This window comes from Magnolia sinica, chromosome 12 (genome assembly GCF_029962835.1).
Source record: "Magnolia sinica isolate HGM2019 chromosome 12, MsV1, whole genome shotgun sequence".
Classification (NCBI taxonomy): domain Eukaryota; kingdom Viridiplantae; phylum Streptophyta; class Magnoliopsida; order Magnoliales; family Magnoliaceae; genus Magnolia; species Magnolia sinica.
In genome coordinates this window covers 24,861,617-24,933,705 of record NC_080584.1, presented here as the reverse complement: position 1 = coordinate 24,933,705, position 72,089 = coordinate 24,861,617, and positions in this window count along the sequence as shown.

Sequence of the window (72,089 nt, the reverse complement as noted above, 5' to 3'; positions counted from 1 at the left end):
ACTGATGGGTCCACATGGCGTTCACTCAAAATGGGCCTTAACATTCTTGGGCTCACATATCAATGAAATTCATAATGGATCCTATGCAGTAGAGTCCATGGGGATTTCCCATGAGGTTGAGTTGTGTGTGACCCACCTACGACTTAGGTCTGCTTTGATTATTTTAAGTCCTAAAATGATATGAGGAAGTGGATGGTCTGCATGGATTAAATAGATACACCATGGTGGCCTTAGGTTGGATTCAATAGTTAAGTACTTATCCTCACAGCCTTGTATTGTATGGTCCAATTCAGGTTGGATCGACTGTTCTGTGAGATAATGGCCTAAAGGAAACCCGGTATATGGGTCGATATCTAATACATTGTCAGGATGGCCCATAATGAATTTTCAATGATGAGAGTTTAATTTGCATTATTTCAGAACGTACGACTATCTAATCATTGGATGGGCCTAAGTCTTGGTAACATATCGTCAAAAGAGTTGATAAAATAGATAAACGATGAGGATCTTAAACATAAATCATGCCATAACCATGGTGGATTAAGTGGCATAACACCTACATCAAAGTGGGTCATACCACACACAAGTTGAGAGGGTTACCCTCCATTAAATATTCATAATTATTTGTTGGGCCCACAGAGATGTGGTTCATAAATCCAGCCCATCCATTATGTGTGTCCCACTTGGTTGAGGGGTCAGACCAAGTTTCAGATACATCTAAATTTCAGGTGGACCTAACACATGATTTTACATGCTCGAGCTTCGAGTTGTACGAATGGTTCAAGGAGATCAAAGTTACATGTGTGCTACAGGAATGTATTTATTATACCTACAGTTCATCTATTTTTATTTTTTTATTATTTTTATTTCTTTTTTTTTTTTTTTGAGATCATTTTATAGCCCATCCAAAAATGAATCATATCCGAATATTATCTGGACCTCACCACAAACAGTAGTGGAGATAATGATTTCACCATTAAACAATTTACAGGGCCCACCATACCGCTTATTTTCCATCCAATCGGGTCATAAGGTTACAAAGACCTGAATTAAGGGGAAAAACAAATTTCATACTGCTCCAAAATTTCTGACCCAAAAAGGGTTCCAATGGTTTACGTTCAATCCCTACCACTTTTGTAGTGTGGCCCACTTGATAGTTAGATCTATCTTATTTTTTTCTTCTCAAGCCTTAAGACAAACTTGCCAAATGGATGGACGGTTTGGATATAACACATACCTCATGATCAGATTGATCCAAATCTCTTTTTTTTGTAAGTCTTATTATATAGATATATATTTTTATAGTGTGGGCCGCCTGAGTTCTGTGTACGGTTGAAATTTGGAGGTGACCCATTTTTAAATGGGACCCATCAAATGCAGGGTGCTGATGTTCGACATACATCAAGGTGGGGCCTATGGTGGGGCTCACTTCTTTCCAGCGTCAACTGAGACGCTGCTTGCTGCAGCAACGCTGGCAGCAACAGCGTCATTGCTGTTGCAATTTTTTTTTTTTTTTTTTTTTTTTGAATTTCATATTTAGGGCCCATAACAAGACGATCTAGCCCGTCTATTACGTGTGTCCCACTAAGTTAAGGGGTCATTCCAAGTTTCGATTACATCAAAATTTCAGGTGGGGCCCAGCAAGTGCTTTTATATGTTTTAGCCATGATTACACATTATTTTAGATGGTGTGGGCCACCTAGGTTCTTTGTATGGTTAATTTTTGGCGTGACCCATTTTCAAGAGGGGACTCATCAAATTCACGGCGCTGATGTTTGACATACATCAAGCTAAGGCCTGTGGTGGGGCCACCTCTTTCCAACGTCAAAAGAGACGCTGCATGCGTCAACGTTGTTTTGTTTTTTTTTTTTTTTGTTTTTTTTTTTTTTTGTTTCTCATATATGGGGCCCACAACAGGACGATCTAGTCCATCTGTTATGTGTGTCCCACATGGTGGAGCGTCCAATCCAAGTTTCAAATGCATCCAAATTTCAGGTGGGGCCCAGCAAGTGCTTTTATATGCTTTAGCCATGTCTACACATTAGTTTAGATGGTGTGGGCCACCTAAGATTTGGATTGTCTTCATTTTTCAGCTCCATGGCTAAAATGAGCTAAGAAATTAAATGGACAACGTGGATTAAATACATACATCACGTGTGGGGCCCGTTGGGGACCCACAACCCCTGCCCCTTTAAATCAAATGGCTGGAAGTGTCTCTCTCTTCTTTTTTTTTATACGTGTAAGTGTGTGTGAGTTTGGCCAGCCCAATGGGCCAATGGATGGGTGATTTGGATGCCATACAAACATTTTGGTGGGGCTCACTATCAATGGGTCCCACATGAACTCTATAATAAATTAATTTTATATGTTTTCTCCTATGCATCCCCACCATTAATAGCATCATCATCATTATTGCAATTATCTTCACCATCAATCATACTATCTTCATCATCCACACCATTAATCACATCATCATTAACATCATCTCTACCATACATAAACACAACAAAATAAAATAAGAATGAGTAGGGTGGGTGTACTCACCTTGATGAATTAGATGGATGGTTGAGATGAAATTAATGGTTGAGATGGATGGAAGGGATGTGATTGATGGCCCACCAAGATCAATCCTCTCTCTCTCTCTCTCTCTAATTGTAGAAAAATGGTGAAAGGCTAAGGGGTGAAAGTGTATTTATAGAGAAATGGATAAACTTTTGGTTAAGTTAGGCTAATGTGATTAATATTAGCTTAGGCTATAATTTTGATAATTAACTCATGATTTGTAATTAATGGTGGATTAAAGAAGCATGGGATGGCATGGTTTGATGATGTCATACATGAGGTGTGGCATGGAGAGATGTTGACTTTGGGGAGCATATGAGAGATGGGAGGTATGGGTATGTGACATCACACACATGGGTAGAGATTCTCTCACCCATGTGTGGCATGTACATGTGTGCTTGACATGTGTTGTGCACATGTGTGGAATGAAATACATGGTGCCATGCGCACATGATACAGTTATTATTCTTCACGGCGTATCTCACTAACGGAGTATCATACCGACGCACGGGTGGTACCTCCACGATCGCGGCGATGGGGCGGTCGATATGAGATAGGTTTCAAGGTCTTGGGGTTCTGGTCAGTTAGGTGCGTACTTATGAATGATCAATCCATGTCTAGCTTAAGGGCTTCAATCATCATAAGCATGGAAAATAGTACCGAATAGACCAGGTGTTACACATGCCCTCGCCTGCACTCCCTCAGCGTCTTCATCTTACGTTACGCATCACAAACTCCCGCAGTGCCAACAACTGCTATGCACATGCAATGCGGTACATGAACATGATTACCAAGTTGTTATTAGTCCTTTTCATATAGTAGGATTGGGAAGCTAAGGTACCTTCCTCATATCAATTTCCACACTGTGATCCATTCTAGGGTCGTCAGTCCTAGGTAATCTCATATGATCATATGGTTCTAGGTCGCTGCAAAGGGGTTGTCACCAATCAATGCATGCCTATCATACCTCAGTTACTACCCTAAGGCTCGTCGCCTAAATGCAGTATCGCGGTATGCTCGAGGTCACTACAAAGGGCTCGTCACCAATCAGTGTAGGCCGACAGCACGAATATAGTGTCCCATACCACCATAATCGGCTCACGAGTCTAGTGTGCTCACTGGTCACTACGGGGAGGCTCGTCACCTCAGCGTAGGCCGACAGCTCGACCACGGTATCCCATACCACCATGTCCGGCTCATGAGTCTTAGCAGATCAAGGTACAACGGTTAACAAGATGTCATTGGTAAGTTTGGTACCCTAAATTCAAATAATAGCGTCCATACATGGTTAACATACATCGGGACAATCGGGTTACTTGACGAACTGGACTAGTACGAGCGCATGTTGGGTTGAACGACATAGAGTGCGCAAACACTCCGTGTGGCCAAACCACTGCCGACAACTCTAATACGACTCGGGTTCGTCAAACACGTCCTTCGTGGCAAAAGCAACCTCAGCCACGAACTCAAGGCCGATTATCGATTTCCTGGACTATTTCATAGTCCCAAACACATTCCATTATAACAGATATGCATATAACAATTTTGAACAGTAATGGAACAACAATTCAAATCATGTAGTATGTGAACATTTGAAGAATATCAACTTAACATGGATTTCAACATAAGTAGTGCTTGAAGTTAAACAACAAAGAATGTAAATTGGATGTAGGAACTCATACACACCAAGATGAGAGTTGAGAATCTCTTCTCAACACCCACAAATAGGATAATACACTACACTTAATCATTCAGATATTTCTACAAACACTTAGACTACATATTCCAACATATATGACGTATGTTGGTGAGAACACACATTTGGACAATTCCTTTTGCCAAGGAGTTGACACACATACAACTAACACAAGTACACGACAAATAATCATGGCAAACACATGTTCGTATTTTATACGTATATGATACTTTCTACATACACATAGAATACACAAATCTCAACATAACTCATATATATCAGGAACGCAATATAAACATCGCATTTGGCATGTGAAATTTCACCTACAACAATAATAAATCATTATCTGACATTGAAAGCCTTGAAAACCATAACCTATACGAATATAGTCCGCACCTTAAACCAGAAAAAGGACACCGAACTGATTTAGATGATATGTCTTCGTCAACGACGACTAGATAACCTAGGGCATGAATAGAAATGAGCTACATCAACACTTAGACAAGTCTAAGCTCTAAAACAAATTAGGGTTAGATTAACTTACCCAAGAAGGAACTTAGAATCGCCGGAATAACGATTCAAAAGTGATGGTTTAAGGATGCAGGGAAACAAGAAAGAATCTCCAATGATTCACCAACTTCTCTCTCACTTTCTCTCTCTTTTCCTTCTCTCTTTTAGCTAGGGTTTAGGAAATTCGTATGACATAGAGAGTGAGGGTTTTAAGGTCTATATATAGGCCTAACATTGATGAAAATAGCCCAAGGGCCAAGGTATACTTAGGTTATAACCAAAACAAGCTTCTCTCTATCCAACGGAGCACTACCGGTGGTCCTCTTTCCACGTGCGGTTGGACTTAAGCTCACTGACCATGGATCTAGGTCAGACTAATTTTTCGTACCGGTCGGATTTACAGATCAGCCGTGGCGGACCACTCTCAATTCAATGGTCACCGAAACTCGATCAGGTCCACAGGACTATGACATGCCTGGGCCATCTTCCCTGATCCGAGGGTGAAATTGGATCAGAATCCAACGGTCAGATTGCTTAAAATCGTCGCGCAAGCGACACGACTCAGATTTCATAAAATCATATTTAATTTCTCACCGTTCTCACACTCTTCACTCCGGACTCAAGCAAATCGACCCAGGACATCATCTGGACTTGATTTTTGTGATGGTCAAGTCCAACATGGTGACCATAAATGTCTAAGATCATCGCTATCGGACTTTCGACACATGGTCCAGGTCCGATCCAAAGTTTTCAAAAATTTCTGAGGGCAACTGGATTTAGCGTTGAATCCCAGATTTCAGAGTAACATAGCGCTAACAATTCTACAGGTTTTGAGTCCTGCAGATCAAATTTAAAGTGATTGATGCTAATTTCACAAGCAATCGAGTTTAGCGCTAATTAGCTCACAAATAACTTCTCAAGCATTTGAGGTAGTACTCGGGTCTTAGCACGAAATTTTTCAGGTCATTACAATCTACCCCCTTTAAAGAAAAATTTCGTCCTTGAAATTCATACCTTCTCATATTCCTCAAGGATCTGAGGGTAGCTCTTTCTGACCTCAGCTTCAGTTTCTCAAGTAGCCTCTTCTTCACTATGATGCGTCCATAGTACTTTCACAAGAGGGATGACCTTGCTACGCAATACCTGCTCCTTCCTGTCTAGGATACGCGTCGGTCGTAGTGTATATGTGGCATCCTCGCTCAACTGCACCTGCTCCCAACTGATAATATGCGAAGGATCAGGAACATACTTCTTCAACATAGAAACATGAAATACGTTATGCACGCCCGCAAGTGGTGTGGGCAAAGCAAGGTGGTATGCTACCGCTCCCACTCGATCCAGAATTTGAAATGGACTAATAAATCTCGGCGCGAGCTTGCCCTTCTTATCGAACTGCAGAACTCCCTTCATAGGGGAAACCTTAAGAAATACATGGTCTCCAACCTCAAACTTAAGTGGTCGCTGCCTCGTATCAGTGTAACTCTTCTGCCTGCTCTGGGTTGTCAGAAGTCGACGTTGAATAATGTCAACTTTCTCTGAAGTCGCCTGCATCAACTCCGAGCCAATCAAACTGCGCTCACCAGCTTCTGCCCATCAATGCGGTGCTCTGCACGGGCGACCATACAATGCCTCGTAGGGAGCCATGCAGATACTCGCCTGGAAACGATTATTATACGCGAACTCTGCACAAGGGAGGCAATCATCCCAACTGTCTTTGAAATTCAAAACACAAGCTCACAACATGTCTTCCAGAACTTGATTCACAAGTTTCGTCTGTCTATTTGTCTGCGGATGAAATCGGTGCTGAACTCAATTTTACACCCATCGCTTCCTGGATATGAGTTCAGAAGATAGATGTGAATCGCGTGTCTCTGTCAGACACAATCTCCAAGGGAACTCCATGCAGACGTACAATCTCCTTGATGTACAACCTAGCCAACTCGTCTGCAGAGTTTGTGACTCTGATCGGTAAGAAATGAGTCGACTTCGTCAATCGGTCGATGATCACCCAAATAGAGTCATGTCCCTTCTTCGTTCTCAGCAACCCTGAAATAAAATCCATAAAGATGAAGTCCCACTTCCATTCTGCTATGGGCATGGGCTGAAGTAGTCCAGGAGGTCAGCGATGCTCTGCCTTGACCTGTTGGCACGTGAGACAACAGGATACGAACTCATCAATGTGAACCTTCATGTTGTCCCACCAATAAGATCTTCTCATATCTTGATACATCTTCGTGCTACCTGGATGCATCGCAAGCTTAGAATTATGGGCTGACTCGAGAACCTCCCGTCTCAAGTCAGGAATGTCTGGGACACATAACCGGCCACGAAATCGTAGGCCCCCATCCGAACCAACACTCCACTCGGAGTCCTCATCTGTACCAACCCGCTCTTTCATCTTCACCAAAAGCTTATCATCTGCCTGAGCTGTAATGATCCTCTCATCAATGAGGGGTTGTACTCGAATGTGCGCTATAACCTCATATGGCTCTTCCACCGTAAGTTTCTGCTCAAAGTCTCGCACAAACTCTATCATGTCCCATTCTGCTATCATTAGCGGAGCCGCAAATTCTATAGCTTTCTTGCGGCTTAACGCGTCTGCCATAAGGTTCGCCTTGCCCGGATGGTAAGAGACATCGAACTTAAAGTCTTTCAATGTTTTCATCCATCGGCGTTGCCTCATATTCAAGTCATGCTGTGTGAAAATATACTTAAGGCTTTTGTGGTCGCAAAAGAGCTCGAACTCCTCTCCATAGAGGTAATGTCTCCAGAGCTTTAATGTGAAAATGACAGCTGCTAACTCCAGGTCGTGCGTAGGGTAATTCTCTTCATGTTTCCTCAACTGTCTCGAGGCATATGTAATCACCCTATCCTTCTGCATAAGGACACAACCCAGACCAACTTGAGAGGCATCAGTATATATCGTATACTTAACCCTTTGCTCTGGCAATACTAGCACAGGGGCGGACATCAACTTGTCCTTCAGCTCTTGAAAAGCTATCTCCGCCCTCTCATTCCAAGTAAACTTCAAATCTTTCCGTGTTAACTAAGACAACGGTCTGGCTATCTTCGAGAAGTCTCGTATGAAGCGTCGATAATAGCCTGCTAGACTCAGAAAGCTTCTCACCTCAGTAACTGAACCAAGCTGCTTCCAGTCCTGAACTGCAGCTACCTTAGCAAGATCGACAGCTATCCCTTCCTTGAACACCACATGTCCTAGGAACTTGACTTCCTCTTTTCAGAAATCGCATTTCTTGAACTGCGCAAAAAGCTGATTCTTCTTGAGAGTATCTAAAACCGCTCTTAAGTGCTCCTCGTGCTTTTCCCGACTCGCAGAATATATCAAAATGTCATCGATAAAAATAATGACGAATCGGAACAAGAACGGCCGAAACACCCTGTTCATCAGATCCATGAACACGGTCGGTGCGTTCGTAAGACCGAACGACATCACAAGGAACTCATAATGGCCGAAGCTAGTCCTAAAAGCGGTCTTCTGTACGTCCTCATTCTTGACGCGCAACTGATGATACCCTGACTACAGATTAACCTTCGAAAAGTATCGTGCCCCCTTCAACTGATCAAATAAATCATCGATCCTGGGCAAGGGATACTTGTTCTTCACAGTCACCTGATTTAACCTGCGATAATCTATACATAGTCACAAGGAATCATCCTTCTTCTTCACAAACAGGACAGGTGCTCCCCAAGGAGACACACTAGGCTGAATAAAACCCAAATTCAACAAGCCATCTATCTGCTTCCTCAATTCCTCCATTTCACTTGGAGGCATACGATAGGTGGGCAAAGAAATGGGTGCCGCACTAGGCATGCATTTCATTTAATAAAATTGTTGCAATACAAGAAGTGTAGCATTACATGAATCATGACAGAGAAAGCATGTGAACTGAAACATCTAAAGCTGCAAACAATAAACAACTTCCAACTACTATGCCAACAATGGCTACACATAACAGCAAACAACAAAGCAAAGCAAAGGATGACTACAACTGCAACTACTCATCAGAATCAAGAGATGGAGGCAGGGCACCCTTATCCTGCAGACATCACAGAATAGACCTCAGAGTTCGAGACACCTTCTTGAACTTATGCTTCACGAGGCCTCAACAATCCATGATATCCTGGCGTAGAACAGCCTGACCCTCCTCAAGCTGAGCGATCCAGGCATCCCTGGTAGCCTGATCTACCTCTGCTCTGGTGCCATAGGAGGAGAACTCTCACTCGTGTCCTGGGCCTCCTCTTCTTCCTCGTCCTGCTCTTCTTCTTCTTCTATCTTTGCTCCACCCTCGCCATAACTCTCTTCCTCATCGCTCTCAGTCTCATCCTCACTTTTTGAGGCTTGTCATCGACGAGGCCAATGTCCATCTGATAAGGGTCGTCTCATTAATATAACGAACAGGTACCGACTTTTCCTCCCCAAGCCTGAAGCCAAACTCATGTGCAAGCTTACAAATGAGGCGGCCAAATGGGAGTGATTCGGTCCTCCTATTCGAACGAGCGATAAGGACAATCTGACGCAAGATGTACGTTGGCACACATAACTTCTCTCCTTGCCCCACCTGATACAGAAAATCTACCATCAGGCGAGTACACTCACTGCGGTTGCTCCACCTTGGGTAAACATTGAATGTGCATAGGTGGTGAAACAAGAAAAAGTTGTCCGTCATGTTGGTAGCTAGAAGGCTTCTATTAGGCTGCCATTCGACCAGACGACTACATAGGAACCGCGTGCGACGATCCCTCTCGCGCGCACTGCTCAAATTCTTCTCACTGGCATGCACCTCACCAAGCGGCACATTCAGGAGTTGGGATATCAAAGCGACATTGACCGTGGCCTCCCAATCTCTCCCGTAAGGGATCTTGAACTGCAAAGGCTCCAGCGAGGGATCACGAATGAGGGCATAAAAAGCTCGAACAGTGCTCGCATTGGCGCGATATTCACCCTCAAACAAGGGACACCAACCAGCCCCTTCCAGGCGCTCCAATAAGAGAAACTCGCCAAATAGCCACGGATCTACATGAGCCTCAAAAAGGACCCTACAGCTTTCATAGACTCCATGAGATATCTCTGCCAACAGAGTTCTTTCAATGGGAGCTTGAGGATCAAGGTCCCGCTTCGTCTAAAACTCACGGGTGGCGGTCATGCTCGAGGCGGCACCTCTCGGCCTCCGTGCACGGGTTGGGCGGTTAGGCCCGGCTTCATCCATGGGCTCTCTCTTCTTCCCCATCAAAGAGAGAAAGGTGGAGATGGAAAATATGACCGTAATAAACTCAAATAAGGCCATGGAAAATGAGAGAAAAGGGAGAAATAGGAAGAATGGTGAGGCTTCCACACACTTGAGATCGCAAAGAAGGATTTGAGAGCTCAAATGAGAGGGAAAAGGAGTGAAAACAGCAATGAAGGTGGGGTTTTGAGATGGGTTGGATGGGTGTACACGAAAATGGAAGAAGAAGGAGTTTGGGAAGGGATTTTGGTGGGGTTTTAAGAGAAATTTTAAGAAAAGGAAAGCTTGGAGGGTGAGTTTGTGAAGGAAATAGGGTTTAGAAGGGTTTAAAATCAAGCAACCATGGAGGAGTGGTCCACACAAGATCCCACATGCGTCGGCCCGAGCCGGCCTGCTGGGTGGCGAGGGCTCGCCGAACCGGTGAGGTCATCGCCGGTCTCTGGACAATCCGGCGATGACTCGCCTTTTAGACGAGGTCCTCCTGGCCCCCTAGGTCCAAAATGATGTCGGTCCCCCCTGGGTCCCCCTGGAATTGCCCCAATCGGGCCCTTAGTTTGGTTCAACGCATATCGGGCCACACTGATTAGAATCTGATACAAACACCAGTTTATAGACATTTTAAGGGCTGAGATGGGAAGATAAACCATCTAAACTCGTCAAGGGATGGTCTAAAAGATATTTAAGGTCGCTGTGTGTGATCAGGAGGGTGCACAGACTCGATCTCGACGATCGTTTTCAGTAAACTTTCACCGATAGAAGCAACGAGATGACTAACACAAATTCTAAATTAACCTCGTACCCTCCTACACTAAGGTGGCTACAGCGTGCGGTGTGTGACCATAACCTAAGTCCGGTTTAATCCAAATTATGCTCTGATACCAACTTTTAACGCCCTAAAATTCGGGGGTCGAGCATAACTCAGCTCCCGAGTTCCAAAACATCACTTATGCAACATATTTAATGATGGATGTATGTTGTTTGTAAGAGTGCATAAAACATGGAATAGATTAAGCCAAACTGCAAACATAATTCAGGGATAAGTGAAAGACGTAAGCGGAAGACTTAAAGAAACATGTGTACATGTGTGAGTCTCTGTGGTATGTATGCTCTGCTAGGTCATAATACAAGTGTTTATATTCAAATTATAAGTATCAAAATGAAATTCATCTATCCCAAAAGAAAACCCATAATCCCCGTCGATCAGGACATGGCTCACATGAACCCGCCTAAGGACTGCATAATGAAAAACGCGTCCTCATCATCATCCTCGATCTCCTGCTCTGCCTCAGGGGTTGCGCCAACATCAGCATTTAAGACAGAGTCTGGTTGGTGTTTAAACGCCGTCCCAGAACGTGGGAGTGAGTGATCAACTCAGTGGAACTATACAGTAAAGGTTAACATGATATCAAATCAATCAAGCAGTAATGATAAGGCAATACAATTAAACAAGTCTAAAGTACTCCTGTTAATGCAAGGATGTATGTATAAATGATGCATGCCCTCGCCTGTACTTCCTCAGCGTCTTCATCTTACGTTACGCATGACAAACTCCCGCAGTGCCAACAACTGCTACGCACATGCAATGCGGTGCATGAACATGATTACCAAGTTGTTATTAGTCCTTTTCATACAGCAGGATTGGGAAGCTAAGGTACCTTCCTCATATCAATTTCCACACTGTGATCCATTCTAGGGTCGTCAGTCCTAGGTAATCTCATATGATCATATGGTTCTAGGTCGCTGCAAAGGGGTCGTCACCAATCAATGCATGCCTATCATACCTCAGTTACTACCCTAAGGCTCGTCGCCTTAATGCAGTATTGCGGTATACTCGAGGTCACTACAAAGGGCTCATCACCAATCAGTGTAGGCCGACAGCGCGAATATAGTGTCCCATACCACCATAATCGGCTCACGAGTCTAGTGTACTCACTGGTCACTACGGGGAGGCTCGTCACCTCAGCGTAGGCTGACAACTCGACCACGGTGTCCCATACCACCATGTCCGGCTCATGAGTCTTAGCAGATCAAGGTACAACGGTTAACATGATTTCATTGGTAAGTTTGGTACCCTAGATTCAAACAATAGCGTCCATACATGGTTAACATACATCGGGACAATTGGGTTACTTGACGAACTCGACTAACACGAGCGCACATTGGGTTAAACGACATAGAGTGTGCAAACACTCCGTGTGGCCAAACCACTGCCGATAACTCTAATACGACTCGGGTTCGTCAAACATGTCCTTCGTGGCGAAAGCAACCTCAGCTATGAACTTAAGGCTGATTACCGATTTCCTGGACTATTTCATAGTCCCAAACACATTCCATTATAACAGATACGCATATAACAATTTATAACAGTAATGGAACAACAATTCAAATCATGTAGTATGTGAACATTTGAAGAATATCAACTTAACATGGATTTCAACATAAGTAGTGTTTGAAGTTAAACAACAAAGAATGTAAATTGAATGTAGGAACTCATACGAACCAAGATGAGAGTTGAGAATCTCTTCTCAACACCCGTAAATAGGATAATATACTACACTTAATCATTTAGACATTTCTATAAACACTTAGACTACATATTCCAACATATATGACGTATGTTGGTGAGAACACACATTTGGACAATTCCTTTTGCCAAGGAGTTGATACACATACAACTAGCACAAGTACACGACAAATAATCATGGCAAACACATGTTCGTATTTTATACGTATACGATACTTTCTACATACACATAGAATACACAAATCTCAACATAACTTATATATATCAGGAACGCAATATAAACATCGCATTTGGCATGTGAAATTACACCCACAACAATAATAAATCATTATTTGACATTAAAAGCCTTGAAAACCATAACCTATACCAATATAGTCCGCACCTTAAACCAGAAAAAGCACACCGAACTGATTTAGACGATATGTCTTCGTCAACGACGACTAGATAACCTAAGGCATGAATAGAAATGAGCTACATCAAAACTTAGACAAGTCTAAGCTCTAAAACAGATTAGGGTTAGATTAACTTACCCAAGAAGGAACTTAGAATCGCCGGAATAATGATTCAAAAGTGATGGTTTAAGGATGCAGGGAAACAAGAAAGAATCTCCAATGATTCACCAACTTCTCTCTCACTTTCTCTCTCTTTTCCTTCTCTCTCTTATCTAGGGTTTAGGAAATTCGTATGGCATAGAGAGTGAGGGTTTTAAGGTCTATATATAGGCCTAACATTGATGAAAATAGCCCAAGGGCCAAGGTATACTTAGGTTATAACCAAAACAAGCTTCTCTCTATCCAACGGAGCACTACTGGTGGTCCTCTTTCCATGTGCGGTCGGACTTAAGCTCACTGACCATGGATCTAGGTCAGACTGATTTTTCGTACCAATTAGATTTACAGATCAGCCGTGGCGGACCACTCTCAATTTAACGGTCACCGAAACTCGATCAAGTCCACAGGCACTATGACATGTCGGGGCCATCTTCCCTGATCCGAGGGTAAAATTGGGTCAGAATCCAACAGTCAGATTGCTTAAAATCGTTGCGCAAGCGACACGACTCAGATTTCATAAAATCATATTTAATTTCTCACCGTTCTCACACTCTTCACTCCGGACTCAAGCAAATCGTCCCAGGACATCATCTGGACTTGATTTTTGAGGTGATGATCAAGTCTAACATGGTGACCATAACTGTCTAAGATCATCGCTATCGGACTTTTGACGCGCGGTCTAGGTTCGATCCAAAGTTTCTAAAAATTCCCAAGGGCAACTGGATTTAGCATTGAATCCCAGATTTCAGAGTAACATAGCACTAACAATTCTATAGGTTTTGAGTCCTGCAGATCAAATTTAAAGTGATTGATGCTAATTTCACAAGCAATCGAGTTTAGCGCAAATTAACCCACAAATAACTTCTCAAGCATTTGAGGTAGTACTCGGGTCTTAGCACGAAATTTTTCGAGTCATTACACATTAGCATAGCTGGTGTGAGTATAACAGCCAATCTGCTTCCATATGAGGTGGGTCCCACGTACATCAGGGCCCACTGTCACATATTATAATATTATATATTAATATAATATCATCTTTATTATTATTATTATTTTTATTATTATCATCAGCGTCCAGCACTACCACCATCCATACACGGATGGTGTGGATAAGGAACACATACATCATGGTAGATTCTCACATAGCAATGGGCCTCATGTACATCACATTCGACCCACACATAGGCCTCACATACATCTCATTGGGCCTCGACCAGGCCTCAAATACATCTAATGTGCCGTATCACATCGGCCGAATCAAATGGGCCAAATAAAATGGGCCAAGATGAATGGGCCGAACCCAACTCATCTATTTTAGAAATCAAAATATTTATATAAGAAATGAATTATATCAAAAGATCAACTTGACCATATCACAGATAGCAGTGGAGATAATGATTTTCACTGTCATTAAAATTCCAGGGCCCACCATCAAGTTCATTCTCCATCTAGTTTGTTAGTAAGGTCATAAAGACCTGGTTGGGAGGAAAATAAATATTAATTTAACCCAAAATTATCGAGGTCCACAGGACTTTAATGGTAGGCGTTCATCTCTCCACTGTTTTCTATGGTGTGGTCCACCTGATAAATCTACCTCATTCTTTAGCTCATGCCATAAAGTGAGCTTCCAAAATGGGTGGACGGTTTGGATGTAGCACATGCATCATGGTGGGTCCCACCGTCCAGTGGTGTGGACGGTGTGGCTAGAACACATACACCATGGGGTCCCACGTGGGGCCCACCCTAACGTTTATATGACATCCAATCTGTGGATAAGGCCACGCAGACCTGGATGAAAGGAAAACAAATTTCATATGAACCAAAACTTCTGACCCAAAAGGGGTTTCAATGGCAGACGTCAATTACCACTGTTTCCTGCTGTGTGGGCCACCTAAATTCTAGATAAGGCTAATTTTTGGGGTGGCCCACTGCCCTAAGGGGGCCTACCAAATGCACGGTGTGGATGTCCAAACCACATCATGGTTGGGCCACAGCTGGGACCCTGGGTCCCTGCTGTCCGTCCGTCCATCAACCAGTGCAGTAGCGCCTGCGGACGCTGCTGCAGCAGCATGCATTTTCTTTTTCTTTTTTTAATTTCTTGAGGTTTTTCACATGTGGGGCCCGCGTCTTAAGAATCCACTCCACCCATTAGATTGTAAGACTCAAAACACACCAAAAAAGCCCAATATTCGGCATGTTTCGGCGAGTAGAACATCAAGGTGAGTTTTTTAACGGTAACAATATGGTTTTCTAAGCTACGGCCTGCCAGAAAATTGGATTGACTTCATTTTTCAGCTCAACGCCTAAAACAGACTGAGGAATGGAATTGACAGCATGGATTGAATACATATATCAAGGTGGGGCCTGTATGAGCAGCCCACCCAAAAACCATTAAATCAAGCTAATATATATATATATATATATATATATATATTATTTTCCATTGTTGGACAGTGCACCTCGCTGTCAGTCCACACTTCACTTTGTAACCACGTCCAGTGTCCCCGGACGCTGGACGATCGGGCACAACACATATATTTAAGGTGAGTCCCACCTATTGATGTGCTAAGGAGGGGTGGGCCCTACCTAGGTGGGCCACCAAATGGCCGGATGGTATGGATAAGGCATACATCAAGGTGGGGTCCATCTGGGTGGCCACACAGCCACATCATCACACAAAATGATAGAGAGAGGGAGAGAGAGAGAGAGAGAGAGAGAGAGAGAGAGAGAAGCACCCACCTTTGATCATGGACTCTTCCTTCCACCGCCAACATGATCTAGAGCTCCAAGGTGGACGATTTCAATGGTCAAGGTGTTCTTAAGATGGTGGAGATAGGAGGTGGGAAGTGGGCCACTCATGGCTTCTCATGTGGAGGCTTGGACGTTGAAGTCTCATGGTTTGCTTGAAAAATGAAGAAATGAGGGAGAAAGAGAATGAGATGTAAGAGAGAGGGGGAGATGGGTGTGATGGGGAGTGATGGCTGAATGGTGATAGGTGTACTTGTGTAAGGAGAGAGTTGACTTTATGAGAGAGGTGGTTGTACTTGGGGATGGTTTCTTACACTTGACTTGATTTGATTGATTGATGTGACATTTCGTAGAGATTCTCTCAGAATTATAACATGCGGTATTTTCCTCGAACTAAACGTGGGCCCACATATCCTGGCACAGGTATCGCCTTAGCGAGTGAGACGCAGTGTCGGAACCGCGGTGACGGCGCGGTCGCAAGGGTATAAGTCTCAGGTTGAGCCAACTCTGGAATACGAGACACGACTCAGGATTGGATGCTAACACTGATAACAGATAGCAGGTCACCGAAATTTGATCGGGAGGACCGTGGAGGCCTATGGAATGTTATGGGCTAGGATGCGGGTCTTACAGTAAGTCTCATGCAAATGAGAGCACTGTCTGAGCTTTTTACGCCCATATACAAGAGCCACTACTGGAGCCTCTTCAGTTCTCTATCCCCATGGGAAGGCGGGAAGCCACTGTCGATGTGGACTTGATAGCCTGAATTATGGGTATACCATGGGGCGAAGTTCATGCTAGTGAGAAGAAACTCAGGAGTATGTGTGAAAAGGACTATCGTATATAATTTCTTTGTAGCCGACTGGTCCACTGCAATCCAGGTAATTGTCTCCTGACGTCCAGGATGACTCTTGACTTCCACCTACTCCACCACATCTTCACACACAACGTGTATCCTAGGTGGAGCAATCGTAGCGAATGCACACGTCTGATGGTAGATTTCTTATACCGAGATGGGCAAGGATATAAAATATGCTTGCTTACGTATGTACTACTACAGATAGTTCAGACTGCGCGCTCTCCTAGGACAACCATTTCATTCCTATTCGGCCGACTTATATACAAGCTTGCTTATGAATTTAGCAATAGACTTGGCTCAGAAAGGCTTGTGCCGATCCATTTCATCAACGATACTACTCTCAACATTATGAATATTGGGCCACGACAATGTCAAGCCCGACTCGATGAGAGTGAGGATGAGACTAGAAGTGAGGAAGAAGAGAGTGATGAAGAAGGCGGAGATGAGATAGAGGAAGAAAGCGAGGAAGAGGAAGTGTAGGAAGAGGAAGAAGAGGAGGCCCAAGACACTGATGAGGGCTCTCCACCTGCTACGCATGAGCGCGACAGTGATCGGGCTGCTTTAGAAGCCCATTTGGCTCAGATTGAGGAGGGCCAGGTCATCCTGTGATAGGAGGTCAGTGAGACCCGGGCCAAGCTTGAGGAGAATAAGGCCTTCATGAAACAGAAATTCAAGAAGGTGTCTCGCACCTTAAAGGCTATCCTGTGCTGTATGCAGGACAAGGGTGCTCCTCCTCCATCATTAGACTCTGACGACTAGTCCTACGTTGTAGTCGTCTTTGGGTTTTCTTTGCTATCCTGTCTCCTGTGTTATGGCCTTGATAGGTTTAGTAGTAGGGTAGGTTTGATGGTGTGTTTGGTGTTTAAGGTTTTGATTAGGTTAGCTCACATGTGTTTCCTGTCATGATTCATGTAAAGTTATATATCATGTAAGGTGTGTTTGTTAAATGAAATGCATGTAGCTCCTTTCATTATGAAATGTGTAGAATGCTTGAGAAATTGAGTGTTTTTATGCAAAAATCTTACATGTGTTGTACCCTATGTTGTGTATAAGGAATGCCTCTGAAAGTCACTCGCACTACAACACGTCTTGCACTTGGCGGATCGTTTGACTGGGCACCTCCCCTAAGTGATAGCCACACAGACCCCAGTTTGGGCCCTGATAGTGACACGATGCTAGATTCTCAACCGGCCACTGGCCCCATGAATGGGCTGACACCTGTTGCACCACCGGTTCCTGAGTAGAACCGTGCGTCTACTTTGACACCTCACATGCCTCAGGCGGCTTCTCCCCCTCATAGGCTGGAGCAGATGATGCTCCTTATGCAGAAGCAACAGCAGATTTGGACCACCATTGCTGGGGCCCTTGCTTAGAATATGAGTGCTATTCCACCTGCACCACCTGTGCCCCTTGCTGGAAACGTGGGTGCTAGTGGGTTGTTTGGGCGATTTCAACGCTTCCGACCTTTTACATTTGTGGGTACTCACAAACCCGAGGATGCCAAGTATTGGCTTGACTGCATCTCTAAGATGCTGAAGCCATTGCACTACACTGAGGCAGAGCAGGTAGAACTGGTCACCTACATGTTTGAGGAGGCAAGTCTCTAGTGGGACAGCGTCCTTAGGACCATTGCTCCTGGTTACATGTGGTCGTGGGAGGCTTTTGAGATGTGCTTCCACGGGTAGTATTTCCCTCTCACCTACTGTAACGAGAAAGAGGGAGAGTTCCTTCACCTCCAACAGGGAGGAATGACTGTGGCGGAATACAAGAACAGGTTCACGGAGCTAGCCAGATATGCTCCCTTGATATTAGCAGACCAGCCGATGCGAATGTGGTGATTCTTTGAGGGTTTGCGACCCGAGATACGCTTGAAGATGTTTTGCGCTAGCATACTCAACTATGCTGAGCTAGTGGACATGTCTCTACGAGTTGAGCAGGGCGGGGACAGGCTATCCCGCACACGTGTACTTATGATTCCTAGGCCTCGACCAGATTTACTGAGCAAGCCATTCCTCGGTAAGAGGCCACGTGCAGATTCTCCTCCTCGGCTCACAACTCCACAGACACAGCCAAGGTGACCTGATATATGGTGCACCTATGCAAGAGGTCTGGCCATGCTGATACTTATTATTTCACCAGGATGAGGGACAATGGCTTTATGCCTCAGAGGATCAACCGACAGATGCCACCAGCTATCTCAGCTCCACCTCTACGTTCTGTACTACCTGCACAGCCTTCTTACAAACCACCTGCTCCTCGATTTAGGCCACCTCAGCAACCCATGGTACCATAGCTGAACCATTCTCAGTAGGCGCGAGTACATGTGCTTACAGTTGAAGCGTCTGAGTCAGCAGCTACAGTGCCTTTGGCCTTTGAGGTCACTGCCCACATCCAAGGTACACCCGTATTTTTGTTAGTGGACACTTGGTCTACTATTTCGATGATATCATGTTCTACGGTCAAGCGCTTAGAGCTGAATACGACCCCTATGGTTGGGGTGAGAGTTATCACGGTAGAAGGAACTTTTTCAGATGCCACTAAGTTGTGTGATGGTTGCTTGATAGATTTAAGGAGCAGAACGATATGCATTGACCTGATTGTCACTACGATATACCATTACGATGTCATCCTCGGCATGAATTGGCTTACTGAGATGAGGGCCGATATCGACTACGAGACCGAACTGGTGATGGCACACGGACCCAATAACATGACCTTCACATTCCCCATTCAGGTCAGTTACCCCTTTTAGGTTCTTTGTTATTCTGCCCTATTGAAAGATCATAATGGTCCGACACTTGGAAACACGCTCGTGGTCCAGGACTTCTGGGAAGTGTTTAAGACGATACCTAGGTTACCTCCCTGGTGCGAGATCGACTTTACTATCGACCTTGTACTTGGTGCGACACCTATATCTCTACTGACGTATTGCATGCCTCCATGTGAAATGGAGGAACTGAGGAGATAGATCGATGATTTGTTGGATGCAGGCTTCATTCGACCGAGTGTATCTCCTTGGGGAGCGCCTGTGTTGTTCGTGAAGAAGAAAGATGGATCACTGCGATTGTGCATTGACTATCGCAGGTTGAGCCAAGTCACGGTGAAGAACAAGTATCCTTTACCTAGGATAGATGACCCGTTCAATCAGTTGAAAGGAGCATAGTATTTTTTGAAGATTGATTTGCAGTTAGGGTATCACCAATTATGCGTCAGGGATAGGGACGTGCAGAAGACAACTTTCAGGACCAGTTTTAGGCATTATAAGTTCCCTGTGATGCCGTTTGGACTCACAAATGCACCCACCGTGTTCATGGATCTGATGAACCGAGTGTTTTAACCGTATCTGTACTGATCCGTCATTTTATTTATAAATGACATCCTGATATACTCTAAGAGTCGGGCAAATCACAAGGAGCACCTGCGAGCAGTCTTTTATACTCTCAGGAAGAACCAGTTGTTTACTCAGTACAAGATGTGACTTCTCGAAAGAAGAAGTGAAGTTCCTGGGACATGTGGTGTCTAAGGAAGGAATAGCTATGGACCTTGCTAAGGTGACTGCAGTTCAGGACTGGGAGCAGCCTGGTTCGGTTACAGAAGTAAAGAGTTTCCTTGGCCTGGCAAGTTACTATCGTTGATTTATTAAGGACTTTTCCAAGATAGCTAGGCCGTTGTCTCAACTAACTCGGAAGGATCTTAAGTTTGCCTGGGATGAGAAAGCAGAAACAACTTTTCAGGAACTGAAGGACAAGTTGACGTCTGCCCCTGTGCTAGTATTGCTAGAGCAAGGGGTTAAATATACGATATACATCGACGCATCACGTATTAGTTTAGGTTGTGTTCTGATGTAGAAGGACAGGGTTATTACCTATGCATCGCGACAGTTGAGGAAACACGAGGAAAACTACCCTACGCACGACCTAGTGTTAGCAGTCGTCATCTTTGCATTAAAGCTCTGGAGACATTACCTCTACAGAGAGGAGTTCAAGCTCTTTTGTGACCACAAGAGCCTCAGATACATATTCACACAGAGAGACTTGAATATGAGGTAGCGACGGTGGATGGAAACCTTAAAGGACTTCAAGTTCGAGGTTTCCTACCATCCTGGTAAGGCTAACCTTGTGACAGATGTGTTGAGCCAGAAGAAGACTATAACATTTGTGGCTCCACTGATGATAGAGGAATAGAACATGGTAGAGTTTGTGCGAGACTTTGAGTAAAAACTTAGGTAGAGGAGCCGTTCGAGAGAGTCGCACATATTCGTGTACAACCACTCATTGATGACAGGATTATTGCGGCTTAGAAAGACAATGAACTATTGACAAAGATGAGAGAGCAGGTGAGCGACAGTGAAGACTCGGAATAGATATTTGGTATGGATGGGGGTTTACGTTATCGTGGCCACCTATGCTTCCTAAATCTTCATGACTTGAGAAGGGAAGTTCTCGAAGCTGCTCACAATTTAAAGATGGCGATGCATCCTGGTAGTACGAAGATGTATCGAGATATGAAGAGGTCGTACTGGTGGGATAATATGAAGACCCACATAGCAGATTATGTGTCCCATTATCTCACATGCCAGCAGGTCAAGGCTAAACATCACTGACCTCCTGGTTTGCTTCAGCCCATGCCCATAGCAGAATGGAAATGAAATTTCATATCTATGGATTTCATCTAGGGTTACCAAAGACAAGGAAGGGACATGACTCCATTTGGGTGATCATGGACCGGTTGACAAAATCCGCTCATTACCTTCCGATTAGAGTCTCAAACTTAGCAGACGATTTGGCCAGGTTGTACATCAAGGAGATAGTACATCTGCACGGAGTGCCTATGGAGATCGTGTCGAACTGAGACACGCGATTCACATCTGTCTTCTAGACTCATATCCAGGAAGTAATGGATATGAAACTGAAGTTCAGTACCGCGTTCCACCCATAGACGGATGAGCAGACAGAATGGGTGAATAAGGTGTTAGAGGACATGTTGCGAGCTTATGTGCTTGGTTTTAAGGATAGTTGGGATGACTGTCTTCCTTATGCTGAGTTCACTTATAACAACAGTTTTTAGGCGAGCATTGACATGACTCCCTATGAGGCATTGTATGGGCATCCTTGTTGAGCATTGCGTTGCTGGGTAGAGGTTGGCGAGAAGAGTACGATTGGCCCCGATTTAGTGCAGGCGACCTCACAGAAGATTGACATTATTAGGTGTCGACTCCTGGCAACATAGAGCAGATAGAAGAGTTACGCCGATACGAGGCGGTGACCGCTAGAGTTTGAGGTTGGGGACCACGTATTCCTGAAAGTTTCCCCAATGAAGGGAGTCCTCCAGTTTCGAAAGAAAGGGAAGCTCATCCGAGATTCATTGGCCCATTCCAGATACTAGACCGAGTGGGTGTGGTTATGTACCGCCTTGCTTTGCCCACACCACTCTCAGGTGTGCACAACGTATTTTATGTATCTATGCTGAAGAAATATGTTGCTAACCCATCCCACATTATCCAATGGGAGCAGGTATAGTTGTGTGAAGATGCCACTTACGTATTGTGACCAAAGCGTATCCTAAACAGGAAGGAGCAAGTGTTGCGCAGTAAAGTGATTCCACTTGTAAAGGTACTTTGGACATACCACACTGAGGAAGAGGCTACTTGGGAAAAAGAAGCCAAGGTCTGTAAGAATTACCCTCAGATTCTCGAGGAGTACGAAAAGGTACTAATTTCGAGGATGAAATTTTTCTTTAAAGGGGGCAGATTGTAATGTCTCGAAAAAATTCGTACAAAGACCCGAGCATCACCTCAGGCAGAAATCATTAAGGACCGAATCCTTTAGAAATTAGATGAAAATTAATTTAGTACTAAACTGAATTGATCGACAAATTAGCTCGAATCACTTTCTATATGAATTGCAAGACCCAAAACCATTAGAATCGCTAATCCAACATTACCTAGAAACCTAGGATCAATCTCAAAACCCAGTTGCTCTCGAAAGCACATTGAAACTCCATATCAGACTTGGACCACGCGTCGAAAGCCCGATTAATGCGAAATTATACGGTTATGATTGCCTTACTGTGCTTGATAACCATTTCAGGAATCTAGTCTAAATAGTATCCAGAAACGCACAACTTGAGCATGGAGCGAAGTGTGTGAGAAACGTGAATATTTTTAGAGAATGAACTCAAACTTAAGTGAATTGGGCTTTTCACTTGCAGGCCAAATTTAAGGTTTCTGACCGTCAGATTCTGACCCAACTACACCCTTGGATCAGGAAAATTTCCCTACACATGTCAGTGCACTTATGGCCCTGATTGAGAGACGATGACCGTTGAATTGAAACTGGTCCTCCGCAGTCGATCTATAAACTTGATCGGATTGAAATCTTAACCTGACATAGATCCATTGTCAGAAAAATTTCTCTAGACCGTATGCAGAAAGTGGACCTCCAAATGAGCTCCGTTGGACCGAAACAGTCAACCTTTGACTATACCCTAAGTATACCATAGCCCTGTGGCCATTGACACCAGTTCTGGGCCTATATAAGGGCCTTAACCCACCCCTCTCTCATTCCATACGAAATTTCAAACCCTAAGAGAGAGAAGAGAGAAAAAGAGAAGGAAAGAGTGAGGAGAAGAGAGAGAGAGAGAGTGAGAGATAATTGCTGAGATTCATTCCCGCCGCTCCACGTGCCGAATCATCCTACATGTATCGTTATACCGGCAATTTTGACTCCGTTGTTGGGTAAGAAAACCTAAACCTAATATGTTTTAGGTATTGAAGTAGAAGAATTGATGAAATAGCTAACCTATTTCGTGATTCATGTAGCCGTTGTGCCATAGACAAAGGTGTAGTGTTCGAACTGAGTTCGATACGAGTTTACCGATGGAAGGTGAAGACTATAAACATTAAGGTTATAGTTTTCAAGGCTTTCAATGTCAGTTAATGATTTATGACTGACTTGATTACTATCACATGTGCTTAAATACGATATTTTTCGTATATTACACGTATATGTAAATTATGTTGATCTTAATGCATTCCATGTGTTTGTTGAAATGTTTGAATGAGTATGGAATTAGGATTTATGCTTGCCATGATTATCGATTGAGAATATATGATTGTTGTACGTGTGGTAAATCCTTTGTGAAAGGACTTGCTATAATACCTATTATAACTACTTTATTACATGTATGTTGATATATGTAGTCTAAGTGTTTGATAAAATACCTGAATGAGAAAATGCTTGTTGAAATGTATTTAATTAGGGTGTTGAGATATGATTCTCAATTTCCTTATCTATAGTTACAATTTCCTTTATATAACCTATCTTACTACTACGTGCTTTGTGGATGAAATGCTTATGTATGACAACATGTGTGCTCTGCATTTGTTAAAATGCCCAAATGAGATTTATATTTGAATTGGCTGTCATATGCTATTTGACTATCTCATATGAATGCCTACGGTGTTTGAATATGATTGGGACTACTGCATAGTTTAGGCAATTGGTAATGATTCCCGAATTAGTGGCCGAGGTCGTTTCGCCACACAAGTCACGTTCGATGAATCCGAGTCGTACGCTGTTTGTGGACAGTGGTTAGGCCACACGAAGTGCTTACACGCTCCATGTCTATTAATTCAACATACGCTCATATCAGTCGAGCTTATCAAGTAACCCGATTGGCCTAATGTATGTTCATCATATATTGACGCTACTGCTTGAATCTACGGTACCACTTACCAGTGCAAAGCCTGTTTAACCTTGGTACCACGATCCACTAAGACTTATAAGCCGGGTATGGTGGTATGGACACCGTGGTCGAGCTGTCGGCCTACGCTGGGGTGACGAGCCTCCCCGTAGTGTCCAGTGAGCAAAGCAAACTCATGAGCCGAATACGGTGGTATGAGATACTGTATTCGAGTTGTCGGCCTACGATCAGGTGACGAGCCTCTCGTAGTGACCTCGAGTATACACTAGGATATGCTATGGTGACGAGCCTTTCTGTAGTGACTTCGAGTATAAACTAGGCCTACGCTGAGGTGATGAGCCTCTCAGTAGTGACCTAGAACTGCCATCGTATGCGACTAACTAGGATTGACAACCCTAGATGGATCATTGTTTATGTCAATGATATAAGGGGAGGTACCTTAGCTTCCTAAACTTGCTGTATGAATAAGTTTAAGTAAGAACTTGGCTAATCACACACATGCACCGCATTGCATGTGCCTTTGGCGTTGAAGTTGAGCACAACGGGAGTGTTGCATGCCGCGATCGTGAGATGATGTCGTAGAGGGAGTGCAGGCGAGGGCATGCATCATTACATCATATCATTCCTACATTAATAAGAGTATTTAGGAAATGATTGTTTTACTGCTTTATCATTACTGGTTGATTGAATTGATAACATGTTAACCTTTGCCTTATGGCTCCACTTAGTTGATCACTTACTCCCACTCTGGGACAGTGTTTTAAAACACCAACCAGACTCTGTTGTATTTACGGATGACGGCGAGGCTTACGAGACGGAGTCTGCCTTTTATGGCGATGAGGAGGAGTTCTCCTATCTGGAACTCTCTGGCGGGTCTATGTAGATCCGGAGTTGCATCACCGGGGCTGCAGGGATATGGATTAGATGACATTACACTTTATCATTTTATAAATTTTGGAATTATACATATAATTATTTAACCTGCTATCATGTTCATACTCTGAGGACCTACATCTACTTATATGCTTTATATACTTATCACAGTCTTTCGCTTACGTAATCCAATTGTATCTGAAGTATGATATGCTGGTTTAGTGTAATCTCATTCATGTTTAATGTGCTAATATAGACAATATTTAATCATTAATATCTATATTGCATAAGTGATGCGTTGGAACTCGGGAGCTGGGCTTCTGCTCGACCCCCGATTTTTAGGGCGTTACAAGTTGGTATCAGAGCATGATTTGGAATAAACTGGACCTGGGTTATGGACACACGATACACATTGACGTACTTTGACTTAGGAGGGAGCGATGAAATGTAGAAACAGTCGTTGGATTCCAAGTTTCACCCGTTAATGATCATTTGACCTTTGAGGTGAAAATTGACCATAGAAATGGGACCCGTAAGCATCTGTGATTATGCGAGATGATCCCAAGTCTTTTCCAAACTATTCATCAACGGGTTTAGGTGATAATTCGGCGTATTCCATACTCAAATAACCCAAAGAACATGAATATGCATGAGATCGGACCCAAAACGACTTAAACGGACTCGGGGGCCTAAATGGTGCAAATCGGGGGGGGGGGGAACATCACCCCTGGGGCAAGCCATCGTCCCCCTGTCCAAGGAACGACGATGGCATCGCCCCAACGGCGAGGCCTCGCCGTCCGCAGGCAGCGGGCCTGTCGGGCCGACAAGTGTGGACACATGTGGGGCTCACGAAAATGTGTGGGGGCCCCTATAACCCCCTTATTTGCTTCCTTTCCTTCATTTCCACCCCTCCAAGCTTTCCAATCTCCCAAAAATCCCATTTTTCTCTCTTAAATCCTTCCTGCATTCTCATATCTTCTTTATTTTCTTCATTCCATACACACCTCTTACCATTCCTCTCAAACCCACCTCATATCTCCCTTATTTCCTCCCATTTGAGCACACAAACCCTCCTTTATGTCTCAAAGATCTCAAGGCCCAACAACCCATCCTATCTTTTCCCTTTATTTCTCTCATTGCTCTTTTTGAGCTCGTAGCGGTGATTTTCTCCCTTTCCTCACTCCTTTCCCTCATGGGGAGGAAGAGGGCTTCCACGGATGAACCCGAGCCTAGCCGCCCTACCTATTCGAGGATGCAGAAAGGCACCGAAGCAAGTTCAAGTGTCGATCGAGAGATCAGGACAAGGCGGGATCTCGATCCCCAGCTTCCGAGAGAGAGAGGTCTATTGATGGATATGGTACATGGAAGATTTTAAGGCCATAGGGTCCTCTTTGAAGCACACGTGGATGAGAAACTATTTGGGCTTTATCCAGTGATGGATCTTCTGTTGGACACTGGTTGGGGTCCTGTATTTGAGGGTAAGTCTCGTGCGAATGAGAGCACTGTCCAAGCTTTCTACACCCATATACGAGAGCCACGACTGGAGCCTCTTCAGTTCTCTATCCCCCTGGGAAGGCGGGAAGCCACTGCCAATGTGGACTTGATAGCCTGAATTATGGGTAGCGAGAAGAACCTCAGGAGTGTGCGTGAAAAGGACTGCCACACATGATTTCTTTGTGGCCGACTAGTTCACTGGAATTCAGGCAATTGCCTCCTGACGTCCAGGATGACTCCTGACTTCTGCCTACTCCACGACATCTTCACACACAACATGTATCCAGGTGGAGCAATCGCAGTGAATGCATGCGCCTGATGGTAGATTTCTTATACCGAGCTGGGCAAGGAGACAAAATATGCCTACCTACGTATGTACTACTACAGATAGTTTAAACCGCGCGCTCTCTTAGGACAACCATTTCACTCCCATTTGGTCGACTTATATGCTAACTTGCTCATGAATTCGGCAACAGACTTGGCTCAGAAAGGCTTGCACCGATCCATTTCATCAACAACACTACTCTCAACAACATGAATATTGGGCCACGACAACATCAAGCCAGACTCGATGAGAGTGAGGATGAGATGGGAAGTGAGGAAGAAGAGAGTGATGAAGAAGGCGGAGATGAGATAGAGGACGAAAGCGAGGAAGAGGAAGAGTAGGAAGAGGAAAAAGAGGAGGCCCAAGACACTGATGAGGGCTCTCCACCTACTTGGCTGCATATCCTATAAATACTCCAACTTGCAGTCATTCTCCACTTTTCTCTCACTGTAGTGAACCCTTTGCTTCTCTGCGATTTTGCCCTGCGCAACTAATTTTTCTTGCATGAACCCGTGTAACAGCCCTCTGTTCGCGTAAGTGTTTGTGGGAGTTGCACTGACCTGCACAACTGACTTCGATTGCGCGAGTCCGTGCAACCAGGACTTAGTGAAATTTTTAGCCTTTTGAACATTTTCCTTATGTTCCTTCAAGCCCTTAACCCCTTTTCCCTCATGGTTCGTATTAAATGAACCTATCGCACTATAGACCCTCCTGTGACTAACCTTCTCACTCGGATTTGCCAGACCCGTCTTCTTTCCACCCTTCTCCTTCAGACCACCCGCCAGCGAAACACACTAAAACCACCGCCCATATTCCTTCGTACTTTAAAGAACCTGTACTACTAACCTGTAACTTCATCGAACGCATTTACTCTTTACCCTCTCCTATTCGTTAGGCAATTGTGATGGGAGACCTGGAACGTCCTCCGAAGTAGGGTCGAGAGTATGACTGGGACGAATGGTTGAAAACAACTGCACATATTCGCACAGACAACGATAGACCCCCTATTCGAGAAGACATTCTGCCTGCTTCTCGTCCAAAGAAGACTCGTTAAAACAAGGCGAAGGAATTTGAGGAGAAGATTAAAGAGAATAACAAGAAGAAGTTCTCGAACTCATGGGAATCGGTCTGAGTTATCGAGGGCATCATGAAATTTGATAATCCACACTCAGAGGGTATGACAGTGATTCCCATCAGCCTTCATCACCACCAATCCATGTTCGACTGTGAGCAAAAGGTTTACATAGATGGAGAAAAACTGATGTATACTTCTTCGTTGTCTTCAACAGAACCGTGCATCCTTGAGGGGATATTACAAGCGCATAAGCCGCGACAAAGCATTGTTGAAGTCCACCCCATGATTTTCCTTACTTCTTTTCACAATCCCCACAACCTCTTCCCTACATATTTCTATGAAACCAACAGGCAGCGGTTCCGAGATCGCGAGCAACTCCGAGGACTGAAGAATTCCGAACAAGGGGTCTGTTTACTTCAAAACATTATTATTCAGATTGGGCAGAAGCTATGTTGAATAAGCATGCAGGCATGCTTGTCAAGGTCGGCTTATATGATGCTATAGAAGTTACGTCCCAGTCTTTTATAAGGAACCAACTGTGATAAAAGGTTTTCTTGAGTATTGGTCGCCCACTACCAATTCTTTCCACCTACCGTTTGGTGAAATAAGTATCACACTCTGGGATCTCCTTCGAATAGTAGGTCTTCCATTAATAGGCAAGTTCTACGATGAATTTGTCCCGTCTAAGAGAGAGCTAGCCTTCATATCTTCTCCTGATCGCAAGCCTTCCATCTCTGAAACCACCATTGAACTTTTTAGAGAGATGGAAAAATTTCCAAACATCCATAAGTTTTCTCCTCTGCAGTGGCTCGCACATTTCTCCAAAGCCCTTAGGTATTTTCAAGTTTAGGAACTAACTTCCTTTTTTCTCTCTTCCCTTTTCTTATTATACATTTCTTCATACCAATCTTTTACCTCTCCCTGCAGATTCCATGATTGTCGGTCTAAAGAGCTAACGGAGCTTCATGACAATATCAACGAAAGAGCAGAGTACAACTTATATGGGGGACTTACGGCCCTCCTAGCCTACTAACTGAGCATCATGGTACTTCCAAGCTTAAAATGGGTAGATGCTATTTGCCCTATAGTCTTTGTCATTGTCGGTACTTTGGCAGAAGGACACAAGTATTCTCTCGCACCTCTAGTGTTGTGTTCTATTTATAGAGCCCTCAGAGAAGTAGCCACTCATGTCAAGAATCCTACCATCCGAGCTTCCTCAGCGTACACTCCATGACATTATATTACCGGTTGGCTCGGAGTCTACTTTCCTTGGACTTTTGAAGCGCCCGAGAAGGCATATGTTCATCTTGCGCACCTTCCGCTCTGGTTCTTCCAACAAAGGGCTATGGCCAAAAGATCATACAACTGGGTAGCCAGTAAAATCTGAGATACTGATTAAGTGGACTTCTTTCAATTTCGTCTCCATCGATATATCGAGGATACTGACATGGTGGACCAGGGAACACTTACTTTGGCAGAAATAACTTTTTTCCTCTCTATACGCTCTTATAGCATACCACTTCAAGAAGGAATAGAATTTTGGCGGGAGCCATACTATCCCAGTCGCTTCACTCGGCAATTTGGCTATGACCAAGCTCTTCCAGAAGATTGCGGATTGGTCACTAAAAGGATGAGTTGTTATGGCACTGTTCCTATCAATTGGGCCATGATATGAAAACAGTTGCTGGGTGGCCATGTTGACTCTTTCTTCATAATCCCTAGTTGCGACAGCATAGTTCGCACTTCTTATAACTAGATGCGGTGGTGGGATCACTAGTCTTTCTTAGTCAACAACTGTCTACCAGTGGATTCACCCATCTGGCTTCACCTGCCCAAGCTAAGGTTTAGAAAATTTGAAGATGGAATTGGCTATATATCGGAGAAGAGCCACGCGTCTCATCACGTCGAAATTTGCAGAAAAATATCGCAAGAAGATCCAATTCGAGAAAAGAAGGCTATTAATACTTTGGATGGTGGGATTGCTTACGGACTCTTGATAGAATTTGAACAAGTCCCTCGTGACTTTGGTGGCCATGCCACAAATGATGTCGAAGGAACATCTTGTCCTATTTTGATAGAAACTACCGCTGTTCGGGATGTACCAACTCCTCCTCCACAGCCTACTCCTCCTGGTTCATCATCTCCAATGAACAGGTCTCGAGCGCACTTGCAAGCGTTGCCATCTGTTCCTCAGGAAGCAGGCAGACAGGACTCAACATCCCCTGCAGTCCCAGCTGATAGGGAATCTCAGCCAGAAAGCAGTCGAGCTGCTTCTTTTAAAGAAACCAGAAAGTAGTCTTCTAAAGGAAAGCAAGTCATGATTGAAGAGGTAGACGAAGAAAACTTAAAGGATGAAAGTTCGGCTTCTTCGTTGGAGGGTACTATTTCTGTTGAATACGAAGATGATGAGGACGGCGAAAGTGGTGAAGATGAAGATGATAATCTCAAAGAAGGAGAAGTTGATATAGGTGGAGATGAGGATGCTGTTGTGAAAAATGCAGACAAAGAACACCCTCCTGTAGATTCTGAAACTCTTCCTAGTGCCATTCTTCCTGCAAAGTATCTTACAATAATAGAGGAGGAAGAAGAACCTTTAGATTATGGAGAGTATGGATATTCACCAGGTAAAGGAATTTTTTAATTCTGTATATATTCATATATGTGTTATATGATTGTTATCTTATTATTATTGTCATATTCTTTATTTCAGGTACTCATGTTGTTGATGCTAGGACGGGTGATACTCCTCCTATGAATCCTCCTGCAATTGCACCGGCAGTTTTAATGAGGATTCCTCTAGTTCCTTTAGCAGCACCAAAAGTGGTGGCCCGTGAGATTATCTTTCTGGTAGAGACCACTGATTTGCCCACTCCAACTACTAGAGCTTCAAGTACAGAGGCCAGAGTGCCTTCTTTTACTGACATGTTAGGAGTTGGTCCTTCTGTGGTTCAAGAAATTCCACCTCCTATCAGTCATACTTCTACAATGGGCATATATACGTTGATTGCTTTATCAAGAGCTATACATCTTCTAACTCTTTAGCATTATTTTGAATTCTTTCCCTCTTTATACTATAGGAACTCCTTGCAGTGGGGCAACAAGCTCTGAGTCTATTGCCACTCCGTCTGAGCTAGTGTCATTTGCGAAGATTCCCACATATAAGATGCTTTTGATGCAGAATTCTCTGTCAGTAGTAGTTCACATCTTCAAAGACCCTGAACAATGGTTAGACCTAGATATTGCCATTGAAATTATCGAAAGTTCTGCAAGGATGGCAAAATCAACATCTCCAGTCTGCATGATTCTCTTTTCAAGTTCCGCGATTCAATAATCTCTCTAGCATTAGCGGAGAATGTCACAATTGCTCCTGAGATCTTGGAATATGGGAAGTAGCTAATTTTGTCCAAGGAAAAGGCTTCTCTTATTACTTCCGCTATTTCTGATTTTGACCAGAAATAATTAGTTCTTCAAGAACAATTGAAGACCTATACTGATGATAGAGTGGTTATTCGGGACCGCATCGCTACTCTGAAGGAGGAGATTTCTCAGCTAAAGTTGAAGGATCGCGAGAAGGAATCATCCATAAAGAAGATTGAGGAAAGAATACAAGTCAATATTCGGTCTACTAATACTGAGAAATCCGAACTACTCAAGAGTGAAGAGATGATCACATCATTGGAAGATAAATTGGCTAGCGTTCCTGATTAAGCAAAGATCATTCTTGAGGAAAAGTCAAAACATGTCGCAGCTCAGATGCAATTAAAGGACGACTTGCAAAAGTATATGGGGATAGTAGGAATTGTAGAGGAACTTTAAATATGTAATTTCCTTATGTCTGTATTTTAAACAAGTAATCTCTTTTGATTCTTAACATATGAAGATATAATACTGTTTTGAGATATATTATTCTTCTATGGATTTCAACATCACATATCATTTCAAGCATATTTATCTATGCAATAATCCTGACATAACATTCAATGAGGAACTAATATAAAATACTAGCATTTTATACTTGTCAGTGCAGGATTTCCTATATGGTTTTTGTTTTAATTGGTGATACTAAGTTTCAGTTTAGTCAGTTACACACAGTTTAAGCTCTTGAGTAGTGGAGCCCACGCAGTTTTTTAAACTCTTAAGTAGTGGAGTCGGGCCTCATATGATGGTCTCTGTAACTCTTAGGAGTTCACTGGACTTCTCACAGCCTGGTGAATTCACAAACCACGATCCATCAGAGGGGCCTAGTGAAGCTACCGGGGCCATAAACTCGGTTGGAATTACGCACAGGGTTGGCCGCAATAACTCTCTAGAGTTCACAGGGCTCGCAAGGCGACCTTTGTGGTACCAAATCTAGGGCTGCCAGTCCATCAATGAGTAGGTTTAAGCCCTTTCTCATAAGTTAACACTAAAATTAAGTCAAAGATCTGGGGGGTCTTACGCATGGTTGGCCTATCTATGGACATGGCCAAAGAGCTCACACTGCAGCCCGTGTTTTCTTCATCTGTAAGGTCGGACCCATTCACGGAAAGGCATTTTCCTCCGTTCCTCGTGACACTATCGAAAAGCTATACAGACGGCATTGGTCTCACACGTGACTAGCCGTTGAGAACTTTTTGGCCTTTAAATGCTTTTGGTCACTGGCTCTGTCTGCTTCCCGCATAGGTATGCGTACGATGGCCTTCACGAGCTTTTTAGGGCCATTGGCTCCTCGCCGTTACCCAAATGGCAAAAATGATAGGCCTTATCCGTAGCTTGCCATTTTTAGGGCTTGACTAGGCTGCCTTAAAAGATGATAGTAGGTGGCCATCGTTGTTGCGAGGATGATAGACATCTCTGACTGAGATTGATACGTCACCACTTCTGCTAATATCTTCGACGGTATTCATATGCATGGTTCATAATATATCAGTTTGGTGATGGTACCAATTTTAACAGAATTTTGTAAAGCTCGCTTGATGATGACGATGGTTACTTTCTTTCTGCTTTTCACAACACTTTTGGTACATAGTCTTGTCTTGATGTGCTTGTAAATTTCTTCTTTATTCATCTGATAGTACATAGCTGTGGTCTTGTTTATTCTTGCCCCCTTTTGATACAGAATCATTATTCTGATAATATTCTAGATCAAAATCAGCCATTTCTTCAGGGATGAAATCGTTTGATGAAGCGAGCATTGATCAGTATACTGATACCTTGTCCGTCCTAGTCCACGATTCTGTACGCTCCATTGGAGTGCACTTCTTTTATTATGTATGGCCCATCCCATTTAGGCTCAAATTTGCCCCCTGTTTGGCGGGTGACCACTATAGGTCTTTTTAGCATCAACATCATATCCCCTTTTTTGAAAGAGAGATATTTAACTCATTTATCAAAGGCGGCCGATACCCTTGCTTGATATGATTGCAATTGCTGTTGGGCTACCAGGCATTTCTCATCAAGCAAATCTAGCTCTTTTAGCCTTATTTTTTCATTTTTATCATCTATGATAGACTGATGTATTGCCACTCTGAATGACGGTACTTGTACATCAATCGGGATCACTGCTTCAACACCATAGACCAACGAAAACGGTGTTTCTCTTGTTACTGTCCAATGAGTAGTTTTGTATGCTCACAACGCTTCTTGTAACCTTTCGTCCCAATCACGTTTGTTCCCTATCACTGTCTTCTTCAGTATTTTGACTATTATTTTACTAAATGCCTCTGCTAATCCATTGGCTGGTGGATAGTAAGGTGTTGAAAACGAATGACGAATGTTGAATTTCTGACATAGCTTTTCCATGCATTTGTTTTCAAAGGGAGTGCCATTATCTGTAACAATTTTCCAGCACCATAGTATTTTGACTATCATTTTATTAAACACCTCTGCTAATCCTCTATTTTTAGAGTTTCAATGGGAGATGTTTAATCCCACACTAGTTTTTATAGTGTGGTTCACTTAATTTTTGGATGTCTTAATTTCTGATCGAGCCTTACAACAAGCTCCCCAGGTGGAGGAACGGTTTGGATATAACTTATACCTTAATATTGGACCACAGAACTTTGTGACGTCAACACAGCACCTAGGGTAGTGGTCTGTGGTACACAAGCCATTCCACTTCCACCCCATGGGTTAGAGATAGGCAGTCATATCAGGGCTTCATGGGGCCCACTGTGATGTATGTGATTTATCTACACATTCATTTATTTTAAAAAATAGTTTTAAGGTATGATCATAAAAAGGAAGCAAATTGAAAGCCCAAGTGGACCACATCACGGATCAACAGTAGATAGTTAATATTCATTGTTTCTTATGGTGTGGTCCACTTTGGCCTTTGATCTACTTCATTTTTTTGGCTATTGCTCTAAAATGAGTTTCTAAAATGGATGGATGGCTTAAATAAAACATACACATTTTGGTGGGCCTTATAAAGCAACTTTTTTGGTGGTGCACTCAAAAGAAGGATATGGTTGCGGTTGTGAATGGCTTGTTGTGATTCGCTGACGACTAAGAGCTGTCAGGGAAACCACTAGACGACTGTTGGCTTTGGTAATTTTTTTGTTAATGCATGAAAGCGAAAAGCCCATGGGAAAAAGTCATCACCTTACGATTCGAATCGCCTACTATTGTCACTAGGAGGTGCGTGCACCCTGTTTTGAACAAGAAACAAATACATTTGATTTGGGATATTATTTTATTTAAGTATAATAGAGAGAGAGAGTATTAGAGGCAATCATCATATTTTATTTCAACTGAGTTCATTTACATCCTCAAACATCACTTGATTCTAAGATAGATTATTTAGAATGTAGAAATTGACAATTGACAAAGTTCAAATTCCAAGTCAGATATCAAATCCGCTAGCACTTTCACTTGCAATTTGATCATCCCTTTAAGAGGAATGTGACATAGATCTCTTCTATTGATTTCCCTTCTTGAAGCCTGGATAAAAGAAATCTGGAGACTTGGCCATTCCATCAGCATACTAGTTCTTTAACTTTACAGACTGCAGAATAGTCTAGTTGCGCGGGCTCACGCAACCGTCCCATGCAACCGATATGGTTTGCGCAGGTCTGCACAAACTATCGAAACTTCCTCTCCTACCTTCACTCTTCCTCCTTGCTCTGCTTCTTCTCTAAAATCTTCAATCGATCTAAATAAGGGGGGGAAGGGGTATTTATAGGCCCTCGTATGTGTGGAACCTTGAACTTGGTGCCATTAGACCCACCTTTCAATGCTTCGGATCTTTTTACAAAGAATTACCCCTGAAGTCAGTTGACCGAACCGCGCAACTTGTATATCAGTTGTGTGGCCTCGCGCAACGGATATTGTTTGCGCAGACCCACGCAAACCACCTGAAAGTCACTTTGTTCTTCTTCTTTTTTTATTTTCTTTCCACTTTTCAATCTTCTTTTGCTTTAATCATTTCTTCATTTTTTATCCCTCAACAAATGCCCCCTTGATCCTTTCTTTGTTTCTCCAAAATCAAAGAAAAATGATCAATTTTGCAATCTTGACTTGGTTCACGCGGACCTGCGCAACCAAGGCCCGTGTACCGCACTCGTCCGCATATACTATAAATACTCCAACTCACAGTCATTCTCCACTTTTCTCCTACTGTAGTGAACCCTTTGCTTCTCTATGATTTTTCCCCTCGCAACTGATTTTACTTATGTGAACCTATACAACAGCCCTCTCTTCACGTAAGTGTTTCTTGGAGTTGCGCTGACCCGCGCAACTAACTTCGATTACGCGAGTCCGCGCAACTAGGAGTTAGTGAAATTTTCAGCCTTTTGAACTTTTTCCTTAAGTACCTTCAAGCCCTTAAGCCCTTTTCCCTCATGGCTCATATTAAACGAACCTATCACGTTGTAGACCCTCCTACTGACCAACCTTCTCACTCGAATTTGCTAGACCCGTCTTCTTTCCGCCCATCTCCTTCAGACCAACCGCCAGTAAAATGCACTAAAACCACCACCCGTAATCCTTCATACTTCAAAGAACCTGTACTACTAACCTATAACTTCACCGAATGCATTTCCTCTTTACCCTCTCCTATTCGTCAAGCAATTGTGATGGGAGACCTGGAACGTCCTCCAAAGCAGGTTCGAGAGTATGACTGGGACGAATGGTTGAAAACAACCGCACATATTCGCATAGACAACGATAGACCCCCTATTCGAGAAGACACTCTATCTGCTTCTTGTCCAAAGAAGACTCGCTAAAACAAGGCGAAGGAATTTGTGGAGAAGATTAAAGAGCATAATAAGAAGAAGCTCCCGAACTCATGGGAATCGGTCCAAGTTATCAAGGGCATCATGAAATTCGATAATCCTCACTCAGAGGGTATAACAGTGATTCCCATCAGCCTTAATCACCACCAATCCATGCTCGACTCCGAACCAAAGGATTACGTAGACGGAGAAAAACTGATGTATACTTCTTCATGGTCAGCAAGAGAACCACGCATCCTTGAGGGGATATTACAAGTGCATAAGCCGCGACAAAGCATTGATGAAGTCCACCCCATGATTTTCCTTACTCCTTTTCACAATCCCCACAACCTCTTCCCTACATATTTCTACGAAACCATCAGGTAGCGCTTCCGAGATCGCGAGCAACTCCGAGGACCGGAAGAATTCCGAACAAGGGGTCTGTTTACTTCAAAACGTTATTATTCAGATTGGGCGGAAGCTATGTTGAATAAACATGCAGGCATGCTTGCCAAGGTCGGCTTATATGATGCTATAGAAGTTACGTCCTAGTCTTTTATAAGGAACCAACTGTGATAAAAGGTTTTCTTGAGTACTGGTCGCCCACTACCAATTCTTTCCACCTGCCGTTTGGTGAAATAAGTATCACACTCTGGGATCTCCTTCGAATAGTAGGTCTTCCATTAATAGGCAAGTTCTACGATGAATTTGCCCCGTCTAAGAGAGAGCTAGCCTTCATATCTTCTCCTGATCGCAAGCCTTCCATCTCTGAAACCACCATTGAACTTTTCAAAGAGATGGGGAAATTTTCAAACATCCATAAGCTTTCTCCTCTGCAGTGGCTCGCACATTTCTCCAAAGCCCTCAGGTATTTTCAAGTTTAGGAACTAACTTCCATTTTTCTTTCTTCCCTTTTTTTATTATACATTTCTTCATACCAATCTTTTACCTCTCCCTGCAGATTCCACGATTGTCGGTCTAAAGAGCTAACAGAGCTTCGCGACAATATCAACCAAAGAGCGGAGTACAGCTTATACGAGGAGCTTACGACCTTCCTAGCCTACTAGCTGAGCATCGTGGTACTTCTAAGCTTAAAATGGGTAGATGTTACTCGCCCTACAGTCCTTGTCATTGCCGGTACTTTGGCAGAAGAACACAAGTATTCTCTTGCACCTCAAGTGCTATGTTCTATTTATAGAGCCCTCGGAGAAGTAGCCACTCATGTCAAGAATCCTACCATTGGAGCTTCCTCAGCGTACACTCCATGGCATTATATTACTGGTTGGCTCGGAGTCTACTTTCCTAGGACTTTTGAAGCGCCTGAGAAGGCATATGTTCATCCTGTGCACCTTTCGCTCTGGTTCTTCCAATAAAGGGCTATAGCCAAAAGATCATACAACTGGGTAGCCAACAAAATCTGAGATACTGATCAAGTGGACTTCTTTCAATTTCGTCTCCATCGATATATCGAGGATACCGACATGGTGGACCAGGGAACACTTACTATGGCAGAAATAACTTTTTTCCTCTCTATATGCTCTTGCAGCCTACCACTTCGAGAAGGAACAGTATTTTGGCGGGAGCCATACTATCCCAGTCGCTTCATTCACCAATTTGGCTATGACCAAGCTTTTCCAGAAGACTACGGATTGGTCACTAAAAGGATGCGTTGTTATGGCACTGGTCCTATCAATTGGGCCATGATATGGAAACAGTTGCTGGGCGGCCATGTTGACTCTTTCTTCATAATCCCCAGTTGCGACCGCACAGTTCGCACTTCTTATAGCTGGATGCGGTGGTGAGATCACTAGTCTTTCTTGGTCAACAACTGTCTAATAGTGGATTCACCCATCTAGCTTCACCTGACCAGGCTAAGGGGTAGAAAACTTGAAGATGGAATTAGCTATATACCGGAGAAGAGCCACGCGTCTCATCACGGTGAAATTTGTAAAAAAATATCGCAAGAAGATCCAATTTGAGAAAAGAAGGCTATTAATACTTTAGATGGCTCGATTGCTTATGGACTCTTGATAGAATTTGAATAAGTCCCTCGTGACTTTGGTGGCGAAGCCACAAATGATGTCGGAGGAACATCTTCTCCTATTTCGGTAGAAATTGCTGCTGTTCGGGATGAACTAGTTCCTCCTCCACAGCCTACTCCTCCTGGTTCATCATCTCCTATAAACAGGTCTCAAGTGCGCTTGCAAGCGTTGTCATCTGTTCCTCAGGAAGCAGGCAGACAGGACTCTACATCCCTTTCAGTCCCAGCTGACAGGGAATCTCAACTAGAAACCAATCGAGCCGCTTCTTCTAAAGAAACCAGAAAGCAGTCTTCTAAAGGAAAGCAAGTCATGATTGAAGAGGTAGATGAAGAAAACTTAAAGGATGAAAGTTCGGCTTCTTCGTCGAAGGGTACTGCTTCTGTTGAATACGAAGATGATGAGGACAACGAAGGTGGTGAAGATGAAGATGATAACCTCGAAGAAGGAGAAGTTGATATAGGTGGAGATGAGGATGCTTTTGTGGAAAATGCAGACAAAGAACACCCTCCTGTAGATTCTGAAACTCTTCCTAGTGCCATTCTTCCTGCAAAGTATCTTGCGATAATAGAAGAGGAAGAAGAACCTTTAGATTATGAGGAGTATGGATATTCACCAGGTAAAGGAATTTTTTAATTATGTATATTTTCATATATGTGTTATATGATAGTTATCTTATTATTATTGTCATATTCTTTATTTCAGGTACTCATGTTGTTGATGCTAGGACGGGTGATACTCCTCCTATGAATCCTCTTGCAACTGCACCAGCAGTTTCACCGAGGATTCCTCTGGTTCCTTTAGTAACGCCAAAAGTGGCGGCCCATGAGATTATCTTTCTGGTAGAGACCACAGATTTGCCTACTCCAACTACTAGAGCTTCAAATATAGAGGCTAGAGTGCCTTCTTTCGCTGACATGTTAGGAGCTGGTCCTTTTGTGGTTCAAGAAATCCCACCTCCTATAAGTCATACTTCTGTGGCGGGTATCTATAGATTGATTGTTTTATCAAGAGCTATACATCTTCTCACTCTTTAGCATTATTTTGAATTCTTTCCCTCTTTCTACTATAGGAACTCCTCCTTGCAGTGGGGCAACAAGCTCTGAGTCTATTGCCACTGCTTCTGAGCTACTGTCATTCACGAAGATTCCTGCACATAAGATGCTTTTGATGAAGAATTCTCTGTCAGCAGTAGTTCACATCTTCAAAGGCCCTAAACAATGGTCAGACCTGGATATTGCCATTGAAATTATCAACAGTTCTACAAGGATGGAAAAAATCAACATCTCCACTCTGCGTGATTCTCTTTTCAAGTTCTGCAATTCAATAATCTCTCTAGCATCAGCAGAGAATGTCACAATTGCTCCTGAGATCTTGAAATATGGGAAGCAGCTGATTTTGTCCAAGGAAAAGGCTTCTCATATTACTTCCGCTATTTCTGAATTTGACCAGAAACAATTAGTTCTTCAAGAATAGTTGAAGACCTATACTGATGATAGAGTGGTTATTTGGGACCGCATCGCTGCTCTTGAAAGAGGAGATTTCTCAGTTAGAGTTGAAGGATCGTGAGAAGGAATCATCCATAAAGGAGATTGAGGAAAGAATACAAGTCAATATTCGGTCTACTAATGCTGAGAAATCTGAACTACTCAAGAGCGAAGAGATGATCACATCATTGGAAGATAAACTGGCTGGCGTTCCTGATTAAGCAAAGATCATTCTTGAGGAAAAGTCAAAACATGTCGTAGCTCAGATGCAATTAAAGGAGGACTTGCAAAAGTATATGGGGATACTGGGAATTGTAGACGAACTTTAAATATGTAATTTCTTTATGTTTGTATTTTGAACAAGTAATCTCTTTTGATTCTCAACATATGAAGATATAATACTGTTTTGAGATATTTTATTCTTCTCTAGACTTCTACATCACATATCATTTCAAGCATATTTATTTATGCAGTAATCCTGACATAACATTTAATGAGGAACTAATATAAAACACTATCATTTTATACTTGTCAGTGTAGGATTTCCTATATGGTTTTCATTTTAATTGGCTATACTAAGTTTCAGTTTAGATAGTTACACACAATTTAAGCTCTTGAGTAGTGGAGCCCACGCAGTTTTTTAGAATCTTGAGTAGTAGAGTCGAGCCTCACGCGATGGTCTCTATAACTCTAAGGAGTTCACTGGACTTCTCACAGCCTGGTGAGTTCACAAACCGCGATCTATCAAAGGGGCCTAGTGAAGTTACCGGGACCGTGAACTCGGCTGGAATTAAGCACAGGGTTGGTCGTAGTAACTCTTTAGAGTTCACAAGGCTCTCAAGGCGACCTTTGGGGTACTAAATCTAGGGCTACCAGTCTATCAATGAGTAGGTTTAAGCCCTTCATACTGAAATCAAGCCAAAGATTTGGAGGGTCTTATGCATGGTTGGTTTATCTATGGACATGGCCAAAGAGCTCACACTGCAGCCCGTATTTTCTTCATCTATAAGGTTGGACTCATTCACGAGAGGGAATTTTTCTCCGTTCCCCATAATGCTGTCGAAAAGATATAAAGATGGCATTGGTCTCACGCGTGACTAGCCATTGAGGACTTTTTAGCCTTTTAAGGCTTTTGGTCACTGGCTCCGTCAATTGCCTGCATAGGTATACGTACGATGACCTTCACAGGCTTTTTAGGGCCACTGGCTTCTTGTCGTTGCCCGAATGGCGAAAATGATAGGCCCTATGCATAGTTGGCCATTTTTAAGGCTTAGCTAGGTTGCCTTAAAAGATGATAGTAGGTGGCCATCATTGTTGCGAGGATGATAGACATCTGTAACTGAGATTGATACATCACCACTTCTGCTAATATCTTCCACGGTATTCATATGTATGGTTCATAATATATCAGCTTGGTGACGATACCAATTTCAACAGAATTTTGTAGAGCTCACTTGACAATGGCAATGGTCACTTTCATTCCACTTTCCATAACACTTTTGGTACATAGTCTTGTCTTGATGTGCTCGCAAATTTCTTCTTTATTCTTTTATCTGATAGTACATAGCTATGGTCTTGTTTATTCTTGCCCCCTTTTGATACAGAATCATTATTCTGATAATATTCTAGATCAAAATCGGCCATTTTTTCAGGGACGATATCGTTCGATGAAGCAAGCATTGACCGGTATACTGATACCTTGTCCGTCCTAGTCCACGATTTTGTATGCTCCACTGGAGTACACTTCTTTTATTATGTATGACCCATCCCATTTAGGCTCAAATTTGCACCCTGTTCGGCAGGTGACCACTATAGGTCTTTTCAGCATCAGCACCATATCTCCTTTTTTGAAAGAGTGATATTTAACTCGTTTATCAAAGGCGTTCGATACCCTTGCTTAATATGATTGCAATCGCTGTTGGGCTGCGAGGCGGTTCTCATCAAGCAAATCCAGCTCTTTTTGCCTTATTTTTGCATTTTTATCATCTGTGATAGACTGATGTATTGCCACTTTGAGTGACGCTACTTGTACTTCAATCAGGATCACTACTTCGACACCATAGACCAACAAATACGGTGTTGCACTTGTTGCTATCCGATGAGTAGTTCTGTATGCCCACAACGCTTCTTGTAACCTTTCATCCCAATCACGTTTGTTCCCTGTCACTGTCTTCTTCAGTATTTTGACTATCATTTTATTAAACGCCTTTGCTAATCCATTGGCCGGTGGATAGTAAGGTGTTGAAAACAAATGACGAATGCTGAATTTCTGACATAGCTTTTCCATGCCTCTGTTTTTAAAGGGAGTGTCATTATCTGTAACAATTTTTCAGCTCCATAGTATTTTGACTATCGTTTTATTAAATGCCTCTGCTAATCCTCTATTTTTAGAGTTTCAACTGGAGATGTTTAATCCCACACTGGTTTTTATAGTGTGGTTCACTTGATTTTTGGATGTCTTAATTTCAGCTCGAGCCTTACAACGAGCTCCCCAGGTGGAGGAACGGTTTAGATATAACTTATACCTTAATATTGGACCACAGAACTTTGTGACGTCAACATAACACCCAGGGTAGTGGTCTGTGGTACACAAGCCATTCCACTTCCGCTCCACTGGTTAGAGACAGGAAGTCATGTTAGGGCTCCGTAGGGCCCACTGTGATGTATGTGATTTATCTGCACATCCATTTATTTAAAAAATAGTTTTAAGGTATGATCCTAAAAAGGAAGTGAATCGAAAGCCCAAGTGGACCACATCACGGATCAACAGTAGATAGTTAATATTCATTGTTTCTTATGGTGTGGTCCACTTTGGCCTTTGATCTGCTTCATTTTTTTGGCTCTTGCTCTAAAATGAGTTTCTAAAATGGATGGATGGCTTAGATAAAACATACACATTTTGGTGGGCCTTATAAAGCAACTTTTTTGGTAGTGCACTCAAAAGAAGGATATGGTTGTGGTTGTGAATGGCTTGTTGTGATTCGCCGATGGCTAAGAGCCGTCGGGGAAACCACTAGACAACTATTGGCTTTGGTCATTTTTTTGTTAGTGCATGAAAGCAGAAAGCCCATGGGAAAAAGTCATCACCTTACGATTCAAATCTCCTACTATTGTCGCTAGGAGGTGCGTGCACACTATTTCGAACAAGAAACAAATACATTTGATTTGGGATATTATCTTATTCAAGTATAACAGAGAGAGTATTAGAGACAATCATCATATTTTATTTCAACCGAGTGCATTTATATCCTCAAACATCCCTTGATTCTAAGATAGATTATTTAGAATGTAGAAATTGACAATTGACAAAGTTCAAATGTCCAAGTCAGATATCAAATCCAGTAGCACCTCGACTCATAATTTGATCATCTCTTTAAGAGGAATGTGACACAGATCTCTTATATTGATTTCCCTTCTTGAAGCCTAGACAGAAGAAATCTGGTGACTTGGTCATTCCAGCAGCACACTAGTTCTTTAACTTTACAGACTGCAAAACAGTCTGGTTGTGCGGGCTCGCGCAACCGATATGGTTTGCGCGGGTCCGCGCAAACCATCGGAACTTCCTCTCTCCTACCTTCACTCTTCCTCCTTGCTCTACTTCTTCTCTAAAATCTTCAATCGATCTAAATGAAGGGGGGAAGGGGTATTTATAGGCCCTCGCACGTGTGGAACCTCGAACTTGGTGCAGTGGGACCCACCTTTCAATGCTTTGGATCTTTTTACAAAGAATTACCCCTTAAGTCAGTTGAGCGAACCTGCACAACTTGTATATCGGTTGCGCGGCCTCGCGCAATGGATATCGTTTGCACGGACCCATGTAAATCACCTGAAAGTCACTTTGTTCTTCTTCTTTTTCTATTTTCTTTCCACTTTTCAATCCTATCCTCATTTTTTATGACTCAATACACCCTTAGACTCAGATCTTACCATGAATTGTAAAATTGTATGGTTAGATCAAAATTCCACACACCATCTACGGTTAAGATCTTAACATCGAGCTTTGTTCTACAATTGAGATTTAAAGTTAGTAGTTTTTAAAATTTTGAAATCTAAGTTGTGCAACGGATGGAAATTAAAAATAGAAGTTATAATCGATGGTGGTAATAATAATAATACTAGTTAATACAATAATCTAATATAAATTTATAATATCGATTATAATCTTAATCAATAGTAATAAAATGACACTAACCACTAACATCAAATAACTAATAATGATATTAATAATAAAAGTAATTAGTGATGAATTTGATTTGTGAAAGGAAATGAAAAATGACTCACATACATTGACTCAGTTCGACCTACAAGCTCGACTCGCTCTCAACTCGAACCAAACTCAATGACTCACCCAGATGTTGTTAGATCTCCATGAGCATTTATTGGAATGTTGGACCGAATCGGCCCTCAAATCCCAATTCACTCGCTATTAACTTAATGAGCTTAGAATGAGTTAACTCGACAGCAAGTTAATGCAAGCAACAACGACTCGACCCAACACAACTCAGACCTAAACTGATCTCAACAAAGAGCATAAAACCAGCCCGCTGGAATGAGAACTAAGATGGAATTCCACACTAGATCTATTAGCCTGAAGTAGCCTAACTCGGTTTCAATAGGGGGGTTTTGACTCAACAAAAATTGCTGAGTTAAATCGGTGTCAAACTGAGCCACACCTCAGCTCCCCACTCTTCTTTCTTCCTCTTTTCTTTCTTTCCACCTTCTCCTTCATTCTTCCACTATAAGTCCATCAATCATTGGGCTCAGACAAAGCCCGACCTGAACTTGGTGGAATGATAGCTAAGTTGACTTGGCAGCGAGTCGAGTTACAAACCACTAAACCTAACCTAATACTCGGACTCAGAGAGCAGCTGCTGTCCGACCTCCCACTCTCTTCTCTGTTCTAATCTCTTTCTTTTCCTTCTTCCTACTGGAAAAGTTCTAGCAATGGCCGCCAAACCTGGTGTGACTCAACCTCAGTCGAGCAGAGTCGACACAGCAACTGCACCAACCCTAATCCCATCTTTCTTTTATTCCTTCTCTTCTTCTTTCATTTACAGGAAAAAAGGTTAGATTTCATTTACAGGCTCTCCAAATGGAAAGATTGGCTCTCCATTTACAGGACTTAAAAAATTTATAGGCTATCCAAAGACAGATAATCATTTACACCTTGCAGCCAAAACAGGACATGCTGTAAATGATTGATTACTACTTAAACCATTTATGGGCATCTAAACAAAAATTAATTTACCCCCATTTCAAAAAGACTGGAATCATGAAAACGAAATAAAATACCATCTAAGCCTTAGAATCTTCCATTGATCATCAAATCGAGAGACAAAAACAGGAAAATGCACAATAGATATCCATCCAATGATTGTAATCTATACAGAATAGATCGAATTGGTAGAAAGTGGAATTAGGAAAAAAATGAAAGAGAAGAAATTGATGAGAGAAAAAATATGCAGATTACCTGTTCGACCAACATAAGAGAGTTTTGAGACGAGAGAGATGGAGACAATCGAGTGTCGGGCAGGTAGTAGCGAGTTAGGGTTTAGGGTGACCAGAATAAGGGCGTCGGGCAAGCAACAGCGCTCATTCGAGTGGGAGAGGGGAGTAGGGTAAGAAGAGGGAAAGGTAAAAAATATTTTTGACTTAAAACATAACATTATTACCGACAAAACTTTTTGTTGGTGATAGTTTTCACAATTTGTCGGTAAAAGGATTCAAAAATATTTGGGCTCACCCATGCTCTATCAGCCCCATCCACTCCGTACATATGTTTTTAAATATGCTTAGTAGCTACACCAAAAATAAAAATTACAACTCAACATCCATGATCAACCACACAAAGTGAAATAATATGTCCACTGTTCATTTTGTCTGATGATGTATCTATTTCGTCGGTGAAAAGCTCTTTTACCGATGATTTTTTTCGTCGGTAAAAAGTTCCTTTACTGACGATATTGTATAACGTCGGTAAAAATAGCCTCTCCGTCATCGGAAAGGACACCAAGGGATCTTTTGCAAACGAACTATTTGGTTCGTTGGGAAAAATTACATTTATCGACGAAATAATCATTAGAAAAATAGTTTTCATCGACGATACATAATGTTGTCGAGAAAAGTTTCTAGGCCGTCGTTGTAAATGGTGGCGGGAACATATTTGGTCATGGCAAGAATCTTTTGCCGACGAAATATGATTTCGTCAGGGAAAGTCATGCTTATCGAAGAAATTGATTTCATTGGAAATAAGTTCGTCGGTAAAAGGTCAATTACTTGTAGTGTGGATCCCTTCAAACTTACGAGTTGTATTTCAAAGCTCCAAAGATCAAGTCTATTTCCCTCAAATCCTCTAAATCTAAATAAAAAGTTTTGGATATAAATTTAGATAACGAGAAAAATGATGACGATATAGTTATGTTGGCAAAGAAATTTTATAAAAATTTTAAAAATTGGAAAATAAATAATTTTAAAAAACCGTTTGATAAAAGAAAAGGAAATTCAAACAATTAAAAATCTAAATCTAAAGACACCAAATGCTACGACTATTTTGAATTTGGGTATCTTGCTTCAAAATATCCTAAGAAGAATAAACTAATAAGAAAAGGCATGATTGGTACTTTGAATGAATCATCAGAATCTGAAACTAATTCAGAAACTAACGAATCAAATCAGAAAATTGTAAAAGATCATAATGCCTTTATGACTATAGTTAGAATCACTTCTTCAGAAGATTGTGAACTACAATTAGAGCTTGAAAAGGCTATTTTGGAAAGGCTAAATTCAAAAATCAAAAGGAAAAAAATACGACGAATTACAATTAGAGCTTGAATAGGATGTTTTGGAAAAATCTCATTTTTCTGATTGTGTTCAAAAATCAAAATTATATTTAAGTTCGAAAGTTTTTGAATTATAAAATCTTAAATCTAGAAATGACAAATTAAAAATTGAAGTTTCTTCACTTCAGAGTTCAAATGATACTTGGAAATATACCCAAGGGGAACAGAAACATGAAAAACTGCTAACTTCATCTTGCCAGAGTAGTGACAAGTCTGGACTTGGCCACATTACATAATATAAAATTAAAGAATTCCGCTCATATCTTTGTAAAAGGAGAATCCTCAAACTCTAAAGTAGAAAATCTAAATGAGTTAAATTGTAAAAAGAATACTTTCAAAAGTACAAAACCACTTCAAGAATTCTCTAATGTGAAAACATTTGTCAACAACCATAGATATCAAAGGAGATATAATAGATACCCTCTTCTTGCAGATAAAATTGTGGACTTGCTCAAAGAGTTGTTAAAATCCAACTCAGGTAAGAATGGAGTAAACAAAAATAGGAAAAACCCTAACTCCTAAAAACATCAAAAGGTAAAAGACCCTCCAAAGCCTAGAACCATCATGAAATGGGTTCCAAAGGTAAAGTGTCTTGTTATCCACATAGCTTTCAAAGCAAGTAGCCATTCAAGATGGTACCTGAACAGTGGATATTCTAGACATATGGCAGATGATAAAACCATTCTTTCAAATATCAACCAAATCAATGGCGGCTCACTTACGTTCGAAGATGTTAGGAATTGCAAGATCATCGGCAAAGGTAATGTACACCTTTTTAATTTACCTATCTTCTAAAATGTATTATATGTTGAAGGTTTAAAATACAATCTCCCGAGCATATCTCAAATATGTGATAATAATCATAGTGTGAAATTTTCTGATTATGGATATGAGATAATAAATAAAGAAGGACATGTGATAGTAAATGGTTGCAGAATGTCTGAAAATTGTTATATCATTGATGACTTTTGCTTAACAAATCATTCCTGTTACAGGGTCTAAACAGACGAGACTGGGTTATGGCACCAATGTCATAGACATGTAAATGTAAGTGCTTATATGTTTAGCAACATCTAGGACATGTAAATGTAAGTGCTTATATGTTTAGCACACATTTATTGTCAAATTTCGTAAGACAAAAGTGTCTCAAGACAAATCGCAAGTATGAAATCACAGCTACTCTACATGTATGAAGATCGGCTTATGATCAGCTCAAGATCGACTTATGATCAGCTCAAGATCGGCTTATGATCAGCTCAGGATCGACTTATGATCAGCCCAAGATCGGCTTATGATCAGCTCAGGATCGACTTATGATCAGCTCAAGATCGGCTTATGATCAGCTCAAGATCGACACTTTGTCTCAAGTAGTCGTCGCCCGATTTCAAGATAAGATCAAGTTAAAGTTCAAGACAAGTTGTCCCATGTATTTTCTAAAACACATGTGGTATAACCCCAGAAAGACTTTAAGTTCAGACTAAAGTTTAAATTCTATTAAAAATTTGGCCAACCTAACTTTTTGTTTGGCTAGCCTAAACTTGAAATTCGGATAGCCCGAGTGAAGTTTGGGTTAAAAAACCAGCAATGTAATCATTTAGAATTTGTGGGAATTGGGCTGACCAATTGGCAAATTCGGCCAACTGAATTTCACCTTGGGCCAGCTGAATTTTAAATAAATCTTATACCACACAATCCAATAGCCATTTTAATGAATTCGGCCAGTGGAAGCTATTCTTAGGGTAGCCAAATTTTCAATATCTTTGGCTATAAATAAAGGCATTCTCTCATTGTAAACTATAGCGAAAAAATCACTTCAAACCTTCTGCAAGTGAGAGAGAAGCTCAAGTCCTCGGCAAACTAATTGTGTGGTATTTATAATTTATTTTTAGCTTATTCAATTACCTTACTTAAGATCATTTCAATCTTATTTTAATGAGTATTGTATACTCCTTTTTAGATTTAAGAGAATTGAATCACATAGAAAATTGGGTTTTTCATTTCTAAAATACTATAGAAACCCTATACTCTTTCTTTTAAGAAAATATTGCCTCATCTATTGTTCACACCTTAAGTATAAGGTTGTGATGTAGTAATAAACTTGGTAAGACCGAGGTCAAATCCACATGGACTGAACCCTGTACGTAATCTGAAAGTAACTTGAACTAGAACGAGGCGAAGATGAAATCTAAATCAGAGGCTTATGAGGGAATAATGGTGAAAGTATTAATCTAAAACTTGTAAAATTCAAAGGTAGGAAACTAGGGATTTAGAGGATCCACTTGTAGAGATTAGGGAGATCTATGCTTGATCCACGAACTCAACTGCACTTCGAGTCTCATCTTCATCCAGTTGGAAGATATGTCACTAAAACTCAATCTGAACTTTCTTCGATCTAGTTTTCAAAGAGATGAAAGGTATAAGAATTAGAGATGATTCCATCACAAAACCATGCCCATGAGATAGAGTAAACAACAGAATTAAACCAATCCACAACCAATCAGAAAGATATATAAATGTTAGGAATGATTCCATCATCCAACCATGTCCAATGGGCAATGGTGAACAACAGGGCTTCCTAACTTCATAATCAAAATAATGAAAAGGAAATACTCAAAGTCATCGTAGATCTATTGTAATTTCAGTCACAACAAACCATTAAAAACTAAAAGCATTCCTATAATCAAATTAGAAACAAATTAGTTCAGAACATGAATCAAAGCCATAAAATCTTTCCCATCACACCACAAGCTTCACCTCTTAGCCCTAGCTAAGAGGTTTAGCTCGACATAACTAAGCTAAATCTCCAAAAATTCATAAGAAAACAGAAATAAAACAACTTTAAATTTCTCTCTCTCTCTCTTTTCTCCGACATCTCTCCTAGAATATGATCTTTGATATCTCCTCTCTCCACGTTTTCTCCCTTTTATAGTAGTAGGGGACGGTGATGGGGTGAGAGAAGTCGGTGGAATGCCAAGCTAGAGTCGGTGGGCATTGCGTACACAGCTATTTACGTAGGTCCCTGTTTTGGTGTGGTAGAACTTGGAAACCGACTTGAGTCGGCTCGGATTTATGGTGGTTAATGGTCCCGACCTTCTGATCTGACTTCATGAACGGGGTCAAGAGCCCCCTTTGCATCTGTTAGATGGTTCGGATCACAGATCCGACCATGATTGTGACCACACAATGGCCCATGAAGGGCCGAACGATGTCCCACATTGATATCTTCAGCGAAATCCACTCCGTCCATTAGACTCGTGGCAAGATTTCAGTGCGAGATGTTTGGTTTTGGCTGTCTGTTGATGCGGCCCACCTAATTGATATTACGGTGAGATCTAATCACTATGGGAAAGGTGGGGATGATTCCTGGCCCTTTTCTGACATAGCTCGGCTTGGCTTTAGATGAAGACGTCATCCGCTCCCAATGGACGGTTCAGATCATCCTGTTGGATGATCGTGGTAGTCCACAACATAACCCTAGACGGACATTGTCCGTTTAATGTAAAAGGAGAAGGAAATCTCTGTTGCGGGTGGGAGTTATCGGGTCAAACTCGGTTTGACCCGATCCTAAGCATGGTGTTTTGCTGGTGCATGCACATTGTGTGCGCTTTTAGAGATTTTGGGGTCCACAATGTATATCCTAGGGACATCTACACCGTCCACTCAGTACTTCACTTAATTTATGGAGTTGAGAACAAAATTGAATCATATCTAGATATCAAGTGGGCCCCAAATCAAGATTTAAGGGGCTAATCTGTCCATTGGGCCACTTCCATAAGGATCTAATGGCTGAAATTTGACATGTATGGTTAATTTATGGTTCTCAAGCCATATATAAAGTTTTGAACCGAATGGATGGTGGGAACCCTGTGATCTTGGATTTTAGATGATTGTAAGGCCCGTTTAACATGAGTGGCATGATTTTCTCGAATTTCGAGTGTGTAAATTCTTCAATCTCGGTCCCCTGGAGTTCATTCCTCACCTTGGTGATTTATAAGCGTCAAATCCATGCTTTTAGTACCTTTTTTCAGTCCAGGCTCCTAAAGTCATCTTGGAACACAAACACGATTAAAATACGACGTTAAGCATTATCATGTTCATAAAATCAGGTAATAACTGGGGTCTAATATGCAATATTTGACCCTCAACACAACTCCCAACCAACATTTTACTAGTCCCAAGCAAAGTATGCGAAAATTAAGTTGAGAATTACAGGACAATTTCTATAAACTCAAGTGATTTTTGAAAACCATCCAGATACGAGAAATCTAAGATTCATGAATGTTGGGCATTACTTTCTCCTGGACTCAAGCGCATGATAAACTTCATAATCAAGTTCAAAGTATCCATCAATTAGAAAAAATTCTAAACATTAAGATCCATGAGTGTATAGTGTAACCTCGACTTATCAACATTAAGATTTAATTCGTTATTTCATGATATCATTGGTAACCAATAATAGCATTCTGGACACCCAAAAACCTAAAATAAAATGTTCCTCACAGATCATCCTTTTTCTTTCTTCCAGCTTTTGATTTTTTCATTAAAAGTAACACCAAGGAAGGGAATCAAATTCTCACCTATAGGGAGCAAACCTATGGTGAAGACTAGTTGCCCAACAATTTCCGAATGTTAACCTTGGAGACTCGAACTTTCACCAATAGGGAGCAAACCGATGGTGAAAACCATTCACCCAATCCTTTCAATTCTTCTTTATAAGCATGATGGTAAAATTTCTCAGGCTGGTTCTTTCATGCTTAGTGATTACCAAGTTAATCCTTCAATATCGAACTAAAACCTCAATGTGTAAGCGAGATGTGATATGTGAAATCATGATTCAATCAATGTTTAAAACTTCTAATCATGGATTGATAATTCGAACTCAACTATGAAATCTATCAGATAGCTAAATCCAAGAGATGTAAATCCCCAACACTCCGTATCTTATAAATCTAAATCAACAATGGCTGTCAAAATCACTTCGAATTCACAAGAATTTTTAAAAAATTTTTACAAATTTTGCTTTGCTCAAGACCGAGAAAACACTGATTAAGTGACTTAATCGCCCACTCCCAACCTAAAATCTACATTGTCCTCAATGTAAAAGAAATGAGCATGCAATGAACATGGGACAACGAAAGTAAAGGAGAAGTGATGGAAAGATAGTACCTGGATGAAGAAATTGAGAGGCTTTTCCAAAGATACCAGCATGAGAGCGGGTCAGCACAAGAGTGAGAGCAAAGAAAACAAACTATCCTAAAACAGCAGAAAGCAAACTACCCTAGTCCTAAGAAAGCAGTGAATTCTAATCCTCAACTGTGAAAATATGGAAAATTGACTCAGTCATGCACCCAGGTTCTTCCTTCGGCCAGTATCTTGGTACATTTCTCAAAAGGTTTCTTAACAAGATCATCCAAAATCCCTTTTGGTAATAGGCTTGGATGTCCTGGAGCATGAATGTTTAGAGAAATTGATGGACCTCAATATAAAGTTTCCTTTTAATCTTCTGAAGTGTCCAAAGTATATATGATTCACATGTGGCAGAAAAAATTTTAAAGTTAGTACACCATGATGAATCAGAGACTACAACTAGGTGAAATTCAGGAAAATTCATACTAGGTGGTGTAGTCTCAACACACGCCGAATTTTCACTCTTCGGTTCAATATTCAACTCCTCCTCTTTTAATGGTATACATTTAAGATCTGGGGGAGGAGGTACTTCAGAATAAGGGTTCTCTCGGTCCGTGACAACTACTGAGGTATTGTCTTGTGAGGCATCCACTATTTCTTGTATTATGGGATCGTTTGAATCTGCAAAGTGTGTCAAGCAATCATCCAAAGAGTCGAAACATTTATTTGAAAGGATTTCATCCATCCTATCGAGATTTGTGATGATATGTCTAATAACTCCTTTATCTTCATTGAGAGTAAAAATGAGCATACTCTCTTGTTTGTTCTCAAGGTGGAATGAAATCACCACTGGGTATGTCTCTTCTTGACTTAAATAGGCATATTCCAAATTAGAAGGTAAAGGTTTTAGGTCAAGCTTTGATGCTTTGAGGTTAAACGGTAGAGGCACTGTATCGGTTTGGGGCAACTCTTCAAATTGTGGCCTCCATCGGTTAACTTCAAGTACCAGTACAGTATTAAGTATGACACCCATTTCCCTAATCATGAGAATAGGCCAGGCATATCTCTAGAGGGTCAGAGGATAATATCAAAGGCACTTTATCTTCCACGAAAGAGTCAATCATGTTAATGTCGTGAAAATCGTCATCATCCTTCGACCATTTGCCAGTATTGAAAAAGATATTTAACTCCAATGTCATATTCCCAAAATAAATACTCATGACTCCATTCCTACAATTGATGATTGCGTTTGAAGTGACAAAGAATGGGCGACCAAGAATGACGGGAATCTGAGTGCTTAGGTTATTGATGGGTTCTGTATTTAGGATGATAAAATCTACTGGATAGTAGAATCTGTCAACCTGGACCAACACATCCTCGATTACCTCTCTCGGTACACGAATTGATAGATCGGCAAGTTGTAATATGGTTGGGGTGGGTTTTAATTCACTTAAACCTAACTATTTGTACACCGAATAAGGAATCAGATTTACGCTTGCTCCTAAGTCAAGAAGTGCATGCGCAATGTGATAGTTCCTGATTACACATGATATGGTTCGGCTACCAGGATCTTTGAATTTCTCTGGCACATCTTGTTTTAGGATAGCACTCACTTTCTCAGTCAAGAAGATTTTCTTTTGAATATTTTGCCATCTTTTGGTCGTACATAAGTCTATAGCATTTTGACATATGAAGGCATTTGTTTTACAACATCAAGTAGAGGAATATTGACCTTCACTTGTTTTAACACCTCTAGAATATCCTGAGAGTTAGAGAGAGGTTTTGGTGCAACCAACCGTTGAGGAAATAGAGCAACTGGCTTGTCTTAAAGTTTTCGTTCTAATTCTTGTGGAGCAATGCTAGGTCTATCATTATTATCCTCTTCCGGGTCCTTAGGCTTTTCAACCCTAACCGGAATAATTTTGTTAATGGTTTCTCCACTCCTAAGAGTGGTGATAGATTTAGCCTGCTCCATCTGATCTGAAGAGCTTAGATGACTTATCTCATATTATGGTTTGGGATTGGGGAGAGGTTAAGTAGGAAGCATCCCCTTTCCCTCAATCATTATGTGCGACTCTATCCTTTAAATGGATGATGTAAGTGATCCTATTACTGATCTGATATCTTGGTTGAATAACTCTTGGTCTTGAATGTGTTTAGAATTGAATCCTCTTGAGGTTTCCCTTGATTTGGAATTTGATTGAAGAAACCTTGAGGGGTAGCAGTTTTTCCATTCCTCCAACTGAAGTTTGGATGATTTCCCCAACTAGGATTGTACATATTAGAGGTGGGCCCATTGAAAGGTCTTTGGTAATTATTTACGGCATTGGATTACTCAGTCAGTACCTCTTGAAAGGCAGATATAGTTGGACAATTTTCAGTTGTGTGACTGTTAAAATCACAAATACCGCAGACAACTTCCTTGCCCTTATCCTTCCTTGATTCCATGGCCTCGAATTTCTTTATGAGATTAACCAATTTAACATTGATATCATCATCCTCTTTCAGAAGGTATACTCCGCCCCTTTCCTTTGATTGAGTGGGCCTAGAATGGTACTCGATTTTGGGTATGTGTCCCATGATTGTGCATTTTCAACAAGTCTATCCAAGTAATCCCACACATCATCGATATTTTTATTCATAAATTCCCTATTAAACATTGTCTCGATCAATTAATGCATGGAAGATGTCAGCCCATCATAGAAAAAGTGCATAATGCACCACGTTTCAAAACTGTGTTGTGGACAAGAGCAGATAAGATCCTTGAACCGCTCCCAACATTGGAAGAATGTTTCATCCTCCCTTTAGGCAAAGTTCATGATTGATTTTCTAAGGGTTTTAGTTTTATGATGTGAAAAAAATTTCTTTATGAACTCCCCTTGCATATCATTCTATGTGCCAATAGATTAGGACATAGTAAATGTAACCACATCTTAGCTTTCTCTTTCAAAGAAAACAAAAAATGTTTCAGCCTAACTGTGTCCTCAGACACGTTTAGAAAATATAAAGTGGTTATAATCTCATCAAACTCTTTCAAATGTAGATATGGTTCTTCATATTCAAGCCCATGAAATTTATGAAGGAGTTGGATCACCCCTGGCTTGATATTCATGTGTCCCGTATTTTCTAGAAAAATCATGCATGAGGGCGTGCTCACCCCCGCCTATTCTAAATAATCTCATAAAGGACGAGGCGGGGGTGCTTAATGCACCTCATTCTCATCTTGGATGTCCTCCACCCTGGGTTGGGATAGAAGAGGTTGGTTTACAGCCATTACTTCAATTAACTCAGGGGATCTCGAATAGTGTCTAGTCTTGCGATGAATAGTCAACCCCTCAACCAATCCTCCTTCAGTCAAGAGACATCAAGTGTTGTCACGAACCCACTTGGGCATGAAACACTCGCAGCTCTCAATTCAAATTCGAAACCTAACCTAAAAAGAAAAAAGGAAATAGAAATCTAGAAATAAAGAGAAAAGAGTTCGAAAAAAATTACCAAATTCGAAGTTCCTAAGTTGGATCCCACAAACAAAACAAAACAAGTCAGTTTCTAAGAAAGTCTAAAGTTAGAAAGTCTAGAAATAGCAAGAGATCCTAAAATAGAAAGTATACTAGTTTCTTTATATAAAAAAAAAAAAAAGGAAAAACTTCGAAAAACCGAAACTAGAAAGTTTCTAGACTATTTAGGAAAGTTTTAAACCTAAAATAAAAATTAGGAAAGTTTCTAAAAGAAAACCTAGAATTAGAAAGTTTCTAAAAATAAACTAAAGGAAAGATGAGTTAGTTTCTAAAATTAGAAAAGTTTCTAAAAAGGGAAATAACTAACCTAGTTTTTAAAAACAAAAGAGGAAAGTTTCTAAACCTAGAAATAGAATATAAGTTAATTTCTAAAAATAAAAGAAGTCCTATAAAACAAATCAGGAAAATTCTAAAAGTATGAAATAAATCCTAATCTAGAAATGGGAAGGAAGAAAAAATCAGTAAGAGATTACCAAATCAAAAAGCCAATATCAGGATCTTACAAAATAGGAAAGTTAGGTTAGTTTCTAGAAATCAAATAGAAAAACCTAAATCTAGAAAAACCCTAATCTTAACCTAATTTTAAAACTAGTTATTCTCAGAAAAACGTAACCGTGAGTCCTAGGCAATGGCGCCAAAAACTTGTTCACACCCCAAGTATAGGGTTGCGATGTAGTCATAAACTTGGTAAGACCAAGGTCGAATCCATAGGGACTGAACCTTGTACGTAATCTGAAAGTAACTTGAACTAGAACGAGGCGAAGATGAAATCTAAATCAGAGGCTTATGAGGGAATAATGGTGAAAGTATTAATCTAAAACTTGTAAAATTCAAAGGTAGGAAACTAGGGATTCAGAGGATCCACTTGTAGAGATCAGGGAGATCTACGCTTGATCCATGAACTCAACTGCACTTTGAGTCCCATTTTCATCCAGTCGGAAGACATATCACTAAAACTCAATCTGAACTTCCTTCGATCTAGTTTTCAAAGAGATGAAAGGTATAAGAATTAGAAATGATTCCATCATAAAACCATGCCCATAAGACAAAGTAAACAACAGAATTAAACCAATCCATAACCAATCAGAAAGATATATGAATGTTAGGAAGGATTCCATCATCCAACCATGTCCAATGGGTAATGCTGAAAAACAGGGCTTCCTAACTTCACAATCAAAATAATGAAAAGGAAATACTCAAAGCCATCGCAGATCTATAGTAATTTCAGTCACAACAAACCATTAAAAACTAAAAGCATTCTTATAATTAAACTAGAAGCAAATTACTTCAAAACATGAATCAAAGCCATAGAATCCTTCCCATCACACCACAAGCTTCACCTCTTAGCCCTAGCTAAGAGGTTTAGCCCAACATGACTAAGCTAAATCTCCAAAAATTCATAAGCAAACATAAATAAAATAAATTTAAATTTCTCTCTCTCTCTCTCTCTCTCTCTCTCTCTCTCTCTCTTTTCTCTCACGTCTCTCCTTGAATCTGATCTTTGATATCTCCTCTCTCCACGTTTTCTCCCTTTTATAGTAGTAGGGGGCGGTGATGGGGTGAGAGAAGTCAGTGAAATGCTAAACTGGAGTCGGTGAGCGTTGCGTATGCAGGTATTTACGTAGGTCCCTATTTTGGTGCGGTAGAACTTGAAAATTGACTTGCGTCGGCTTAGATTTGTGGTGGTTGATGGTCCTGGCCTTCTGATCTGACTTCATGGATGGGGTCGGGACCCCCTCTGCATTTGCTAGATGGTTCGGATCACAGATTCAACCACGATTGTGATCACACAATGGCCCATGGAGGGTCGGACGGCGTTTGAACATTGCTGCTATGAATCTTGGAGTCGGTGGCGTCAGTGGGGCCCATGATCGATATCTTCCATGAAATCCACTTCGTCTATTAGACTCGTGGCAAGATTTCAGTGCGAGATGAATGGTTTTGGTTGTCAGTTAATGCGGCCCACCTAATTGATATTGCGGTGAGATTTGATCACAGTGGGAAAGGTGGGGATGATTCTTGGCCCTTTTCCAATGTAGCTCAGCTTGGTTTTGGTTGGAGATGTCATATTCTCCCAATGGACGGTTCAGATCATCCTTTTAGATGATCGTGGTGGTCCACAACATAACCTTGGACAGACATCGTTCGTCTGTTGTAAACAAAGAAGGAAATCTCTGTTGTGGGTGGGAATTATCGGATCAAACTCGGTTTGACCCGATCCTAAGTGTGGTGTTTTGCTGGTGTATGCACATTGGCTGCACATTCAGGATCATCATCCTAATACTCATCATATTCTAGTTCAGTGCAGTGCACACTTGAGATGGGATCACTTTTCACATTCTACACCTAGAATGGGTTGAGGTTCGCATAAACGAACCTTTTCTTCATCATTAAAATCTAGTGTGTCATGTGAGTGAAGTGTGCCATCATCATTATATTTGAAAGATAGCCACGTATCTTGACCATTCTTTTGAACAGTCATCGAGATCTCATCAGGAAATTAAACCATATGCTCATTAATGGAATCCAACTCATTATTCCAAATTCCAGAGTTCTCCACATTCGCATCATGTGAACTCCCCTGTTGAATATCTTTTATAAGTTCTTGTAATCTTTAGAGTGTATTTTATTGGCTGAGCACTAGAGTTTGGAAGGACTTTTGATTTGAATTCTCTTGGATTGTTTCTAGTTGAAATTTAAAGTTAGAGGAACTAAGAAAATTATCACTTGAAGTGAGTGCTTCCAAAGTCTTTATAGTTTCTGCAAAACAGGCTATGTTACGTTGAAATGAATCCTCTTGGATCGTTTCTGATTGGATCTCAATGGTAGGGTATCCAAGAGAATAATCATTATAACATGTTGTTAGTTCATATTCCCAATTTTAATGTTTCCACTGGTTATAGTCATACTGATCATATATAGGAAAATATGATGGTTGATAATAATCCTCATTCCTATAATTACGATCGTATACGGCCCTATTAACCGATGGAACATAACGTTCTAATCAGCTCTCAATGTCGGTTCTCGATGGAGAAAAATCTTGAGGTATATGTTGAATTCCAAAACCCTCAAGCATTCCTCAAAACTGTTTATCCATCTCAGCATAGACAGGTACCCAAGCTTCCATGGTGGAACCCTAACTCTGAATCTAATCTTAAAATAAAATAAAAGCAAAGTCCTATAGCAATATAGAAAGTAAGAGGAGAAGTTAAAAAGATGTTACCAGACTAGAGATTCCTATATTAAGATCCAAATTAGAGGGTTTATGTTAGGATCCCATAAAACAAAATGAAATAAGTTAGTTCTAAAAATCAAATAGAAATAAAAATCTAAAACTAAAGTTAATACAATCCTAATCTTGATCTAATTCTAAAACCAATTAATTTCAAAACTACGTAGCCGTCAGTCCTCGGCAACGGCGCCAAAAACTTGTTCACACCCCAAGTATATGGCTGTGATGTAGTAATAAACTCGGTGAGACCGAGGTCGAATCCTAAGGGACTGAACCTTGCACGTAATCTAGAACTAGAACTAGGCGAAGATGAAATCTAAATCTGGAATAATTGAAGAAATAATTGTGATTAAAGTGAGTAAAACTAATGTAATTAAAGGTGGGAACTAGGGTGCCAAGGATACACTTGTGGCAATTGGGAAGCTACCTTGCATTGATATAAGAACACAACTGTAATCAGAGTCCTATCCTATCCAATTGGTAAGAAGAGATTTGTTAGATCACTGAACTTCCCATGGATCTAATCATCAACCGATATGAAGGGTGAAGATTTGGAAGTGATTCCGTCACCTAACCATGCCCAGAAGACTATGGCAAACAACAGCAATTTACCAATCTCACAGTCAATCATGAGAGAATTGTGAAAGTTAGGAAGGGTTCCATCACCCAACCATACCCATGAGACGATGGTGAACAACAAGGTTCCTAAGTTCACAATCTCAATACATGAAAAGAACATACTCAAAGCTATTGCAGATCCATTGTAATTTAAGTCACAACAAACTATTAAAAACTAAAAGCATATCTTTATAGTCAAACTAGAATCCATAAGAGTTCAATAACATAAATCAAAGCAAAGCCAATTCCCCAATCACGCTATAAGTTTCACCTCTTAGCCCTAGCTAAGGGGTTTAGCCAGACATGATTAAGCTAGGAAAAACATTAAAGCTAAAAGAAAATCAAAAGGAAAAGGAGAAGGGAAAAGGAAAACGCTTGTTGTTGGCCCACCCGACACCTCCACGGCTGCCTGTTCCATGTCCAAAGGATCCTTTCTCTCTTTCTTTCTCCTTCTTCTATAGAGGTAAGGACGGTGGAGAGCTTGGAGTCGGTGGCTGGAATTCACGCACAAGGCGGTGGACCTGGAGATTTACGCAGCAAGAGTGCGTAGGCAACACTCCTTTCACAGTCTTCTCGTAGTAAACAGCTTGCGTTGGGCCTTGATTTTCGCACACAGGTGCGTTATTTTTGTAAAGCGAAAACGTCCCTACGGACGGTTTTCGACGGCCAACACAATGGACGGTCTGGATTGTTGAAATGATCAGAGACAGTGGCCCACCTGGATCGACCGCAGCTCTGTTACGAAACAGAGCTTGCACGGCCTTGCGCTGTGGAAGTCGGTGGCCCATGATCAGTGACAGTTGAAAAAATCCATTCCGTCTACTGAATGCACAACGAAAAACCAGTGGGAATCAGTTGGTTTTGGGTTATATTTGGTGTGGCCCACGTGATTTTCTACTCTACCGTCCAACCGACGTTTGAACGAATGAGATCCTATACTCTTTATTTCTTCAAATTCAGTCAGCTAGGACTTCGTAATCTAGGCCGTGGAAATCTAATGGACGATCCAGATTCATCATCTGGACCACAATGGTGGCCCACAGTGATCACCCGCAACTTCCCATGCAAACGCTGGAAGAAGAAAACGGAACTCCGTTTTGGTGAAGAAGACTCGGTTAAACCGAGTTTGACTAGCTTAAGCGGTCCGGTGCACCGAAAGTGCACTTGTGTATTGTGTACTTTTAGCTGCCAACAAGGCCTATTGTGATGTACGTGAGAAATCTGTGTCGTCCATCCATTTTTTCTCCACATTTAAGGCGTTGATTCCAAAATTTAACGTATCCAGAGATCAGGTAGGCCCCACTTAAGGATTTAAGGGGATGATCTGTCCGTTGGCCCACTTATACAGGGATCCGTTGGATGATTTTCAACATGTACGGTTAATTTAAGGTCCTTAGGCTAGATATCAAGTTTTGAGCCGAATGGATGGTGGGAACCCTGTGATCTTGCATTCCGGACCAATTTCAGGCCACTTGAGCTTTAGTTTCTCGATTTTCTTGGATCTTTGGCATGTAAATCCATCGATCTTGGTCCCCTGGAATCCGTCCCTTGCCTTGGTGACATCAGAGTGTTAAATCCATGCTTTTAACACCCTGTTTCAGTCCAAGCTTCTAAACACACCTTACAACACAAACACGGTTAAATTGGGCCGTTAAACAGTACCATGTTCGTAAATCCAAGCAATAAATGGGGTTTGATATGCAATATTTGAGCCTCAACATTATGTTCATAAAATCAGGTAATAACTGGGGTCTAATATGCAATATTTGCCCCTCAACATCTATATTTAAAAAAGTTCTTCTTCTACAAGCTTCTACTACATTTTCAATCAGCATTTAAAGATAAGTTATTTACTACTTTATTTCATTTAGGTTTTTTTCAGATAGCCTGTGAAAAACTCAGTGGGTTGATTTGTGATAGCCCATGAAAATCATAAAGTGGATTTTTATTTGTAATAGCCTGTGAAAATCACAAAAGGAGTTTTATTGTGGTGAGCCCATGAAAATCATAAAGTGGATTTTTATTTGTAATAGCTTGTGAAAATCACAAAAGGAGTTTTATTGTGGTGAGCCCATGAAAATCATAAAGAATTATATAAGGTGGTTAAGGTGAACCTGTGAAAACCTTATTATAATGAAAGCCAAAATTATGAGGGTAGTATTTTTGGGAGTGGAGTAGGTGTGGTTGTTTTAAGCACCAAACCACTATAACTCCTTGAGCCTTGTGGTGAATGCTTTAGTTGTTTTGTGGTGAATGCTATTTATTTTATTTGTATAGTGAATGTTACTTATTTCTTGTGGTGGATACTGTAATTATTTTATCTTCTCTTGTTAGTTTGAAATATTGATTTTAAAGACATTCGTGAAATAAGGTTGTCCCACCTAACATTTTAGGTGAAGGTTATCCTACGAATTATTTCGAATAAAGATTTCAATACTTAGGTGATTAAGATTGTGTATTTTTTATATATTTCATTTTTATTTCGATTATTTGGCATTATCCTATTCACCCCCCCTTCAGGACATCGTTAGCTCTTCATTTCATAAATGGACTAGACCATGCTAATCACTAATAGCTCAACCTAGTAGGGCTAGACTTGAGCAATAAACCAGAATTTTAAGCTTGAGCCATGCCCTAGTGCTAAGTTTAAAGGCCTAAGCCTTAGTCTTATTTCATGCCCCGAAAATTAACACCCTAGTACATAGACTCCAATCCCAAGTTTCCGAGTGTGAACTTAGTAAAAATGCATATAAGTCTTCATTTAGATTCACATTCATTTCATATATAAATAATTAGAGTAATGCATTTCAACTTAGTAGATTTAAAGCGAGGTAGAGATAACAAAATCTAAAAATATGGGGCTAATATGTAAAGATACGATTCTAAACGTGATGCATGCCCATATGAGAAATATACAAGTCACAATAAATGTAATATTTATGAAAATACAACTATCCAAAGTAGAGTTATGAGTCTAACTAGGGCATGATGAGTGCACCACCATCTGGTCCTATTCCTGAGTCATTTGTATATTTCAAATAAAAGGCCTATAATGCTAACATAATGAGAAAATATCCCCAAGATTATACTCATGAGATCTTAGTGATAAGAAGATTCATGACAAATACATATTTCTACACATAATGCTCTTAAGCATATTACCTTTATCACACAGATGCTAAGTTACACATGTTATCAACACAATCGAGCATAAAAAATGATAGCAATATAAAACAAACAATTCTTAAGTTAGTTATTTAATGGATGATGTGATGTTATGTATAATGGTTAGCTCACAGCATAACCCAAAAATAATTTCCATGATGATATGTGTAATGGTTGGCCCGCAACATAACCCAACAATATTGTTATGATGACATGTATGATTAACTAAGTTTTTATTATTTCTAGTTCAAACAGCAAGTGGGCGAATCTAGGATACTACCATTATATCACAAGTCATTAATTGGATCACGTGACTCGTTGCGGCATGTAATAACTCCTCACTAGTGTCCCTTAATCCAAATTAAGGGTTCATCACCCAAGGACGACCACAAATAATGTAAGGTTCGTCATCTAAATACAAATATATTGAAGTCACGCCATTAATTCCATTAACAATACGGTCAGCTTATGGCCTTCACTAGTGTTCAATGGTCACTATTGGGGGGCTTGTCACCCAATTTTTTATTGATATGGTGGGCTCATCACTCAATTTTTTACCAATATGGAAGGCACTTCATCCCAGTGTAGGCCGATAGCTTGTACAGGATGTCCCATAACACCATCCTCGACTCATGAGTTTTCGTAGGGTCATAACTCATAAATGGTTATGAGTAGACTTAAATTAATGGTAATAGTGGTATCCTAGATTTTATTGAATGTTATACACTCACAAAGTATAAGAATATTCGAGCTCTTTATTGGACTGATACGATCATTTATGGAGGACCCCGAACAAACTAGCATTGGGTGCAAGGCATCCTGTATAGTTCTAACTACTATCGATCGTCCAGGTTCAACTTCAGTCTGCCATATAAGTCTGGGATAGCCACCTTAAAGTAGGCTATATACTTATTTAAATAATTTGCGAAGCTCAATCCACCACAGCAATAATTCAAATTTATCAACTACATAAACATAATAATAAGAAAATTCAATACCACATCAATGTATACTAATTGAGCACATGTATGTGAAAGTGCCCTGGTTTGTGAATTAGCATGAGTGTTGAGTCAGCAAGGCAAGTGAGCCCCATAGGAAGATCATTCAAGCGTTTGCCTTAATAGGATGTGTGCTCGAACTCTTAAAGGTAAACTTAGCCTCACATCCCATGTCCTAAAACACTAGGTATATAAAACCCTTAAAAATGGATAGAATAACTTAGGGTTTAAGGTGAGAAAACTATTTTGTAAAATCAAGAAAATCTCTAAGTTTTTTACCTTTGTCGATTTATTGATAAGTGGTTCAATGAAATCGAAATCTGTTATCAATGTCCTCAAAACTCACTCGATATTATTGAAATGGGGACTTCATATGTCCATCAACCATAATGAATCCTGGACTGAATTATCGATGAATCGATGACATGTTCGATATCATCGACTTTTGAATCTCGAGTTCATAAAAAAGGCTCAATAAACTCGACACCTAGTCAGTTGTGTTCAATATGTAATTAAGGAAAATCATGTGATTTTTGATATCTCGAAGAGAGCCTCGATATCCATGAAATTCAAACCTCAATGACATCGATTGACCATCAATGATATCGGATTGGGACACAAATCTGACCAGCAAGCTTTCAGGTAAATTTATTTAAATATCGAGGAGCACTCAATGATATCGATATTCAAATATTGATCATATCGAGACCAAGTCGATGTCATCGAATAGGACACAAACTGTCCAGCAAGCTTATAGGAAAATTTCCTGAAAAGATCGATGAATTGACACTGTTATCGATATCATCAACATTCAAAATCAGATGATATCGAGGGATGCTCGACCATATCAATACCTATTAAGTTTCGAAGGCAAGATTGCTATCACATTTTTCAAATGTTGAGGAATCGAACCATGAGTCGATGAAATTAGAGTTTGAAATTCAATGACATCGAAGCATGTTCGATATCTTCGACCAGTTGGCAAAAAGGTTCAAAAGCATTTGACATATTGAGTTCGTCTCATCGAGCAGTCATTCGACGTTATCAAGAGTATACACTCGATGATATTGAACACTACTCGATAATATCGAACTCTGTCAAAAATACGACTATTTTATTTTTGTTGAAACTTTTTTCCTATTTAATAAGAGCTTGCCTTTGGTTGTTTATTGAACAAATAGATAGAGCTTTTGAGTGTTTAATCCAGATCACATACCCTATGCCTTTTTCTCTCATGGGAGTTCATCCTCCAATCCACCCTCATCATTGATATTCAATAGAGTGGATTGGGGAATGAACTTCCGCATTCAAGGATCCTTCAGCTACCACCTTAATGGCAGATCATTGAGCTGGGTTACCTTGCATGCTTAGATGCTTGGAATCACTCCGTCTCTAAAATAGGAAAACATTTATCAGAGTAGGATTCCAACATAACCTTGACCCAACCCGTCGCTCTATATTGGTGCATCATCTGTGTTGTGGTTCAAGGGAGTTGAAGATTCTTCATCATCAAAGGAGGAGATCTTCATCAACGTGCTTAATAGGGCTTATCTAATTATCTGTAAGTCAATAGAGTCCAAAGACCCTTTTAATCATTCCTTTTATAGGATTGGGTCAAAGGTACTTCTCACCCCTTTCAAGTCCTTATAGGAGGCCTCCGATGAGAGAGTATATGGGGGTGTTGTGTGTTGACCCTTGCTCCATAAAGAGCATAAACTTTGGTCCTTTGCGTAGGTCCTTGACTTGTGTAGTTTAAAACTTAGGTGTTGTATGTTGACCTTTGCTTTTGTGTAGGGCATAAACTGTTAGGTTCCTTGTGTGGATCCTTGGCCCGTGTGGCCTAAAATTTGGGTGTTGTATATTGACCCTTGCTCCCGTGTGGGGCATAAACTTGTGTCTCGTGGAGACATGTTAGGTACCCTGTGGAGGTCCTAGAGTCAACCTAGTGTAGGTTGTACTAGTTTGAGGTGAACCTGATTTGAAACCTCCGTTAGTGTGATCCAGTACACTCAAGGGTTGAGTACATCCACTGGAAGTGGAGTAGACACATAGTCGAACCACTATAAAAATGGTTGCGTTTGGGATTGTTATTTACTTTTACTACTTGTGTGATTTCTCTAAATGTTCTCATAATGCATGTTTACATGATTATCTAGAACTAATTAGAATCACATCTCACACATAGTCACATCCATCATGAACTATGTTATACACCTTATTTATGTTTTAAATAGTCTTATGATTGGATCCTCTATTTGGCTTGGAAGCCATTAGAGTTACATTGAAGAAATCGTGCCATTTGCATATTTGCTCAGGATAGGGTTGATAGGCTTTAAATCATCATAAAATTCTAAAAAGTCCTATTCACCCCCCCTCTAGGACATCTTGGCATATTCTCACTTTGACTAAAGTGGTCATTACCGCAATTTCAATTGGTATCAAAGCGGGTTTCTCTTAAGGGCCTCATTGCCTAGAGAGTGATCTTCACTGAAGTTGGTAATATGACCAAAGGAGAGGGCTCATCTGTAACTTAACCTCCTGTATTTAATGAATCGAATTATGCATACTGGAAGGCTAGGATGCATTACTTTCTAAGATCTTTGGATCATGATGTTTGGGATATTGTTGAAAAAGGATATATGCCACCAACCAAACAAATAGTACTTGAAAATGGCACAACTACCATCAAACCAAACTTCAAAGAAATGTAGACAACATTCGAAAAATAAAAACAAACCTCTAAAGCTAAAGCAATGAATGCTATCTACTGTGTTGTGACCCAAGAAGTCTTCAATCAAATTAGTATGTGTGGAACAGGTAAAGAAGCATGGGACTTGTTGGAAACAACTCATGAGGGAACCAGCACAGTAAAAAAGATCCAAGTTGCAACTCCTAACATCACAATTTGAAAGTCTCAAAATGGAAGAGCATGAGACCTTCATGGAGTTTTTCACGAAACTGAACATCATCTGTAACTCCATGGGTGGATTAGGAGAAAAGGTTCTAGTTCCAAAAATTTATAGGAAAATTCTGAGATCCTTATCGGAACGGTTCAACTCAAAAGTTACAACTATTGAAGAATGTAGAAACAAGGATGAAATGAAAGTAGAAGAACTTGTAGGTTCCCTACAAACATTTGAACTACACTTCAAGCAAACTCTTAAACCCAAAAATACTGTCCTCAAAACTTCAAAGAATACTACTAATGAGGAAGATGAAAGTGAAAGGGAAAATGAAGATGAAGAAGTGACCCTATTGGCTCAATGGTTCAGAAAATTCTTCCATAAAAACCGTGGCTGACCATTTAAAGGAAAACAGTTGGACAACAAGCATTATACAGGTAATCCTGGTAAAAAGTCCAAAGAGCCACAGTGTTACACTTGTTGAAAGTTTAGGCACCTGTCCACTGAATGCCCAAATAGGAAAATCAAAGGAAAGGCAATGGTAGCCACATGGGATGATACTAATGAGTCAAATTCAGAATGTAGTGACTCAGAGAGTGATGGAGACCAAAAATCCCTAAAAATTCTTATGGTCTTTATAGCCTCCAACATTCCCATAGAAACTGAGAAAATCAAATAATCTCAAGCCACTGAATCATTTCCATCTGATGATGAGGAGATAGAGAAAGAAGAAGAAGAGGAAGAGAAGGATAAATTGCAGGATGCCTATAATTAACTTTATATCCATAACATCAATATCGTTAAAAGACTTGGGATAAATGAAAACAAAAATAAATTGCTGCAAATGGATCTAGACAAAACATTGGAAATCAATACACACTTGATTAATGATCCACAACAAGACCACTCTGAAAATGATAAGTTAGAAAGAATCAATCTGTCCCTTAAATCTAAATCATCAAAACTTACTAAACAGATTGATCTATTGAAAGATGAAAATGAGCATCTAAAAAATGAGAATCACACAATTAGGTTTGATGTAGAACAATCTAGGAAGTCAGTTGAACTAAATTACAAATTCTCCCCAAGTAGTGAAAAATTAGAAAAACTCTTAGGGATGGGAAGACTTGGAAGAGACAAGAGTGGATTAGGGTATGACAAATTCAAATCAAAAACCAAAAATGTAACACCCGTGTTTAAGAAATCAGTTGCATCGGAAAGTAAATCAAAAGCTACTTCTATCTGTCATTCATGTGGAGACTTCGGCCATTTCAAATTTGAATGTATTGCTTCACGGTGGACTCAATCTAAATCTGGTCTGAATCATACTGGTAAATATAGACAAACTGGAAAATCAATACAGAATGCCAAGAGTCCACTAAACAATATGGGAAAAGGAACACATCCATCTCCACCCAGAATGGCCAAGAGAATGAAGGAGCTATTGAATCAGGTGGCTGAACTAAATCAGAAAACAAATGAATCTATGAAATAAGAAAACATGGTTCAGTTACCCAACATGCCTACCAACATTCTTAATGAAGCAAAAACTACCATAATAAGAAATCCAGTCACAAAATGGGTAGTGAAAGAAAAGAAAAATTGTCTTGTTATTCACTCAAATCATTCAACAAGCAATAGTACTAAATGGTACCTAGACAGTGGGTGCTCAAGGCATGTCACAGGTGATAAATCCCTTCTCTCAAATTACTCAAATCTTGATGATGGGATAGTCACTTATGGTGATGGAAGCACTGCTAAGGTAGTAGGGTGTGGAACCATAGAAGGAATGGAAATACTTGAAAATGAGAATACTTTTTGCATAAAAGGACTAACTCATAATCTCTTCAGTAGCTCTCAAATATGTGACAAAAAGCATGTGGTTACCTTTGACAAACTAAAGTGCAAGATTCTGGACTTATCAGGACAATTCGTTATGGAGGGTCTTCACACCAGTGACCACTGTTATGTCATTAAAGGAAATGGAAAGTTTGATCCATATGCTTAGTAACAATTGAGCATGGAAAATATGTCTAGGCTATAGCATCTAAGTCTAGATGAATGCATGCAAATGATGCATTTTTGATGATTATCATGATATATCAGAGGTTTCTATACCTCAAGAACTTCTTTTTATGCATAAACATTATTGATGTTTATAAGTTGGATGATTACAACTTTTTATAAAGATTTTGACAGTATACTGAAGCTGACATGAAAATATTTGAAGATACACATATATGGAAGATTATCAAAAACTGGAGATAACTTGTCCCATCCTTCTTCTCGATAAGTGAATCGTTGAATCGAACGAGTCATCGATATCATTGGAACCACATCGATCCCATCGACGACCTCTTGAGAATCTGAAACGTCGGGTCGATTGGTCTGCCCTTGAACTCATAATCGATAACATTGATTAGGGTTTATCTATATCATTGAAATCAAGTTTGATGATATCGAAGGTTACTGCCTGATAAAAGGCAGACGAGTGGGAAAATTTCATTTCTTTACTCGAAGCTCGTTCTTCTCTATTACTCGTCCTCCTTGGCCATTTTATATGTTTTTCCATCTATGAGCCTTCCAAGATCACCTAAATATGGTAATTTCTTGCATATTCCCTTAATTTCTCAAGATTGCATCTTGTGTCTTTGGGTATTTCTAGATTATAGAGAGAAGTTTTGTCTAGAAGATCATCAATTCATTTTCAAAATTCTTCAATCTTCTATTAGATCCCACTCTCAGTCATCCAATTCTAAGTGGTAAATGTTCAATGGGGAAGGACAAAGGAAAAACTCCTGTTTCTGGGGAATCCTCAAGATCCTCTAGACATAAAATCCTTACACCTAAAGAAAGGGCAAAGGCGTCTGATCAAGGGACCCCAACACGCCAGCGAAGTACCAAACAAACATCGCGTGGTGGGTCTCAACATGCCACACCTGTTCCTCCTCCTGCTGCGGTAGATCCTACTCTGGCGAAATATACTAGAAGGAAGTTGGTCCATGAATGAAAAATTGACAGGGATTGCCTAAAACACTATAACATGGATCCTTTGTTGGCTGCAATATATTAGCTGACTATGCTTGATTTTGGTAGCCCATGAACCTATAATTTATTTTCTTCCAGCCATTCTCCTGTCGTAGAACCTCCTTCCATCACTGTCTCTGTTGGTGATATAGATGTAGAGATTACCCCTAAATCTATTGCAAGTATTTTTGATCTCACTCTATCTCCAGTTGCTCTCTCTGATCTGGATCTTTAAAATCCAGTGACTCGATCCACGATCACGTTGTTCCTATGCCAGGGTAGGGATATTCCTTAGTACTAGGGTAATGCATTAAAGGCAAAATTTATGGAACCTGAGTATCGAGTTCTGCATGGCATCTTCACCACAAACGTGTACCTGAGAGGTACAAACCAAGCTGACCTTATAGGATTTATGGTCATGATCATGTATTGTGTGGCAATTGGGATCAAGATATGTCTTCCTGCTTTGATAATTCACCAGTTGGTGTACACAATTCACACTGCTAGAGACGTCCATCTACCCTTCCCTTGGATTATTCACGTGTTAAGTGATAAGATCGATCTTCCATTGACAAATGATCGGGAGCTACCCCTCCAACATTTCAACAAAATTAATATTAGAAAGATGGATTTGAAGTTTCATCGATATCCAGAAGATCAACCCAAGGAGGAGATTCATGAAGAAGGTGAAATGGATGAAGGAGCTGCACAAGCCAAAGGAGCAGCACAGGCCGAAGGAGATCCACTCGAATCGCAGTAAACTCCGCCTCCATCCGACCCTGCATAGGCCAAAAGATTCAAATTACATCAAGATCAGATCGGGATGACTTTACGAGAAGTCACTCAGATGAAGGAAACAATGAATGAATGGTTCACTGTCCTGGAAAGATTGGTGGCTGGGGTGTAGCAATCGATGCAGCAACTGGTTGATCTGATAACATGCCGACGAGATGATACATCACCGTCTTTATCAGCCCCTCCACCATAGTCCCGATAGTCTTCGTGCCATCACATACACCAAATACTCATCTCGGCGTATGGGCATGGATATCTTTTTGGATGTCCTGCGATCTTATGAGTGTATGTGATGGCTACCTAACATGAAAAGTCTAACATTTTTTTAATGGTTTATGGATACCCTCTACATGAGGAAAACACTTGCATTTTGATGTGGCCATAGTTGGGCCAGGATTTTTGGTTTGATTGCTGTTGGATTAGATGATGAAATACTGCCAAGCTTGGGCAGTTTTTATTGGGGATATTTTTTATGGCTGTTTGCTAGTTCAAATATATATATATATATATATATATATATATATATATATATATATATATATATATATATATATATATATATATATATTGCTGTCATGATTATCTGATCTCGATAGAATGCTGATATCAACTGTGATTACTTTCTCCTACATATTCCTTAACGGTTGCAATTTGGATTGTGATTTCTTATCTTTATATTACTAATTTCTTTGTGAAATCATGACTCTCCTTTGCCCTGGTATGCATAAATGGTTTCCATGCAAATAGAGATGTCGTTATTTGTTATACATCTGTCTCTTACTGATTATGTATTTTAGCGCTGTATTTGGTATGTATGGTAATATCTGGATCTCTATTGATTCTCCCATAGCTTTATGCTTCAACTTCAGTCAACTAGTATTGCACTTTGCCAATGACTGACAAAAAGGGGGAACAAATCCCACCACGGAGAAAATTGTGTTTATGAATGGTGGTATAGGTGTTAGGGGGAGCAACTACATACTTGTGTACTTAAACTTGCAGTAGCATTGTAAAATTGTGTAAAGAGTTATGATGTCAAACCAATTTAGGGTGTTGGTCTAGATGTTGTCGTAGGACTTTAGGTTTTTTGTCATGTAATTGACAAAGGGGGAGATTAAAATGCGCTGGTTTGTTAATTAGCATGAGTGTTGAGTCGGCAAGGTAAGTAAACCCCATATGAAGATCATTCAAGTGTCTGCCTCAATAGGATGTCTGCTCGAACTCATAAAAAGTAAACTTAGCGTCACATCCCATGTCCCAAAACACCAGGCATATAAATCCATTAAAAATGGATAGAACAACTTAGGGTTTAAGGTGAGAAAGCTATTTTGCAAAATCAAGAAAATCTCTGAGTTTTCTGCCTTTGTTGATTTAGCGATAAGTGGTTCGATGAAATCGAAATCTGTTATCGATGTCCTTAAAACTTATTCGATATTATCAAAATGAGGACTTCAGATATCCAGCAACCACAATGAATTCTGGACTGAATTATTGATAAATCTATGGCATGTTCGATATCATCGACTTTCGAATCTCAAGTTCATCGAGAAGGCTCGATAAACTCAACACCTAGTCAGTTGTGTTCAATATGCAATTAAGAAAAATCATGTGATTTTCGATATCTCGAAGAGAGCCCCAATATCCTCAAAATTCAAACCTCGATGATATCGAATGACCTTCGATGATATTGAATTGCGACACAAATCTGACCAGCAAGCTTTCAGGTAAATTCATTTAAATATCAAAGAGCACTCGATGATATTGATATTCACATATTGATCATATCGAGACTAGGTTGATGTCATAGAAATAGGACACAAACTGTCCAGCAAGCTTATAGGAAAATTCCCTAAAAAGATCAATGAATCGACACTGTTATCGATATCATCGACATTCAAAATAAGATGATATCGAGGGATGCTCAATCATATCAATACCTATTAAGTTTCAAATGAAAGATTGCTCTCACATTTTTCAAA